Below are 72,089 nucleotides of genomic sequence, written 5' to 3'. Positions count from 1 at the left end.
GGCCTGTGGTATTTTACTTCATCGCACCTGGTATGGTACGGAGTCCCAAGAGCAGGAAAGGTCCAGCTTCCATCTCCGGCCTGTGCTGAATTAGCTGATCTGACCTGGTTGGCACTGAACCACAATCGGGGAAGGATGGGCCGAGGCTCCATGGCCTGTGGTGTGTTAGTTATTCTCATTTGGTGAGGTACTGAGCACCATATAGAGCAGGATGGGCCTGTGCTCAGTGAGCTGATCTCACCTTGTGTGGTCCTGAGACCCACACACAAAGCAGGACAGGCCTAGGCCTCATCCCCGGCCTGTGTTCAATTAGCAGATCTCAGCCAAAAGATTTTGATAAGGTTCCACACAAGACGCTTCTCTATAAGATTAAAGTTCCTGGTATCAGTGGTAATATATTGATCTGGATTGGGAACTGACTGGCAGATGTAGGCAGAAAGTAGTTCCAGATGGATCTGGATCTGTTTGGAGACCAGTTACCAGTGGTGTCCCACAGGGATCGGTGTTGGGTCTGTTGCTCTTTACTATTTTTATTAATGATCTGGATGTAGGTGTAGGGCGCACCATCTGTAAATTTACAGATGATTTGAAGATCTGTGAGAGTGTTTAGACTGCAGACGATGCTCGACTGTTTCAGGCTGATCTTAATGTGTTGGGAGATTGGGTTCATCACTGGTAAATAATGTTTAATTTGGGTAAGTGCAGTGTTATTCATGTGGACAGGGCGAATGCTCAACATTCATACACCCTTCAGGGAAAAACATTAAAGTAGGTGGAAAAAAGAAAATAATTTTGAGCAGAGATCTGGATGTTCTAGTGCACAGATCTCTAAAGTTACAGCAGCAATGCTGTGAAGTGATAGTTGGAGCAAATAGAGGGTTGGGCTGCATTCAGAGGACAATTGAGTATAAAATGAGGCATATTCTTTCATGGGATGTGAGCGACACTGGCAAGGCCAGAATTTGTTACCCATCCCTAATTGTCCTTGACAAGGTGGCGGTGAGCTCCCTTCTTGAATTGCTGCACTCCATGTGGTGTAGGTACACCCACAGTGCTGTTAGGAAGGGAGATCCAGGATTTTGACCCAACATCAGTGAATGAACAGCGATATATTTGCAGATCAGATGGTGTGTGACTTGGAGGGGAGCTTGCACATGGTGGTTTTTCCATGCATCTGCAGCCCTTGTCCTTCAAGGTGGTGGAGGTCTTCGGTTTGGAAGGTGCTGTCTGCGGAGCCTTGGTGAGTTGCAGCAGTGCATCTGGCAGATGGTACACACTACTGCCACTGTGCGTCAGTGGTGAAGGGAGTGAATGTTTAAGGTGGTGAATGGGGTGACAATCAAGGCGGCTGCTTTGTCCTGAACAGTGTCGAGTTTCTAGAGTATTGTTGGTGCTGCACTCATCCTGGTTTGTGCCTTGTAGATGGTTGACAAGTTTTGGAGAGTCAAAAATCACAAAATTATTACAGTGCAGAAGGAGGCCATTCGGCCCATTGTGTCTGCATAGAATCATAGAACATAGAAAGTTTACAGCACAGGCAGGCCAAAAAACGAGCCACCCAGCTGAATCCCATTGACCAGCATTTGGACCGCAGCCCTGCAGGTTCAGGTACTTGAGGTGCACATCCAGACTCCTTTTAAATGAGTTGAGGGTTTCTGCCTCAGCTACCCTTACAGGCAGTGAGTTCCAGACTCCCACAGCCCTCTGGGTGAAAAAACCTTTCCTCATCTCCCCTCTAATTGTTCAACACATCACTTTAAATCTATGCCCTCTAGTCACTGACCTCCCTACTAAGGTAAATAGACCCTTCCCATCCATTCTATCCAGACCCCTCACAATTTTGTACATTTCAATCAAATCTTCCCTCAGCCTCTTCTATTCCAAGGAGAACAACCCCAGTCTATCCAATCTTTCCTCATAGCTGCATTTTTCCAGTCCTGGCAACATCCTTGTAAATCTCCTCTGTAACCTCTCTAGTGCAATTACATCCTTTCTGGAATGAGGTGACCAGAACTGCACACAGAAATCAAGTTGTGGCCTAACTAATGATTTCTACAGTTCCAGCATAACCTCCCTGCTCTTATATTCTATACATCGGCTAATAAAGGAAAGGGTTCCATAAGCCTTCTCAACCAACTTATCAACCTATCCTGCTACTTTCAGGGATTTGTGGACATTCACTTCAAGGTACCTCACTTCCTCTACACCTCTCAGCATTCACCCATTAATTGTGTCTTCCTTTGCTGTGTTTGACCTCACCAAAGGCATAACCTCACACTTCTCCAAGTTGAATTCCATTTGCCACTTTTCTGCCCACCTGACCAGTCCATTTCTCCAGCTCTCCTAATGAGCATTTCACCACGTGCCTTGAGCTGAGTTACTCATCACAGAATTCCCACTATCTGATTTACTCTTGTAGCCAGAGTATGTATATGAATGGCCCAGTTAAGCTTTTGTCAATGCTAACCCCCAGGATGTTGATGGTGGGGGGATTCAGCGATGGTAATGCTGTTGAACGTCAAAGGGAGATGGTTACACTCTCTCTTGTTGGAGATGGTCATTGCCTGGTACTTATGTGGTGTGAATGTTACTTGCCACTTAGCAGCCCAAGTCTGAATGTTGTCCAGGTCTTGCTGCTTCTGGACACGGACTCCTTCAGTATCTGAGATGTCCCGAATTTGTCCTTTTATGAAACCTTGGTCAGGACTCACTTGGAATATTGTATCCAGTCTTGGTATCCTCACATGATGGGTGATATTGAGGCTTTGGAAAGGGTACAGAGGAGAGACATTCGACGAATTCCCAGTATAAGACATCTTGGTTATCAAGTTAGACTAAAAGAGTTGGGACCCTACACCTTACAGAAACCTAGACTGAGGGGTGATCCGATTGAGGTTCATAAATAATGAAGGGTCCAATTCAGCATGGGAGAGGAGTCATAACTTGATATTGTCAAAGGCCATATGGCACCCGGATCACATTAAATTTCATTTTCAGTGGCTGGTTAATGTACCAGGATGGCTGAGTGGTTAAGGTGTTGGACTTAAGATCCACTAAACATGAGTCTGCGTGGGTTCAAACCCCAGTCCTGGTATCTGTGCTTACAAAATGTTACTTATTCTTTCCCTGACTTTTGCCTTGCACCATCATCTTTTCTGTCATTTAATCACTCTTGCCTTCCATCTGAGCACAGCTTCCTATTATTTGATCTGCCCCAGCACCGTTCCTTGGCTCTGCGCTTGCTTATAAACTGGTAAATCTTTAACTTAATCTCCTCTGTACCCTGACAATGACCTTCTCATCCTTCCTGGATTGTGGTTCCTCACAGGATCCGCTGCCTCTCCGACTCCCCTCCAGGTAACTGAAGGCCCTGAGCCTTGGTCTCGCTTTATACGCTAGCTGGTAGTTGATTCCTTGCAGGTCTGCCACCGCTCAGGAGAAGCTCAAGACCCAGATCAAGCAAAGTATCAAGAGGAATGTGAACAAAGGCTCCCTGGTGCAGAGCAAGGGACAGGGCGCCTCCGGCTCCTTCAAAATCAGCAAGAAGGAAAACCCAGGGAAAAGTGGGAAAGAAGGTGAAGAAACCAGCAGCCAAGAAATCTTTAGTGAAGAAACCAGCAGACAAGAAATCTTCAGTGAAGAAACCAGCAGACAAGAAATCTTTAGTGAAGAAACCAGCAGACAAGAAAGTGACAACAAAGAAAGTAACAGCCAAGAAAACGAGCAGCAAGGCGGCGGCAACGCCAAATAAGGCGGTGAAGAAAGCAGCGCTTCAGAAAAAGTCTCCTGCGAAGAAGGTCAAAAAAGGCAAGAGTGCGGCGGGCGGAAAGGCGCTGAAGAAAGTGCAGACATGGAAGAGCAAGGTCAAGCCGAAAGCAGCGAAGTCTCAGAAAGCAGGGTCTGGAAAGAAGTGAAAGCGCGGGAAACTTGTAGACATCTGAACACAAAGGCTCTTCTCAGAGCCACCCACATCTCTCAGGAAAGAGCTGATCCCCTGATCAAATGATCCCTGTCCAGGCCCCGCCTGCAGATTCCACATGGAAATGATTTGGAGTAAATCCAGGATCCCTGGTGACTCCCGTCCACCCAGCCCTTTCCCCACTCTCTGTCATAAAACAGAGGGATGTCCGGCCCTCACTCTAACTGGGGATGTGTTCGGTGCAGTCTCAGTTCACAAATTCAGGGGGAGAGTTTGTAAGACAGTAACACTGGCGGAGAAACCCCACCTCACAACTCAAACCCCAACACATGAGTTTCTCCAATTCAGCTGGAGTCGGGTGAAAACAGGAGCTGGGATAGGCTGTGATCGTTAATGTTAGGAATGGATATGTTCAGGGAGGAATGTACCTGGAATCTCCGAATATAATAGTTCCTTATTTCCCCAGATGACACATTCTGCAGTGAGAGTGAAAAGTCTCTTCACTGCTTCACATTTATTAATTGTTTGGTTCGAGATGAATAATGAGTCAGAGAGTAATGACAGGATCTGAAGCTTCTCTCACATCAGCCCTTGAATGACTCAGTGTGAAGTGTCCAATATGTGAAGCTACTGCCAGGGTTTGTCAATCTGAACAGTTTCAGCTCAGTTACTGGGGGCCTGGAATCCCCGCAGTTTGACTCTGTCTCTGATTGGTCACCCGCTTCTCAATCCAATTCTTAACCAATAGGAGAATCACATATAAGTAAATAGAAGTTCTCATTGGCTCAGATTTTCCAATTGGAAAAAGCCTGGCAATTCCAGAGCAGGAAGGAATTGAAGTGATGGAAAATTTCAATTTTCAGGCAACAATTTTAAAACCTCTCATTTTATGTTCTGTTTTACTGTATTTACCGTCACAAAATCCTGACACGATTTTAGGAATCGTTTTCATTTGTCAATCTGTTAACTGTAAGCGGCGGGAGGAAGGTCCGGTTCAGCAATTTAAAACGGGACAAATATCAGCTTCCACTCTGTAAAAGGAACAAATTAGCGACTAACCGCCTCTCACAGGCTTCTCGGGGACTGACAGAAACGAGCGGTTTCTGATCTTTTCTCCTGAAAGAGGCGGATAATGCTGCAGGGAGCAATGAACTGCCCTTCACTTTCTGGCTGCTAATACATCCCTGACTTTAAACAGTTCAAACAGCGACTGATGCTTCTGCCGGAAAATTAGCAGATTCACCAGAATGATCCCGGTCCATCATGGCCAAAGACATCCAGCTGGCCCGCCGCATCCGCGGGGAACGCACCTAAAACCCAGCTTCAGTAACAAGTGTAACAAGGGCTCTTTTCAGAGCCACCAAATCAGCAAAGGAAAGAGCTGCCATCTCTGTTCATCATCAAACCCATTAGATTGGAGGGGCGGCCACATGGTTTCTGTTTTGTCACATCACTTTCCCGAAAGGCCTGTCGGACTGAGAGCTGATCTGGAATTTAGAAAGCAGCATTACCGGAGACTCATTGCTGCTCAGCACAATCTCAACCCCGCTCCTGGGATCCGTTCGCTGGCATTTGGGGAAAAGAAATGGATCCCAGTTTTATATGGAAGGCATTAATGCAGCCGGGTCCGTTCACATGAGGGTTATTTACAAACATTACCCAATGAGTTCGCTAATATTTGAATCCATTGGAGATCAGTACCCAGGATATGTAAGGCAGCTCGGTCACTCTGACTGAAACCGCCAGTTCCCCGGGGTTGCAGACCCTGACACTGCGGGGAGAGAATCCCCGACTCTATCCCGCCGCCGGGGGAAACAGACAGCTCTGTGTCCGCAGAATAGGGAGGGCCGGGGGGAAGGCACACCTGAAAGCGCTGCAATGGACTCAGCTCCTGTGTGTGCACAACTCTCACTGATTCCGTCCTCTGGGAACAGTGCGGTCTAAACAGATCAGGTTAGGAGAGAAACACACAGCCCGAGAATGGCCTCTTCCTTCCTGCATTTACTCTGTTCCGGGAGCAGATTCCCATTGAGAAGCGGCGCTCAGATCACCGGAGAGAAAAAAAAAGCACAATTCAAACTGTCCAAATGAAAAACAGAGAATTAACCCGGACACTTCCATTATTAAATTAATTCATCAGCTCCGAACCAGTTCCCGTTAATGTACCGGGATAATCTCGGGATTTATAAAATCGAAGGCAGCGGGATTTATTAAATTGTTGATTCTGACACCCTGTAGTTCACTTCTTCACTTAACTAGAGGGGGAGATGTGTGAGCAGAGAAACAGAGCGAAATCCAGAGAGGGAACTGAAAACACACCTGGACAGATGTGAAACAGGTCAATCCACTGTTACAATAACTCCATCAGTGACTCCCTCCTGACAGTAACCAGTCCTTTCACAGAGACTGTGGGTGGCTCTGAAAAGAGCCTTTGGTTTATTTGATGACATTTTGGCCGCTTTACCTTTTCTGGGAGCTCTGAGCGCTGGTTTTCTTGGGCTGCAGCACGGCCTGGATATTAGGCAGCACCCTGCCCTGAGCGATAGTCACTCCTCCCAGCAGCTTGTTGAGCTCCTCGTCGTTGCGGACGGCCAGCTGCAGGTGTCTGAGGATGTTGCGGGTCTTCTTGTCGTCCCGGGCTGCGTTCCCGGCCAGCTCGAGGATTTCAGCGGTCAGATACTCGAGCACAGCAGCCAGATAGACCGGGGCTCCGGCACCCACATGCTCAGCATAGTTACCCTTTCTCAGGAGCCTGTGAACACGGCCCACCGGGAACTGCAACCCAGCCCGGGAGGAGCGAGACTTGGCCTTGGCTCGAGCTTTCCCGCTCGTCTTTCCTCTTCCAGACATTTCCACAATCTCACAAATACTTTCACAAAGAATGAATAATTTCCTTAGCATTGATAGCATGTCGCAGGTAGTCAGGATGGCCGAGCGGTCTAACGCGCTGCGTTCAAGTCGCAGTCTCCATTGGAGGCGTGGGTTCGAATCCCACTTCTGACACCTTGTGTTTTGACTGCACTGGAGGCGTTTGGGAGCAGCGGTGAAAAGCAAAGAGAAAGCAGGCAAGAACATGGACAAACAAAGGAACAATGGACCCAAAGATGTTGCAACAAAACATGAGTGTAAGAGGCAACGAAGCAAACAGCAGGGCACATAAAAGACCAAAAATGTAACCTTTGTATCGGGGTGGAAGATGTTGCCAATATCCTTAATGAATACTTTACTGTTTTCCCGAATGAGAGGGTGATGCAGATATTGTTATGAAGGAGGAGGAGTGTGAAGTATTGGACATGATAACTTAAGGAGAGAGGAAGTATAAATGGGATGAGCATCCTTGAATGTGGAAAAATCACCAGGACCAGATGAAATGTACCCCAGGCTGTTGAAAGAAGCCAGGGAAGAAATAGTGGAAGGTCTGACCATCATTTTCCAATCCCTCACTGGATACAGGTGTGGTGCCAGAGGATTGGAGGTCTTGTAACGTTGCAATAAAAGCAAAATACGAGGCAGATCAAGCATGGCTGATCCTTTCGAGTAGAGAAACAGGGCTGAATTCCCTGAACCAGTGCTACAGCTTTCAGAATAGAAGGAGCCTATACACACCTGATGGGTTCCACTTAAACAAAAGAGCTGGAGGTGTTGACGGTCAGAACAGATAAAATGTGGAGGAGTGTTTGAAGCAGATGCTGTGTGGTTACTGTAGTTGTACTATGGAGTTATTTCAAGGAGGTGATTCTGAATGTAATGGATCAACGTGGACCCGTCCAAGGCAAAGGTTCTAAGCTTCCCTGTGGTCCAGCCTGGTTGAATGAAACTGAAGAAAACAAATCACCCAGAAGTGGAAAAGAAATATAAGGCCATGAAAGCACAGAATTCAGATGGATGCAATACCAGATGGTATGGCAAGAGTGTAAAACAGCAACAGACTTGTGAATAAAACTTTCCCATTGAATGAGACAAGAGAAAAGAAGGGTAATAATAGTGTCAGGTGAGTTGTGACACGATTCACATTCCACCTTGATCTGAATAGGACTGTTGAAGGGAGTGATTGAGAAGAATAGAGGAGAAATGAAAAGAAAGGAGAAATAAACAAAAGGTCTTTTGATTTTAGAATGCTTGTTTTTGGAAATGACAGACTGTAAAGTGTGTGTGTCAGAAGATATAGAGCGAAGTTGGGTATGACAAGATCACAGGAAAGTTGTGCCCTGAGACAAGGTGTGTGTTGACAGGAAAGCTGCTTTCTTTTGCACAATATGTATTTTATTCGTATAATTTGTGCAATTACATTGCAAAGCAGTTCAAATTTAATATTACATAAGGTACAATTCAGATCAGTTTCCTTCAATAATGTACATGATGTATCTCACTATCCCTGCCTGCACAGGTTATATTTACAGTATTTACATTACACATCAAACATTCTCTGGTGCAAACAGCCCGAGGGGTTTTACACGGGTTCCAGCCCCTCACTGTACTGTGGCCTACGAGGGCCTTCGACTGCAGCCTTTCCCCATTGAGTCTCCATGGTGGCTTCCCCAAGCTTTAATGCCGTCCCACAGCACATAGTCTTGGACGTTGCAATGTGCCAGTCCGCAACACTCGGTCATGGACAGCTCTTTGCACTGGAATACCTGTCCCACGGCCGGGCTCGTTCTCAATAGAGATCATTTCAAATGAACATTTCGTAAATCCGTGCTGTCTCTCTCACAATAAAGAGAACAGGATGTCTGGCAGATTCAGTGTGAGACAATAACACTGCCGGGTAAAGGCCGCTTTCCAACTCCAATCGTAACACAGGAGATTCCCCAAACAGCTGCAGTAAGATGCTGTAAACTGCTGGAAGCGGATGTGTGTGGAAATGGTGATGTTACTGAGGAGGTTTCTTAGTATAGAATGGACTATGTTTTGGTGGGAATATTACTGAGTGTTAATTGCATCGGGACCATATTTAAAAGCTCCGGCTTTCTGGAAAGCCTTGACTATGAAGGCCGAGTCTGGAAGGGTTTGTGTGGAGAGCTGGGTTTCGGTTCTACTGTTAATAAAGGGTTTGAAATTGGCAGCCCGGAGGAAACTGGAGGTGGAGCTGAAAGATGAGGGGCCGTTCTCTCTCTGTCTGTCACTCTGGGTGTCTCCTCCATCGAGCTCTCTGTTTAATCTTCACTCTTGTCTCTTCCCCTCCCTGCTCTCACTCTGCCTTTCTCAGCCAGGTCCAGGTGGCCTGTATAAAAAGGAGCCTGACAGAATCAGTCTCTTTTATTGTGCACTGATTTGAGGAAAGAATCAACATGTCTGCCAGTAAACAAGAGTATGCTCCAGGCTGGCAGCATGTTAGAATCCATGAGGAAAGGCATCATCACCCTCATTGACAAGCAGAAGGGGGAGAGGACAGAAATCAGAAATTGGTGGCCCAATTTCTGCTTAATGCTGACTACAAGATTCTGTCAAAAGACATAGCCAGTCGATTCAAGTCTGCTCTGGAGTTGGTGATTCACCCTGATCAGACCTATACTATACCAGGCAGGACAATCTCTGATAGCTTTGCGCTACTCAGGGATATGATCACCTATGTACGGGACAGGAGGGTGGACACCTGCCTCATCAGCCTGGACCAGGAGAAGGCTTTTGACAGGATATCGCACACTTACATGATGGATGTGCATTCCAAAATGGGGTTTGCGGAGGGAATCTGCAATTGGATCAAACTAGTCTACACAAACATCAGTAGTGCAGTCTCAATCAATGGGTGGGAATCAGAAAGTTTCCCGATCCACTCTGGAGTCAGACAGGGCTGTCCTCTCTCCCCTGTCTTGTTTGTTTGCTGTATTGAACCCTTTGCTGAGTCTATTAGGAAGAATGCCAGCATCAGAGGGGTGACAATCCCAGGCAGCGGAGGCACTCAGGTGAAAACCTCCCTGTACATGGATGACGTCGCCGTTTTATGCTCGGATCCACTGTCTGTGCGCAAAGTGATGAGCATCTGCGACCAGCTCGAAATGGCCTTGGGAGCCAATGTTAAACACGGCAAGAGCGAGGCCATGTTCTTTGGGAACTCGGCTGACCGATCCTTTGTCCCCTTCACCGTTAGGTCAGACTACCTGAAGGTGCTGGGAATATGGTTTGGTAGGGCTGGGACGTGCACCAAAACCTGGAAGGAGCGAGTAGCCAGGGTCCAACATAAGCTGAGCATGTGGGAGCAACGATCTCTCTCCATTATGGGTAAGAACCTGGTCATCAGGTGCGAGGTGCTCACATTGCTGTCCGTGGTGCTGGTCTGGCCCATACCGCATTCCTGCGCTGTGGCGATCACCTGAGCCATTTTCCGCTTCATCTGGGGATCCAAAATGATCCGAGTCCGGAGGGACACGATGTTCAAACCTCTGGATAAGGGCGGGAAAAATGTACCCAACGTCGCCTTCATCCTTATGGCTACCTTTGTGTGCGGCTGCATCAAGCTGTGTGTAGATCCCCAGTTTGCAAACTTCAAGTGTCACTACGTGCTGTGGTTCTATCTGTCCCCAGTGTTGCAAAGGATGGGCCTGGTCATATTGCCGCGGAATGCTCCATCAAGTTGGACTGTGCCGTACTGCCTATCCTTCATGGAAAAGTTTCTGTGGAAAAACACCTTTGACCACCAATCCATCAGGCAGTGGTCTGCACGGAATATCCTCAAGACCCTACGGGAAAAGGAGATGGTGGATCCTGTCAGATGGTCCCCTGAGCAGAGGTCCAAAGTCATTTGTCAGAATGACTCATCACCAGAACTTTCAAACAAGCACCAAGATGTAGCCTGGCTGATGGTGAGAAGAGCCCTCCCTGTCAGGTCCTTCCTGCACACCCGAAGTCTCGCCCCCTCCGCACAGTGCCCCCGCATTGGCTGTGGTGGGGAAGAGACGGTCGCCCACCTCCTCCTGGAATGTGTCTTTGCAAAGCAGGTGTGGAAGAGATGCAGTGGTTTTTGTCGAGGTTCATCCCAAGCAGCTCTGTAGCACAGGAATCTGTGCTCTATGGGCTGTTCCCAGGGACGCACACCGAGATAAACATCAACTGCTGCTGGAGGACTATCAATTCATTGAAAGACGCTCTTTGGTCTGCCCGAAACTTGCTGGTCTTCCAGCGCAAAGAGTTGTCCATGACCGAATGTTGCAGACTGGCACATTCCAAGGTCCAGGACTACGTGCTGAGGGACGCACTAAAACTTGGGGCAGCCGCAGCAAAGGCTCAATGGGGAAAGACCACAGTGTAAGCTCCCCTCACCACGCTGAACTGAGGAGCTGGATCCATGGGAAACCACTCGAACTATAACCAGAAAATATTTGTTTGCTGTAAAATGGACATGGCATGACAATGAAATGGAAGGGTTGTGAGGCAACTCACTCCTGTATTGAAGGAAACTGATCTCCTTTGCACTCTTTGTATTGTTTGACTTGGTGCTTTTTGGAACTGTTTTGTAATGTATTTTTTTTTTACAGATTTTTATGAATAAAGTATATTTTGGAAATTAATAAAAGAAAGTCTGGCAGAGGTAAAGGAGGGAAAGGACGGGGCAAAGACGGAGCAAAGCGGCACCGCAAAGTGCTTCGTGATAATATCCAGGGCATCACCAAACCAGCAATCCGCCGCCTGGCTCGCCGTGGCGGGGTCAAGCGGATCTCGGGTTTGATCTATGAGGAGACTGGCGGGGTGTTGAAGGTTTTCCTGGAGAATGTGATCAGGGATGCGGTCACCTACACTGAACACGCCAAGCGCAAGACGGTCACTGCCATGGATGTGGTGTACGCTCTGAAACGGCAGGGCCGCACTCTCTACGGATTCAGCGGCTGAACAACTCGACCCTTTCCTGCAAACACAACAAAGGCTCTTCGAAGAGCCACCCACCGCCTCACAGAGAGAGCAGTTACCTAGAAACGGGAGCTGGGATAGGCTGTTTAGAACTGTCTGGAATAAATCTGTGCTGTGTTCGAGATACAAAACTAGAATCCCCAAATTTGACATTTCATTTGCAGCAAGGATGTGCAGTGGATTTGATTTTCTAAACGGGCTGTGTAAACAGTGCCCGAGGCTCTACACTTCGTTATTTCCCCAGTCGACACATGCCCTCAGTGAAAAGCCACATCACTCCTCCAGAATCACTCATTGTTTTCCTAGAATTTCAAAATGATTTCGCTGCAATGAGGGAATCCGGGAGTTTTGCAGCAGCCGTTAAATCGGTCACTGTAACCAGACCCACTTGTGATGTTATTTCCCCCGAGACGGTGTTTCCTGCACTGAAACTGACAGGGTTTGTGAAACTAGACAGTTTCAGCTCATTCATTCAGGGACCTGGAATTCCCGCAGTTTGAGCCCGCGCTATCCAGAGCCCACTTCTGATTGGTCACCCTCTTCCCATTCGCATGTCTTAACCAATTGCCGAGCCTCGAATTAGAAAATACAGCAAATCATTGGCTTAAATTGTCGTCCTGGCAGAAAGGTTGAATTCAAAAAAGCCGCCAATTTCAGTGTTGGGCAGAATCGAATTACTCAATGAATCTCAATAACGAATTGGCAGCACATTCTCCACATTCCCCGATTTTCCTTTCCATCAATTAGGGTGCTAATTCACTCGGGTGCGTTTGCTAATACTAACTGTCATCCTCAGATCCATTGAACATTTCAGTAATCCTATTAAATACAAAAGGAATTTTATGATTGAATTTCCATTGGAAGATAGTGAATTAGCACCCCGATCGATGGAAAGGAAAATCGGGCAGAGGATAAAATGTGCTGCCAATTCGTTATTGTGATTTGTTTATATAACTGACCAGGATTGACTTCACCCGAACGCAGCTACTAGCTCCCACCCCACTGACCGCTCTCCCCCTCTCTGCAACTCGCTTTCTCCCCCTCCTCCCTACTGGTGAAATTCCGCACTCTGGCTTTTTGCTGTCCGCACCCCCACCCCCCACCCTGTCCCAGCCCAGCACACAGCTGCTAGCTCTGGCCGTGACACTCGCTCCCACATTTCTTCACCAGGCGCCACCTGTAGAAGCAGGAGGGCTGCAAGGAGTGACAGGGCGACGTAGGAGTGAGTGGCTGAGAGGAGGGAAGCGGCACGGCCTGGAGCGAGTGGCCAGAGAGTGGGGTGGTGCGAAGCGAGGAACAACTGGCCAGGGGAGTGGTGGGGGGTGGGGGAGCAGCGAGGTCTGGAGCGAGCGGCTGAGGGGGGGAATCGTCGAGGCCTGGAGTGAGTTGCCGAGGGGGGAGAGCTACAGCTTCAAAATCTCCCATTCAGCCACTTCCTCCAGCCAAGTGGTGGGGGGATGGGGTGGCTAGATACCCAATGATGCTTTATCACGCATGCACGAAGATGGATTTGTTGCGGAAATGTGATGATGTTGGCGCTGCAAAATGCTCGAGTATCTGACCGCTGAAATCCTCGAGCTGGCCGGTAACGCGGCCCGGGACAACATGAAGACCCGCATCATCCCCAGACACCTGCAGCTGGCCGTCCGCAACAACGAGGAGCTCATCAAGCTGCTGGGAGACGTGACCATCGCTCAGGGCGGGGTGCTGCCTAATATCCAGGCCTTGCTGCTGCCCAAGAAAACCAGCGCTCAGAGCTCCCAGAAAAAGTAATGCGGCCAAAATGTCATCTAATAAACCAAAGGCTCTTTTCAGAGCCACCCACAGTCTCTGTGAAAGGGCTGGTTACTGTCAGGAGGGAGTCAGTGATGGAGTTATTGTAACAGTGGATTGACCTGTTGCACATCTGTCCAGCTGTGTTTTTTAATTTGCTCTGTTTTTCTGCTCACACATCTCCCCCTCTAGTTAAGTGAAGAACTGAACTACAGGGTGTAGAATCAACAATTCCCAGGATCGGGGGTGAGATTGTGCTGAGCAGCAATGAGCCTCCAGTAATGCTGCTTTCTAAATTCCAGATCAGCTCTCAGTCCAACAGGCCTTTCGTATTTTAAATATCACAACAGAGCTGAGCGGGAGTGAGCGCAGCCTCAGCTGCACCGAGTCTCAGGGGCTCTCACGACCCCAATCAGAGCCGCCAGGCCTGGCGGACGTGCAGCAAGGACACCGGGGGAGGGAGGGTGCACCATTAAAGTGATGGTGCAGCACCTCCCCCATCTTCGCCGCCACTTCCCGGTTTCTTCTCCCGTTTATCTCAACATTAAGAAGACGCTTTTGCTCTGGACTACACTGGTTATAAAGTAAGACCCAACTTTGTCTCTGAAAGTGATGAATAGCAGCAACAACAGCAGAATCCAACCCCTGCAGTTACATGTGAACTTGCTGATGTTGCAGGAGATTGAATGACTGAGTGAATCCCTTCCCACACACATGGCAGGGGAACGGCCTCTCCCCAGAGTGAATGTGTTGGTGTTTCAGCAGATTATTACTGCTTTTCAAGCTCTTCTCACAGTCAGGACATTGAAAAGGTCTCTGAACAGTCTGAACAAGTTGATGTTCAGTGAGGTTGGATGACTGAGTGAACCCCTTCCCACACACGGAGCAGGTGAATGATCTCTCCCCAGTGTGAACTCACTGGTGTTTCAGCAGGTTGACTCTGGCTGGGTTCAGTTCTACACTCACTGGTTCCTCTCTCTCTCCTCCCCTGAAGGTGCTGATTCTGACTGTATGTACATGCTCTCTCCCCCTCCGATCCTCCCTGTCCAATGTAGTATCCCCCAGTTTTGGTGATGTGCTCTCCCTGACCTGTCTCCATTGCTCCTTCTTATACAGACTTGCCCTGACTGTCACTATTTCATAGAATCATACAGCACAGAAGGAGGCCAATCGGTCTTTTGTGCCAGTGCTGAATCTGTGAAAAAAATGATGCAATTAGTCCAACCCCCTGCCTATTTCCCCATAGTCCTGGAGAAATTCACTTTGAAATATTTGTCCAATTCCTTTATGAAAGATATAATTGAATCTGTTTCCACCACCCTGTCAGACAATTCATTCCAAATCCGTATCAGTTACTGGGTAAAAAGATCTCTCCTCACCTCCCCTTGACATTTTTGGCCAACAATCCCAGCTTCACCACCCTGTCCAGAGAACTGAAACCCCTCATCTCTGGTATCATTCTCGTAAATCTCCTCCGAACTGTCTCAAAAGCTTTGATGTCCTTTCTGAAACCTGGTGCCCGGAACTGGACACATTACTGTAGCTGAGATCGAGCCAGCGACGCCCACATCCCACGAACGGATAAAAAAACGCTCCCTGCCAAATCCCCAATTCTTATCCATTTACAGACGCTCCTTGCCCAGTCCCCAAATCTTATTCATTTAGAGACGCTCCCTGCTCAATCCACAAATCCTATCCATTTACAGACGCTCTCTGACCAGTTGACCTTGCTGGCGGGCAGTTTCGGGAAGCCTCACAGGGAAAAGCTTCACCGCCACCCGCAGGGACACAAACAGGATTGTTCCATCCTATTGTGGCCTTGACGCCCTGCTCCAGCTGTGTGCACCCGCTACGGGCGCGGTCTCCCTGCACTTTGTGAATATTCCGCTCCAGCTGCAGATGGAGCTCAGCCACTACCGCGCCTGCTCCTTATCAGAAACAAGGCAAATTCTGGAGCGCAGAGCATTCTGGGTACCACAACTGTCATTAATGCCAATCTCTGACATGATAATCAGGTTTTATTTCCTACATTTCATTTCCTGGTATGTTAGTGCGTGTTTTCTTTTGTACCTGTCAGTGCCTGGGAGGAGAGAGTCAGCTTCACTTTGTAGCCGTGAATTTCTGGTGTGAGAATGTGGGTTTTTACTCTGTATGTTTCAGTTTTTGGTTTGTGACTGTTTCTGCTATTGCTATGTGAGTTAACTTTGTGGAAAGAGATGCAGTGGTTTTTGTTGATCTTCATCCCAAGCAGCTCGGTAACACAGGAGTCTGTGCTCTACGGGCTATTCCCAGGGACGCACACCGAGACAAACATCAACTGCTGCTGGAGGACTATCAATTCGGTGAAAGACGCCCTTTGGTCTGCCTGAAACTTGCTGGTCTTCCAGCGAAAAGAGTTGTCCACCACCGAATGTTGCAGACTGGCACATTCCAAGGTCCAGGACTACGTGCTGAGGGACGCACCAAGGCTTGGGGCAGCCGCAGCAAAGGCTCAATGGGGAAAGACCACAGTGTAAGGTCCCCCCACCAAGCTGAACTGAGGGGCTGGATCCATGGGAAATCTCTCGAACTGTATCGGAGAAATTTTGTGCGCTGTAAATGTAAAAATGTATATGGCACTGTTTGTATTTTTTGACTAGATGCTGTTTTAAACTGTTTGGGAATGTAATTTTTACAGATTTTAATGAATAAAGTATATTTTGGAAATAAAAAAAAAATGTGAGTTTCACCACATATCTTTCAACAACTTGTATGTGAACATCAGCTTTTGTCCAGATCTATCAGTTTCTGATATAGAGTCATAGAGTTATACAGTACAGAAACAGGCCCTTCAGCCCACTGTGTCTGTGCTGGCCATCAAGCACCTAACTACTCTAATCCCATTTTCCAGTATTTGGCCCGTAGCCTTGTATGCTATAGCATTTCAAGTGCTCATGTAAATACTTCTTAAATGTTGTGAGGGTTCCGGCTTCTACCACCTCTTCAGGGAGTGCGTTCCAGATTCCAACCACCCTCTGGGTAAAATTTTTTTCCTCAAATCCCATCTAAACCTCCTGCCCCTTACCTTAAATCTATGCCACCTGGTTATTGACCCCTCCGCTAAGGTAAAATGTTTCTTCCTATCTAACCCATCAATGCCCCTCATAATTTTGTAAACCTCAATCTTATCTCCCCTCAGCCTTCTCTGCTCTAAGGAAAACAATGCTAGCCTTTTCAGTCTCTCTTCATAGCTGAAATGCTCCAGCCCAGGCAACATCCTGGTGACTCTCTTCTGTACCCTCTCCAGTGCAATCACATCCTTCCTATAGTGTGGTGCCCAGAACAGTACACAGTACTCCAGCTGTGGCCTAACTAGCATTTTATACAGCTCCGTCATAACCTCCCTGCTCTTATATTCTCTGCCTCGGACGATCTATATTGGCCTGTAATCTAAGGCTTTCCTCCTCACTATTTACGACACCACCAATTTTCGTGTCATGTGTGAGAAAGGGTTTGATTCTATCCCTATCAGTATCCGTTACATGCATGTGTTTCTAATCTGCACCCCCTCTATTTTATTCTCTGTACTTGTCAGCCTCTTGTCGGTGAGTCTGTGTTTTGCTCTTTATCTCTCAGTCTTTGAAGTATGAGCCTGGGTTTGTACCTAATTTTCTTTGTACCTTGCAGGATGGATATTGAAAGAGAGGTTTTTACACATTAACTGCCAAATCCTGATAAGTGATTTTTGGGTTTCACACAGTATCTGTCAGTTTCTTGTCTAGGACTGTTGGTTTTACTCTGTCCCTGGCATTTGCTGGTTTGTTAGTGTGGGGTTTACACTGTACCTGTCAGTTTCTCATATGTGAGTGTTGGTTTCACTTTGTATAGAATCATAGATCACAGAATACTTACAGCACAAAAGGAGGGATTCAGCTCATCGTGCTTGTGCTGCCTCTCTGCACAAGCAACTCAGCTCATGCCACATCCTCATGTATTCCATGAAAAGCTGATTTTTTTCCCTTCAGATAATTATCATATATCCTTTTGAAAGCTATGGTTGAATCTTCCTCCGTCACACTCTCAGGCAGTACATATCAGATCTTAACCATTTGCTGCATAAAAAAGGTTTTTCCTCATGTTGCCTTTGGTTCTTTTCCCATTCACCTTAAATCGGTGTCCTCTGCTTACTCAGCCATGCGTAATATTTCCCATTGCTTTCTCAGCACTGATGGATTGTGAGGTGGGAGACAGCCAGAAGTCCCACTGAGCCGCACTGATTCCCAGCTGAAAAAGAAATGAGATAAAGTTCAATCTTTCACAGCGAGATGCTGCAGAGAGTTAAGAGTCCCGAATGAAAGAGAGCGTTTCTCATACTGTTGTTGAATTTCATTTCAAACACTCCTTGTACTCTCTGCTAATGAACCCTAAAAAATGGAAAAACTAAATGGCGCTCAAACTCACAACCCTGAGATTGAAAGCCCCATGATCGACAGACTGAACTGAATATGTCACTTCTACTGTACCTCTGTTTGGATGGATGCAACTGTATGCTCCAATGCAAGGGCAGCTTTCAAATCCTCCCATGGGTCCACACGTCAGACTAAGTTCCATGTTGTAAACTCAAGCAAAGGAAATCTGCTCACTTCCAAAACTATCAGCAAATTGAAGCTGATTACGATCAACATCATCAGAGGTCAGAACTACCTGGTGAAAGAAGACACCCTGAAGCAGGATCCACAATTATTCAAAGGCATCGACAAAGTGAAAAACAAGAAAATCGATGAGTCAATCCAAGCTAAACAGAAACACTGAAGAATTCCATTCCAGACCAGAACACAATTAGAGGCATTTTTTGTATTCAAAGCTGGGCATTAGTATTTAATAGTTGATATATAATTTTGAATATATTTGAATTTCTTTATTCATTTGGCACTGCTGAACATGAAGCAGTCTTAAATCATTAAATTTTTTTTGTAAAATCTGACTTACCAGATTAAAATATTAGATCAAGGGAGAAATTTCAAAGATTACTGGACCAGTAATCCAGAGGCCTGGACTCAAGATCCAGTGACAGCCAGGACGTCAAGGCGGGAAACAATCCGCACTAGTCTGCAGTGAGCGATTCCATCGAAGGTAGAGCACAATCTCTTTAATATAAGAATGTATATTTTATAATAATTAATCACTCAAGACCTTCCTGGTCTCTGCATCTCAGCTGCTCTCTGGATAAACTTGCAGAAAGTATTTCAACCTGTAAAGCAGGAGTCTAGGGAATGTATAATGATATTTTCTAGCCTTCGGGCAATATTTTAATCAATACAGTGTGGGACAACCTGTCTGGGCACAACTCCATGACTTTCTCTTTAACTAGTGACCTCACAATCACTAACTTCTATGGTAACAATCTTCAGCTCATCACCTCCGGTACGTAGCTCTGATCTTAATGCACATTTAAACAACCTTTCAAGTCCAGTTACAGTTTTTGTTGCCTTACCTGCACAAGCTTAAAAAGGGAAAAACGGAAGCAAGTTTAACTGAACATTCTGGTGGTCAGTTCGGGCACGGGAAAAAAATGAAAGGACTCGGACCAGGTCGGATGCGGTGCTGTCAGGCTTGGGTCGGGTTTCATTTGCTGACCCGAGCAAGCCTTTAGTTACTGTTGCAACCTTATATTCCCACTTGACAATCTGTATATTTTGTTCATTTCAATTTTGTCGACAAGCTCTTTGAATCCAGTTCCCCGGTCCTCAAGCAGGCTCAGTTTGGAAATCGATTCCGCTTTCTGGAAGGCTGAAAGCAATCGATGACCTTAAACTAAAAATGGCAACAGAGAAGGACTCGTCTGGGATTTGAACCCAGGACCTCTCACATAATAATCACTTATATACCCAAAGCGAGAATCATACCCCTAGATCAACGAGCCACCGTTGGCATGGTTTTTCTTCGCTCCTGTGGAATTTCACTGGCACCCACAGCCGATCATGCATTTTTTTCAGATCAAAACAATATCCTACAAAGCTGAAATCAAAACAGAAAGTGCTGGAAATACTCAGCACCTCTGACAGCATCTGTGGAGAGAGAAACAGAGTTAACATTTCAGGGTTTTCACCTTTTGTTTGAGCCATCTTTTCAGACTGCTTCTGTCCATCCAATCTCACTTTTTACTCTATCCACATTCTAAGGGTGGTGCAGTGGTGAGCACTGTAGCTTCACAACTTCAATGACCCCGATTCAGTTCTGTATACTGTCTGTGTGGAGTTTGCAAGTTGTTTATGTGGGCTTCCACAAGGTACTCTGGTTTCCTCCCACAACGAAAGACTTGTGGGTTGATAGATAAATTGACTGTTGTAAATTGGCCCCAGGGTAGGTGATAGGAGAAATGTGGGGATGTGGTAGGGAATTCTGGGTTAACATAGGATTAGTATAAATGGGTGGTTGATGGTCAGTGCAGACTCAGTGGGCCAAAGGGCCTATATCAGTGCTGTATATCTCGAAAACCATTCTCTAAGCAAATGCATTTTTCATGAATTCCTCATTTCTTTTATTAATGACAATTTTATATTTCCGGCCCTTGCTTCATACGATACCACAAGTGGAATCATGTTTCCATCAACCCGATCAAACTCCTTCACTATTTCCTCATATTGCAATGTTTCTTTAACCCTGACAGACTGTGGAGTTTCTGCTGCTTGATTGCAGTTCTTGCTTCCCGCCAGTAGATGTCACCTCACTCCAATATCGTGAAGTTTACAAATGTGAGAGAGACACAACAGGAAATAATTGTTGACATTATAGTGAATGTGTGGGATTTAGAAATACTAGGTGTGGAGACGAGTTATTATTGAATTTGTCAAACCAAACATATGTGATAATGTTGTGTTAAATCTGTCACTCTGTTGTCTTGATTCTGAGAGTGACATAGACTCATCGAGTCATTGGGTCATTTGTGGTATTGAAGGAGGCCATTCGCCCCATCAAGTACAGGCCAGCTCTCCATGGAGCGATCCAGTCAGTCCCACTCGTCTGCTCGATCCCCCCAGCCCTGTAAATTTATTTCCTTCAAATGCCCATCGAAATTCCTTTTGTAACCAACGATTGTCTCCACTTCCTCCGCCCTCGGGGGCAGCGAGTTACAGATCATTACCAATCACTGTGTAAAAAAGCTCTTCCGCACATTCCCCCTGCGTCTCTTGTCCAAAACCTTCAATCTGAATCCCCTAGTCCTTGTACCAATAGTTAATGGGAACAATTTTTCCTTGCCAACTTATCTAAAACTGTCATAGCCTTCGACACCTCTATCAATTCTCCCCTCAATCTCCTTTGATACAGGCAGAAAAAACCCTGTTTTTCTAACCTAACCTTGAAACTAAAACCCTCCATCCCTGGAACTATTCTGGTAAATCTCCTCTGCACCCTCTCAAGAATCCGCACATCCTTTCTAAAGATTGGTGAGCAGATCTGGATGCAACACTCCAATTGGGGCCTAACCAGAGTTCAGCATAACAACCCTGCTTTTGTACTCAATGTCTCTATTTATAAAGCCCAAGATCCCACATGCTTTGCTAACCACTCTCGCAATATGTCTTGCCAACTTCAAAGAATGATGGACATGTACTCCAGGTCCCTCTATTCCAGCACACTCTTCAGAACTGTAGCATTGAGTATATATTGCCTCTCCCTATTTCTTCTGCTAAAATGCATCACCTCACACTTGTCACTATTAAATTCCATCTGCCACCTGTCTGCCCATCCTACTAGCCGATAACTATCCTGTTTCAGGCAGTTCATATCATCCTCACTGTTTGCCACTCCTCCAAGTTTGGTGTCATCGGCATATTTTGAGACTCTACTCGATATTCCAAGATCCAAGTCATTAATCTGTAGCAAAAAAAAGCAATGGTTCTAGCACTGACCCTTGGGGAACACCACTGTCGACTATCCTCCGGTCTGACCAAGAACCATTTCATATGACTCGCTGTTTTCTGTCCTTAAACCAATTTCCTATCCAAATGGACACGGACCCTCCTAATCCATGAACCTCAATTTTGTTAACCACCCTTTTATGTGGTACTTTATAAAATGCTTTTGTAAAATCCATATAAACAACATCCACTGCATTCCCTTCATCAACTTTCTCAGATAGTTTATCAAAAAATGCAGTTAGATTCATCAAGCATGAACTTCCATTTATAAATCCATGCCCACTCTCCTTAATTAACTCAAACCTCTCCAAATGACTTGATTTTTTCCCTGACCTGTTGGTCTTGTGCTTATAGCAAGCTCACCACAGAGCATGTATTTGGCAATGTGACTGTCATTCATTTGGCCCAGTCAAAAGAGCCGCCTCTGACTCAAAAGGGCAAACATGCTGCCGATCCCTGCACGCTGGTGTACTTCCTCATTCGGCACTCTGTCCTGCCAGGAGATGCCCAATATCCATCTGAGGCAGTGGAGGTGGAAGCTGCTCAGCTGCTTTTCTCGGCTTGTATAAGTTGTTGATGCTTCTCTACTATAAAGGAGGGTGCTGAGAACACAAGCCTGGTACACATGGAGTTTTGTATTTTCGGTCAGTTTGCTGTCGGTTCACACCCGTCTTCTCAACTTTGACATGACAGCTGCAGCATAGGCAACCCTGGTGCTGATTTCAGCATCAAGGGACAGATTGCTGGTGATTGTTGATCCAAGGTATGTGAACTGTTGACAACCTCCAAAGTGAGGTTGTCAATGTTGATGGAAAGTGGAGTCTCTACGTCCAAGTCTCTACGTCCAAGTGGAGTCTTGCCAAGATGAACAGCTTGTCGTCAGCTCTGATATACAGGTGAACACCCCCATCTGTGTACAATAGCAGCATGGAGAAGAATACACCAATTATAAAGGATGTGATAACTAGACAGTTAGAAAATAATGATATGATTGGGCAGAGTCAACATAGATTTATGAAAAGGAAAACAGGCTTGAAAAAGCCCGTTGAGTTTTTTGAGGATGTTACCTGTAGAACAGATAAAGGAGAACCAGTGGATGCTTTGGTAATGTCCCACACAGGCGGTGAGTAAACAAAATTAGAGCACATAGGATTGGGGATAATATACTGGTGTGGATTGAGAATTGGTTAACAGACCGAAAACAGAGAGCAGGAATAACGGGTCCTCCTCAGGATGGCAGGCTGTTACTATTGGGGTACTGCAAGGATCAGTGTTGGAGCCACAGCTGTTAACAACCGAAATAAATGATTTGGATGTGGGGATTAAATGTAATATTTCCAAGTTTGCAGATGACATAAAGCTAGGTGAAGTGTGAGCTGTGAGAAGGATGCAGAGAGGCTTCCAGGGAACCTGGAGAGGCTAAGTGAATGGGAAAGAACATGGCAGATGGAATATAATGTGAATAAGTGTGAAGTTCTCCACTTTGGTGGAATAAACAGAAAGACAGAGTATTTCTTAAATGGTGAGAGGTTGGGAAGTGTTGATGCCCAAAGGGACCTGGGTGTCCTTGTTCATGAGACACTAAAAGCTCTTGTGCAGGTGCAGCAATCAATTAGGAAGGCAAATGGTATGTTGGCCTTCACACGAGGGGTCTTGAGTACGGGAGTAAAGATGTCTTGTTGCAATTGTATAGGGCCTTGGTGAAACCGCGCTGGAGTATTGTGTATAGTTTGGTCTCCTCATCTAAGGAAGGATATACTTGCCATAGAGGGAGTGAAACAGAGGGTCACCAGACTAATCCCTGGGATGGTGGGACTGAAACTGGGCCTGTATTCCTAAAAGTTTCGAAGAATGAGAGGTGATCTCATTGAAACTGATAAAATTCTTACAGGGTGTGACAGTGTGGATGTAGATAGGATGTTTGCCCTGGTTGGTGAGTCTAAAATCAGGGGACCAAGTCTCAGAATAAGGAGTAGGCCATTTAAAACTGAGATAGAGTTGAATTTCTACACTCAGACGGTGGTGAATCACTGGAATTCTCTACCCCAGAGAGCTGTGGCAGTTCAATCATTGAGCATGTTCAAGACAGAAATTGTTAGAAATCTTGATACTCAGGACATCAAGGGATATGGGGATAGCACGGGAAAGGGGCAGATAGAGGTAGATGATCAGCCATGATCGAATTGAATGGCAGAACAGGCTCGACGGGCTGAATGGCCTACTCCTATGTTCCTCTGTTCCTAAGAGAGTTGGCGCCAGCGCGCAGCCCTGCTTTACCCCACTGCTGATCTTGAAAGTGTCTGATGTTGCTCCATTGTAACTGATGGAACTGTGCATGTTCTCGTGGAAAGAAGAGATGATGCCCAAGAGTTCAGGAGGGCAGCCTGTGTTCCATCGCAGTTTGAAGAGTCCGTCTCTGCTGACAAGATCAAAGGCCTTGGTGATATCATTCAGATTAAGTGCGGCTCTGTGGCGCAATGGATAGCGTGTTGGACTTCTAAATAATGATAAAGAAGGCATTTAAAGGTTGTGGGTTCAAATCCAACCAGCGTCAGATTTTGGACCAGAGACAGAAGAGCACAACGGAACAGTGAGTTAACAAGTGTGTCAAAAGCACCGACTCAGAAACAGAGCGAGAGAGAGAGGAGCACGGCAGGAGCCGAGCAGGGGTAAAAAAATCAAGGAGTGACATCACAATGGAGAGTGAGAGCAGGGAAACAGAGAGCCGCTGGGGTGAGTTTACAGGATTTGGTTCTTGCTTCGGTGCAGTGGAAGGAGCTGTTTGGTGAGGATCTGGTAAGCTGTGACATCACAGGCAAGCAGGCAGTTGATTGGTTTGGAAAAAGCTGCATGTTTGATGAGTATCTGGGAAGTGATTAAGGTCCATTTTAGTCCTAATGTTTAAAATAGTAAACAAACTAGTAGTAAGCTGAATAAAATATACAATAAAATAAACAATTGAATAAAATAATTAAGTAGTTAATTGAAACACGTTAAGGATGACAGGACAGGTGATGTGTCACAGCTGCAGCATGTGGGAGCTCCTGGATGCCAGTGTGATCCAGAGCAAACACATCTGCAGCAAGTGTAGTATCTGTTCTTATCAGTGCTTACTTGATTGAGAAAAGACCATGATCATTGCCTTTTGATCCTGGGGGAACTTTGAGTAAAATGGCTATTTCGCGTTTCGGGCCAGGGAGTGCGCAACACTGTTCGGGTGGTCGTGAAGGACAAGGAAGGAGATGCACCGGTCCATCGCACCTTCTTCATCAAGAAAATTCTCTTCGATTGCTGCGGATTTCAAGCGACGGACGTCTTCTGCCTGCAGGAATTCCCCAGCAGTGGATACTTCGACGTGACGTTCCGGAACGTGGCGGGATGCATCAAGTTTCTGAAGGCGTTCAAGGAGAAAGGGGACCGGCCGCCACTGTCGATCCTCACAGCGGAGCCGCTCTTCACGCTTCCGTCACAACGGGACCGTGTGGTGACGATTCACCTCTACAACCCCCATGTTCCGGTGGTGGATGTACTCACCTTTCTCGCCAGGTACGTCGAGGTGGCCGGCAGCAGCACTGATGTCAAGGACCCCTTTGGGATCTGGACCAGCAAGCGGCAGGTCAAGGTGACCTTGAAGGTAGATCCCAGTGGAGCCATCATCCACCCTCCCTCCAGCTTCGCTATCGGGGGAAGTCGAGGCTTCTTGGTCTACGCTGGGCAGCCCAGAGTTTGCCGCACCTGTGGCAAATCTGGTCACATGGCAGCCAACTGCAGCACGGTTGTTTGCAAGAACTGCAAGGAGGAAGGCCATCAGACCAAGGACTGTAAGCAGACTAAGTGTTGCAACTTGTGCGGTGCGGCAGGCCATCTCTACAAGACCTGCCCCAAACGTTGCCTCAGCTATGCTCAGGCGGCAAGGTCCAAGGAAAGGCCGGGAGAAGGTTCGACGAAGGCGTCCGCTGTTCGAAAGGAGACCAGCAACCTTCTCCGCAGCGAGGAACTTCAACTTGAGAAGGAAGGGGAGGCAGCTGAAACCAACGACCCAGCACCTATCCAGCGCCCGGAAACCCCTCCTCCACAGACAGAATCAATGGAGGAGGAGGCAGCAGATGGACAAACAGGTCAGTGGCAAGTGGTCCAGAGGAAAACCACAAAGAAAAAACATCCCAAAGCCACCACCCAAACCAGTGGCAAGAGGAGGCTCTCTTCTGAATCAGACTGCAACAACTCCTCTTCACTGGACGGGGAAATGCTGGAGCGACAGCCCCTTCAAAAGAGGCGGCAGAACTCCGAGATGGATGACGGAGCATCCCAGCCCCCGGGCACTGGAAGCTGTGATGCGCCCGGCGTGCCCCAACCCCAATGCCCCACGCGTAACGACGTGGCCAACGCATCTCAGCTCCGGGACACCGGGAGCAAAGACACGTCTGGCGCACCTGAGCTCCTGGAGACCGGGAACTGTGATGTTTTCGAGGAGGAACAGATGGAAGCAGCTGAGGACAACCCAATCCTCTCTGCCTACAAGACCCCCCCGATGTCACCCGAGCGGCACAAACCCTGCATGAAAAATCAGGAGGGATTTCTGAGCCCAACCAACGTGAAACTGCTTGCGCATACGATGGGTATGCAGGAACATCCCGAAGGGGAAGGACTGGGACTAGCGAGGACAAATGGTATGGGAAGCAACAACTAATTTTTAGTAATAAATGGGTGTAAGAATTGCTTCCATTAATGTGCGTAGCATTAAATCTACTACGCGATGTGTTTCAACCTTGGATTACCTTGCCAAGGTCAAAGCTGACCTACTGTTTCTGCAGGAGTGTGGAATACCACACCTCAGCACCTACAGGCAGTGGTCGCGATGGTGGTCCCACGGGCCATCGATCTGGTCGGGGGGTCATGACTGCCGTTCCTCCGGCCTGGGTATTCTGCTGCGGGGAGGTAACTTCACCATCTCCGAAGTTAAGGAGTTGGTGGGCGGCCGCCTCCTCGTAGCAGACGTGATGTTCAACAAAGCTCCGCTCCGGTTGATCAACGTGTACGCCCCGGTACAACGCAGCGAGCGGCTGACCGTCTTCCAGCAGCTCCCACTGCTGCTGGCGACGTCCAGGCCGGTCATCCTAGGCGGTGACTTCAACTGCATCATCGATGCGGCTGGACGATCCGGCAGTGACGACAGCAAACTGGACGCTACGTCCAGATTCCTAATAGAAACAGTTAAAGATGCCAAACTGCACGACGTCTTCAGCAAACCTGCAGACGGAGCGCAGCGCAGATACACATGGTCAAGATCGGACGGGTCTGCCCGTTCCAGGATTGACTTCCTGTTTGTGTCCCGTGCTGTCACGGTCGGATCCACCGACGTCAAGCCGGTGTTCTTCTCCGACCACTGCCTCTTACTGGCCGACTGTCACTTACAGGACGACCAGCGGGTTGGCAGAGGGACGTGGAAGCTCAATGCGACACTGCTGACCCCAGAGAACGTTGAGGAACTCAAAAGGGATTACAATGGTTGGAGGACCGTGAAACCCCTCTTTCAGTCTCCAGTTCACTGGTGGGAAGCGATTAAGGACAACATCAAGAGGTTCTTCATCCACAAAGGTGTTCAGAAGGCGAGAGAGAGACAGAGGGAAGTGTCCCGATTCCAGAAAATTATGCAAAATCTACTCCGGTTGCAGTCAATGGGGGTCGAGGTCAAGGAGGACCTCCAAGAGGTGAAGAGCCAGCAGGCCTCGATCTTTGCCAAGGAGGCCTCCAAGATCATCTTCCGGTCCAGAGTCCGCTCCATCGAGCAGGATGAGACGTGCTCGCGTTACTTCTTCCAAAAGGTACACAGAGAGAGCTCTGTTATCAGCAGCCTGAAGGAAGAAAATGGCTCGGTAACGTCTTCGCAGTCCGACATACTAAGGATCAGCAAATCCTTTTATGCTGGGCTGTATGACGCGAAGCCCACAGAGAGCAGAGCCTCCCAGTCCTTCCTGTCATCTATCACAGAGGTCTTAGATGACAGCAGGAGGGAGAGACTGGACAAGCCGCTAACTCTGGACGAGCTGACAAAGGCCGTCCAGTCTTTCGAGACGAGTAAAACTCCCGGGAGCGACGGCTTACCGGTCGAGTTGTACTCGGCCCTGTGGGACTGGGTCGGCCCGGACCTGCTGAAAGTATACGAGAGTATGCTCCTGGCCGGCAGCATGTCCGAATCCATGAGAAAAGGCATCATCACCCTCATTTACAAGCAGAAAGGGGAGAGGGCAGAAATCAGAAATTGGCGGCCCATCTCACTGCATAATGTTGATTACAAGATTCTGTCCAAAGTCATAGCCAGTCGAGTCAAGTCTGCTCTGGAGTTGGTGATTCACCCCGATCAGACCTGTACTGTACCCGGCAGGAAGATCTCTGATAGTCTCGCGCTACTCAGGGATACGATCGCCTACGTACGGGACAGGAGGGTGGACACCTGCCTCATCAGCCTGGACCAGGAGAAGGCTTTTGACAGGATATCGCACACCTACATGATGGACGTGCTTTCCAAAATGGGGTTTGGGGAGGGAATCTGCAATTGGATCCAACTGCTCTTCACAAACATCAGTAGCGCAGTCTCAATCAACAGGTGGGAATCTGAAAGTTTCCCGATCAAATCTGGAGTCAGACAGGGCTGCCCTCTGTCCCCGGTCTTGTTTGTTTGCTGTATTGAACCCTTTGCTGAGTATATTAGGAATGATGCGAGCATAAGAGGGGTGACAATCCCAGGCAGCGGAGGCACTCAGGTCAAAACCTCCCTGCACATGGATGACGTCGCCGTTTTCTGCTCGGATCCGCTGTCCGTGCGCAGACTGATGAGCATCTGCGACCAGTTCGAACTGGCCTCGGGAGCCAAAGTTAACCACGGCAAGAGCGAGGCCATGTTCTTTGGCAACTGGGCTGACCGATACTTTGTCCCCTTCACCGTCAGGTCAGACTACCTGAAGGTGCTGGGGATATGGTTCGGAAGGGCCGGGGCGTGCACCAAAACATGGGAGGAGCGAGTAGCCAAGGTACGACAAAAGTTGGGCATGTGGGGGCAGCGATCTCTCTCCATTATGGGTACGAACCTGGTCATCGGGTGCGAGGCGCTCATGTTGTTGCTCTACGTGGCGCAGGTCTGGCCCACACCCCACTCCTGCGCCGTGGCAGTCACCCGAGCCATTTTCCGCTTCGTCTGGGGATCTAAAATGGACCGGGTCCGGAGGGACACGATGTTCAAATCTCTGGACATGGGGGGGAAAAATGTACCCAACGTGGCCCTCATCCTGATGACCACCTTCGTGTGCAGCTGCATCAAGCTATGTGTAGATCCCCAGTACGCAAACCCCAAGTGTCACTACGTGCTGAGGTTCTATCTGTCCCCGGTGTTGCGAAGGATGGGCCTGGTCACATTGCCGCGGAACGCTCCATGCAGTTGGGCGGTGCCGTACCACCTATCCTTCGTGGAGCAGTTTCTGCGGGAAAACAGCTTTGACCACCGGTCCATCAGGCAGTGGTCTGCACGGAATGTCCTCAAGGCCCAACGGGAAAAGGAAACGGTGGATCCTGTTGGATGGTTCCCCGAGCAGATGGTCAAAGTCATTTGGCGGAATGCCTCATCACCAGAACTTTCAAACAAGCACCAAGACGTAGCTTGGCTGGTGGTGAGAAGGGCCCTCCCCGTCAGATCCTTCATGCACACCCGAAGTCTCGCCCCCTCCGCACAGTGCCCCCGCATTGGCTGTGGTGGGGAAGAGACGGTCGCCCACCTCCTCCTGGAATGTGCCTTTGCAAAGCAGGTGTGGAAAGAGATGCAGTGGTTTTTGTCAAGGTTCATCCCAAGCAGCTCTGTAACACAGGAGTCTGTGCTCTACGGGCTGTTCCCAGGGACGCACACCGAGACAAACATCAACTGCTGCTGGAGGACTATCAATTCGGTGAAAGACGCCCTTTGGTCTGCCCGAAACTTGCTGGTCTTCCAGCGCAAAGCGTTGTCCACCACCGAATGTTGCAGACTGGCACATTCCAAGGTCCAGGACTACGTGCTGAGGGACGCACTAAAGCTTGGGGCAGCCGCAGCAAAGGCTCAATGGGGAAAGACCACAGTGTAAGGTTCCCCCACCAAGCTGGACTGAGGGGCTGGATCCATGGGAAACCCCTCGAACTGTATCGTTAATATTCTCAATTGCTGTAAATGTAAAACTGCAATTGACATGACAATTGTGAAACGGAAGGGTTGGGAAGAAACTCATGACAGTATTGAAGGAAACTGATCTCCCTTGCAATGTTTGTATTTTTTGGTGCTGTTTGGAAACTGTTTGGCAATGTAATTTTTACAGATTTTTATGAATAAAGTATATTCTGGAAATAAAAAAAAAGTTTGCGGCTCACCAGAACTTTCAAACAAGCACCAAGACGTAGCTTGGCTGGTGGTGAGAAGGGCCCTCCCCGTCAGATCCTTCATGCACACCCGAATTCTCGCCCCCTCCGCACAGTGCCCCCGCGTTGGCTGTGGTGGGGAAGAGACGGTCGCCCACCTCCTCCTGGAATGTGCCTTTGCAAAGCAGGTGTGGAAAGAGATGCAGTGGTTTTTGTCAAGGTTCATCCCAAGCAGCTCTGTAACACAGGAGTCTGTGCTCTACGGGCTGTTCCCAGGGACGCACACCGAGACAAACATCAACTGCTGCTGGAGGACTATCAATTCGGTGAAAGACGCCCTTTGGTCTGCCCGAAACTTGCTGGTCTTCCAGCGCAAAGAGTTGTCCACCACCGAATGTTGCAGACTGGCACATTCCAAGGTCCAGGACTATGTGCTGAGGGACGCACTAAAGCTTGGGGCAGCCGCAGCAAAGGCTCAATGGGGAAAGACCACAGTGTAATGTTCCCACACCAAGCTGGACTGAGGGGCTGGATCCATGGGAAAACCCTCGAACTGTATCGTTAATATTCTCAATTGCTGTAAATGTAAAACTGCAATTGACATGACAATTGTGAAACGGAAGGGTTGGGAAGAAACTCATGACAGTATTGAAGGAAACTGATCTCCCTTGAAATGTTTGTATTTTTTGATGCTGTTTTAAACTGTTTGGCAATATAATTGTTACAGGTTTTTATGAATAAAGTATATTTTGGAAATAAAAAAAAGGTTTGCGGCTCAAAGAGTGAGAGAAAAGGAATGTAGTGGTAGTAGGGGACAGTATCGTCAGGTGGATTGACTCTGTTCTCTGCAGCAAAGAGCAAGAGTCCAGACAGCTGTGTTGCCTGCCGGTGCCAGGATTCAGGACGTCTGCTCAGGGCTGGAGAGAAACATACAATGGGAGGGGGAGGATCCAGTCGTCGTGGTCCATGTCGGTACCAATGACATGGGCAGGACAAGGTTAGAGGTTCTGCAAAATCAGTATGAGGAACTAGGCAGCAAATTAAGTAGCAGAACCTCAAAGGTAATCATCTCTGGATTATTACCTGAGCCATGTGCAAATTGGCATAGGACAAATAAGATTAGAGAAATTAATGCGTGGCTCAAAGACTGGAGTGGTAGGAGTGGGTTCTGGTTCGTGGGACATTGGCACCAGTACGGGGGAAAGTGGTGGCTGTACCGTTGGGACGGTCTACACCTGAACCGTGCTGGTGCCGATGTTCTAGCGAGCCACATAACGAGGGAAGTAGAGACAGTTTTCAACTGAATAGTGGGGGCAAGGGATCAAATTTGGGAAGATATGGTGAATCAAGGAGGAGAGACAAGGCAAGAGAGAAAGGTATAAATATGGGAAATGATAAACAGACTGTGACAGGAAGGGACAGAGCAGACAAATCTAAGAGTAAATCAACAGATAAGGCGAGAGGTTACAAAAATAATAAAAGGACAAAACTAAATGCTCTGTATCTGAATGCATGGAGCATTCGAAACAAAACAGATGAACTGAGAGCACAAATAGAATAAATAAGTACGATCTGATAGTCATTACAGAGATCTGGCTGCAGGGCGACATAGATTGGGATGTGAATATTGGAGGTTTTTTTAGATTAGATTAGAGATACAGCACTGAAACAGGCCCTTCGGCCCACCGAGTCTGTGCCGAACATCAACCACCCATTTATACTAATCCTACACTAATCCCATATTCCTACCAAACATCCCCACCGTCCCTATATTTCCCTACCACCTACCTATACTAGTGACAATTTATAATGGCCAATTTACCTATCAACCTGCAAGTCTTTTGGCTTGTGGGAGGAAACCGGAGCACCCGGAGAAAACCCACGCAGACACAGGGAGAACTTGCAAACTCCACACAGGCAGTACCCGGAATCGAACCCGGGTCCCTGGAGCTGTGAGGCTGCGGTGCTAACCACTGCGCCACTGTGCCGCCCAAGTTACATGGCATTTAGGAAGGACAGGAAGCTTGGAAAAGGTGGTGGGGTAGCTCTGTTAATTAATGATGGTATTAGCGCAATAGAGAGGGATGACCTAAGTTCAGGAGATCACGATGTTGAAGCAGTTTGAGTTGAGATGAGAAATAATACAGGCAAGAAGTCACTTGTGGGAGTGGTGTACAGGCCACCTAACATTAACCACACTGCAGGATGGGGTATAAAAAAAGAAATAATGGCAGCTTGTCAGAAAGGTACAGCAATAATTATGGTGGATTTTGATATCCATATAGACTGGAAAATTCTGATGGGCAGAGGTAGCCTAGATGAGGAGTCCACAGAATGTTTTTGGGATAATTTCTTGGAAAAATAAGTTCTGGAGCCAACCTGAGAGCAGGCTATACTAGACCTGGCATTGTGCAATGAGATAGGATTAATTAATGACCTCACAGTTAAGGTGCCCCTAGGTAGTAGCGATCATAATATGATTGAATTTTACATTCAGTTTGAGGGAGAGAAGAGTGGGTCCCAGACTAGTATTTTAAACTTAAATAAGGGCAATTATAAGGGCATGAAAGCAGAGCTAGCTAAAGTGAACTGGCAAATTAGGTTAAGGGATAAGTCAATAGCGATGCAGTGGCAGACATTTAAGGAAAATTTCAGAATACACAGAATAGATACATTTCAACGAGAAAGAAAAATTCCAAAGGTGGGACTCACCATCCATATTTAATGAAAACAGTTAAAGATACTATCAAACTTAAAGGAAAAGCCTATAATTGTGCAAAGGTGGGAGGCAGGTCAGAAAATTGGACAGAATATAAAAAAAACAGCAAATAATTACTAAAAGATTGATAAGGAAGGTAAAATTAGAGTACGAGAGAAAGCTAGCAAGAAATATAAAGACAACTAGTCAGAGTTTGGATAGATATTTTAAAAAGAAAAGAGTTAACAAAGTGAGTGTTGGTCCAATGGAAAGTGTGTCTGGGGAATTAATAATGGATAATTAAGAGATGGCAGATGAATTGAACAGATACTTTGGATTGGTCTTCACTATTGAGGATACAAATAACATCCCAGTATGAGCTGTAAGTCAGGAAATGGAAGGGAGGGAGGAACTCAAGAAAATTACAATCACCAGGGAAGTGGTACTAAACAAATTGTTGGAGCTGCGGGCTGACAAGTCGCCAGGTCCTGAAGTGGCTAGTGAGATAGTTGATGCGCTGGTTTTAATTTACCAAAATTCCCTCGCTTCGGGAAGGTTCTGTTAGATTGGAAAGTAGCGAATGTAATTCATTTATTCAAAAAGGGAGGGAGACAGAAAGCAGGAAACGACAGGCCGGTTAGCTTAACATCTGTCTTAGGGAAAATGTTAGGAGCGATTACTGAAGATGTTATAGCAGGGCATTTAGAAAACATTAAGGTAACCAGGCAGAGTCAAAATGGTTTTGTGAAAGGGAAATCATGTTTAACCAATTTATTGGAGTTCTTTGAGGGAGTTACATGTGCTGTGGATAAAGGGGAACCGGTGGATGTATTGTACTTCGATTTCCAGAAGGATAAGGTGACATATCAAAGGTTATTGCAGAAAATAAAAGCTCATGGTGTCAGGGGTAACATATTGGCATGGATAGAAGATTGGCTAGCGAACAGGAAACAGAGAGTCAGCGTAAATGGGTCATTTTCTGGTTGGCAAGAAGTAACGAGTGGTCCACAGGGATCTGTGCTGGGGCCTCAACCTTCTACAATTCTCGAAATGACTTTGATGAAGGGACCAAAAGTATGGTTGCTAAATTTGCTGATGACAAAGATAGGTCGGAAAGTAGGTTGTGAAGAGGACATAAGGGGGCTACAAAGGGATATAGATAGGTGATGTGACTGGGCAAAGACCTGGCAAATGGAGTATAATGTGGGAAAGTGGGAAATTGTCCACTTTGGCAGGAAGAATAAAAAATCATATTATCTAAATGGTGAGAGATTGCAGAGATCTGAGATGCAGAGGGACCTGGGTGTCCTAGTGCACGAATCGCAAAAGGTTAGTCTGCAGGTACAGCACGTAATTAGGAAAGCTAATAGAATGTTATCATTTATCGCCAGGGGAATTGAATACAACAGTCAGGAGGTTATGCTTCAGCTATATAGGGCATTGGTGAGACCTCTTCTGCAATACTGAGTACAGTACTGGTCTCCTTATTTATGGAAGGATGTAAATACATTGGAGGTAGTACAGAGAAGGTTTACTCGACTAATACATGGAATGGGTGGGCTGTCTTACGAGGAAAGATTGGACAGGCTAGGTTCGTATCCACTAGAGTTTAGAAGAGAAAGAGGCGACATGATTGAAACATACAAGATCCTGAGGGGTTTTGACAGGGTGGATGTGGAAAGGTTGTTTCCCCTTGTGGGAGAATCTAGAGCGAGGGATCACTGTTTAAACATAAGGGGTCACCGATTTAAGACAGAGATGAGGAGCAATTTTCCCCCTCAGAGGGTCGTGAGTCTTTGGAATTTTCTTCCTCAAAAGGCGGTGGAAGCAGAGTCTTTGAATATTTTTATGGGAGAGATGGATGGATTCTTTATCTGCAAGGGGGTGAAAGGTTATCAGAGGTAGATGGAAATGTGGAGTAATCAGTTCAGCCATGAGCTTATTGAATGGTGAAGCAGGCTCGAAGGGACGAGTGGCCCACTCCTGCTCCTAATTCGTATGTTCATATGTAAAGACAATGTAGAGTGGTCTGTACTGTTCACAGTACTTCTCCTGCAACTGCCGAAGTGAGACAATCATGTCGACTGTCGATCTACCAGCTCTGAAGCTGCACTGAGACTCAGGATAGATGTCTAATGCCAGGGTCTGCAATCTGGTCAGAGCAATTCGAGCAAAGACCTTCCCCACAATACTTAGCAAGGAGATGCCTCGCTCATTGCTGCAGTCACTGCGATTCCCCCTTATTGTTGTACAAGGTGACAATGTTTGCATCACGCATGTTTTGAGGTGCAGATCTTTCCTTCCAACAGAGACACCGAAGTTCATGGAGATGCTGCAGTAGAGCCGCTTTTCCACTTTTGATGATTCCAGGTGGAATACCATCATTTCCCGGGGCTTTACCACTGGCAAGATGGTCAATGGCTTTGTTGAGCTCCACTATGGTGGGGTCACTGTCCAGCTCCTCCATGACAGGGAAGTCTGGAATGGCACTGAGAGCCACTTCAATGACAATATTCTCCGTTATGTAGAGTTTAAAGTAATGCTCCACTCACATTTCCATCTGCTTGTTAACAGATGATTCCACTTTGACACTGCACTGAGGCCTTGAGCATTGTTGTCTGAAAGAGCCTGATCGAGGATGTTGAGGAACTCCTGGGTCCTTTCTGGATCAGTGGTTCTTCAACTGTTGATCTGAGGACGACGTTCTTCTTGGATGGATGAAGCTTCCTTGGCTGAAGCCTGACCTTGTTACACACCAGGGAGTGCTCAGTGTCACAGTCAGCGCTGTGATAGCTGTGAGTGATGAGGACACTGCTGAGGGTGGTATGTCTGGTGATGATAAGGTCTAGCTGGTGCCAGTGGTGTGATCTCAGATGTCTCCAGGACACCCTGTGGCACAGCTTGACCTGGAAGTAGCTGTTCATCACACAGAATCCATGGTAACAGCATAGCTCCAGCAACCTCTGTCCATTTTCATTCATCTTGCCAATCCCCTGGTGCTCTATGCTCGTTGGCCAAGCTGTAGTCAGTACCCAAGCTTGCGTTGAAGTCTCCTAGAAGGTACAGTCCCTCAGTGCTGGGAATTCTACTGATGGCAGTATCAAGTGTCACATAGAATTGATCCTTGACATCTGGGGTGGAGGTGAGTGTCGGGACATAGATGCACATGAGATTACCTGGGCCCACGCTTGTTGACAAGTGAAAAGTAAGAAGTCTCTCTGAGCCTACTGTGGCTGGTTCACTCATCTCAAGTGGCGTGTTTTTTACTGTGAAAACCACTCCATGCTCACGAGTTGCCTCTTGGGCTTTCCCCTGCCAGAAGAAGGTGTAGTGTTTCTCTTTGAGGGATCCACTTTGGACGAGTCTAGTTTCTTGCAGCACAGCAACGTCCACATTGAGCCTTGTGAGTTCTTTGTCCATCAAAGCTGTCTTGTGTGTGTCATCAACCTGCAGAAGGGTGTCAGTAAGGCCAGGACACATGGTCCTCACATTCCAGCTTGTGATGCGAAGGACTGGTGTCTTCTTTGTTGAGCTTGTTTTTCTTGGTGCATTGATTATCGATCCGCCTGTTGAGAGATGACTCTCGAAGCTCCAAGCACCCATTGAAGCAAGCAGGTCGTGGCAGGACAGCACCTAACTGATTGGGGGCTGCCCAGCTTGGAGTGTGTGGCAGCTATCCAATGAGATGCGATGATCTCTTCAACTGTCAGAAGTAACCCCTGACGCTCATACTCTGCACCAATTGATTGAGAGCTTATAATCGGTAACCGTTTCTTCCCGTGTTGTGCTAATGTTTAAGCACAAATAGTGTACTCGACACGGCACGTTTGTACTGAACACAAAATGGCTCCTTTGGTCATGTGTTAATTATAAAATGGCTTTCTTGACCTTGTTAGTTATTACAATGGATACATTATAAAAATGGTCAAATTAAAGTAAGATCGAACTACCCAAGCTTACCTGCGTCCTCCAGTCCTCTGGCAACATTCCCATATTTAAGGAGGATTGAAAGATTGTGGTTCGAATCTCTGATATTTCCACCCTTACTTCCCTCAGCAAACCAGGATGCAGCCCATTCAAACTGGGTGACTTTTCCACTGTGAGAGCTGCCAACCTTGTAATTGTCTCCACTTTATCTATTTTCATCCTGTCCAATTTCTTCACTTCCTCCTCCTTTACTGTGACATTTGCAGCATCCGCTTATTTTGTGATACTTAATTAGTCCCTCAGCCACACCCTCTGCCTCCACAGGATCTCCTAATTGACCCACCCTTTCATTGACTGTCCATATGTTGGTAAAAGACTTCAGTGTTCCCAGTTATGTGACCTGCTAATCTTTACTCATGCATTCTCTTGCTGATCTCATTTCCTTTTTCAGCTCTCCTCTGTACTTTCTGTATTCTGCTTGTTTCTCCTGCATATAAATCCTCACATGATTTCGATATTAATGATTTTTGAACTATTTTGTTGAAGGATTGAGTTTTGTAAATTTCTCCCTAGCTCCCCTCATGATCAGGCAGAAAGTTTAACTGCTGTGTTTTCAAACAGCAACAGCTTTATTTGAAAAGCCATTGGGACAGGATTCCGGGTTTTAATCCAGTCACAAATCTGGTTCTGATGTCTTGTGGCTCCAGCTGTCACATGACCTGTCAGAGGATGACCTCATAATTGACCCAGTCATGGAGCTGTGGGTTGATGTTTAAATTGTTTCAAAATAATTTTCCAGAAGGACAATCAAAATGAATCGATATATAAAAGGTAGATTTTGTGAATTTGTGCTCCCAGTGGAAATCCCTGCAGAGTCTGCTGGTTTTCATCTCCCCAATTCCCCACAGGAAGCTCAGTGCTCGGAATCTGTATTCATTACATTAACATTATACAGAATCATTTCATGGGAGACGCCAGTGTGAATTGTAAACAGGTGGTTCAGTTTTAACTTTCAAAGTAACACAGAAGCAAAATACTGCAGATGCTGGAAATCTGAAATAAAAACAGAAAATGCTGGAAATACTCAGCAGGTCCGGCAGCACCTGTGGAGAGAGAAACAGAGTTAACGTTTCAGACCTGTGACCTTTCATCAGAACTGGGCTGAAATTGTCTGAGGGCCAAGTGGCCTCTTTCTGTGCCTTAAACTTTCTATGAGTCTAAGATTCTATGAGATTCTGGAATCAATTTCAGGGTCGATGACATTGCACTCTGAAAGGATAGGAAGATGGAGATTATTAAGTACAGTGCAAGAATATAGATGCTTTTACATTATTTTAATCAAAATTGATTTAAACTTTGTGTTCACGAATCCTATCTTTTGATCACAATGACACTGATAACAATGGAAAAAGCAAGACTTGCATTTCACGACCACAGGACGTTGCAAAGCCTTTTACAGCCAATGAAGGACTTTCCAAGTGTAGTCACTGTAGTCATGTAGGAAACATGGTGGCCAATGTGCGCACAGCAAGCTCCCAGAAACAACAACGTGATAAAAACGAGATAATCTGTTTTGAAGTGATGTTGATTCAGGGTTAAACAATGACCAGCATCCCAGAAATAATTCCCCTTCTATTCTCCGAAATAGTGCCATGGTACCTTTAACATCCACCTGAGAGGGCAGAGGGATCCTCAATTTTCTGTCTCACCTGAAAAACAGCATTTCTGATAGTGCAGCACTGCCTTAGTACTGTACTGGAGTGTCAGCCATTTTTAAAGGACTGTTAGTCCTACTGGAAAATATTTAAAGGAAGATTAAATGAAATGAAATAAATACATTGCTTTTGCCTCTCTCCCATCCCCCCAATAACAGTTAAATTAATTATTTGCCCTTCCCTCCCAAAACCTACCTTTACCATCTGACCTTCCGCCCAAAACTGCACAAACTGTCAACTATAACCCTTCCCACCATCCCCTACACCCATGACATTAATTTGACTCCGTCCCCCCACCCCCACACTGAGAAAGTTACCTTCTCCCCCCTCCCCACCAGTGTTGCACCTCATTTGCCCGGGTGGGGCTCCGAAGGCACGGCAGTGCCGGCCACTGGGCTGAAGATCGCAGCGGAACATCAGGAAGTGATGGGATAATAATTAATGCAGGTTTGTGGTCCCGTTGCCGAGCGGTGGAGATCCCCCACAAGGCCTCGCCGTCGCCGGCAATATCGAGCCAGGCCCTGCCGGCGTTGAGGTCCATGGCGGGCCTCATCCGGGGCCATCTTCAGGCGGCCCCCACCCCACCCCCACCACAGATCTCGACGTCGAGGGCTCTATAGAATCCAGCCCATTGTTTCTGTCAATCTCAACTCCACAAGGATTTGCCTGTTAATTGTAGAAAAATTAAAGCTCTCACCTTTTGATAAAAGCGTTCAAATCCATTTCCAAACAAATGATAGTTCTCATTGTATCTAGAACATGTTTTCTTACATACAAACATACCAAGTAGGAGCAGGAGTAGACCACTCGGCCCCTCGAGCCTGCTCCACCATTCAATAAGATCATGGCTGATCTGATTGCAACCTCAACTCCACATTCCCACCTGCCCCTGATAACCTTTCACCCCCTTGGTTATCAAGAATCTATCTACCTCTGTCTTAAAATATTTCAGAATTTCTGTCGTCCAGCAACTCTCACTTTATTTCCTGGATTTCACCTAAAAAATGTATTTCCACACTTTGGATATCCTGTACTTCATTCATGTTTTTGCTCTCTGGGGATTTCCCTTTAATTATATTCAGTGCTGGTATTTTACTGCCACACACTGACTGAAAGTGTCCCAACTTTCTGCAGGAAAAACACTCAGCTTCTTTGGCGAGGCAGTTTTCCCACTTGTGTCTCTCTCGGCCACACCTACTGCAATTGGTTGCAGCTACCACTAGATGCTCTTCCCGTCTTTCTTGTCTTTGACCACTAATTTTTCCTTTTGTTTTCTTAACAAATTCAATTGAGTCTGCAACTCTCGAGATCAGACTCTCCCTGTCCCCTCGAACAATGGATTGGTTAAACTTTCTAACCTCTGTTTGTCTGCTCACTTGAAACTCTTTCGTTAATGTGAGATCAGCCCTGGACTGTAGATGATCTGAAAGGGTGTTGTCTAATACCCCGAACACAATCCTGTCTCCATTCAGCTCTTCCCTTAAGTTGCCGTATTCACAAACCTCCGTGAGATTGTACAAGTCATTGATAAATGAATGATTACTCTCCCCTTTCTGTTTTGTACGCTTATTAAATTCAAAGTGATTCCTGACAATGCAGCAGCCAGCCGACGTCATCAGAGCGCTCCAAGCTCGCACATGCACGATCAGTCTCCTGCGCTCTGAGATACTGCGCATGCTCAGCCTACGTCTTCCAGGACGAAGTGGCGCATGCGCAGGAAAACTCTCTATTCCCTCTCAGCCACTCACTCCAGGCCGCTCACTGCCCGCTCCTCGCTACCCCGCTCCCCCGCCCTCCGTCCGCTTGTTACACCCCCCCCCCACCCCCGCACTGCCCTCTCTCCGACCACTCACGCCCCGCTTCCCCCCCACGTCCCTCCAGACACTAGCTCTAAGCCATGCTGCTTCCCTCCTCTCGGCCTCTCGCTCCAATATTCGATCATTCTTCACCGCACCACCCGATAAATCAAGGCGAGCCTCGAGGGGTCATGGGGCAATGTTGGAGCGAGTGGCCGAGAGGAAGGAAGCGGCAGAGCCCATGGCCTGGAGTGTGAGCAGCCAGACAGCAGGATGGGGGTGGTGGTGGGTGAAGCGGGGAGTGAGCAGTCAGAGAGTGGGATGGGGGGAAGCGGGGAATGATCGTCCGGAGAATGGGATGGCACTGTTTAAAGGGGATTTGAGGAAAAAATGTTTCACCTCGAGGGTGGTTGGAATCTGGAACACATTGCCTGAAGGCGTGGTAGAGGCAGGAACCCTCATAACATTTAAGAAGTATTTAGATGATAACTCAAAACGCCACAGAATACAAGGCTACGGCCACGTGCTTGAAAATGGGATTAGAATAGATAGGTACTTGATGGCCGGCACGGACACGATGGCCGAAGGGCCTGTTTCTGTGCTGTATAACTCTATGACTCTATGAAACCTCACTGAATTACAGAGGGTGTGCAGCACTGTCAGAGGTGCTGTCCTTCTGATGAGACTTCAAACAGCGCAACGTTCACCGAGTATCAACCAAAACATGTCCATTGTGTAGATATGTGCCATATTTGCTTATGAAATGACAGTCACTGCTCCGAAAGTAATTCACTTTAGGTGAATTAAGATGACTTGGTACTATATAATGCACAAGAAGGAGCGGGGGACTGTTGGGGGTGGGACGGAGGCGGCGATGGCAACCTTTGACGGGATTTTTGGGTCGAAGTTGTTTTCTGTGATAAATTGAGGAGCTCCATCTTTCAGCCTGGCAGCTGCCTGAATGTCACAGACAGTGACGTTTCAGTGGAAGAGACTGCATTTGCGCATGTGCTAGTACAGCGTCACCTGGTGGTTGCGTTGTCAGCAAATGCAGCGTTTTAACTTTGGCTCCACGATGACATTTCTTTCCTCAATTAAAATAGGTTGAGTGCCTTAATAACTTCTTCACATGTTGCCTTCTGTTCTTCATGAGGATGTTGCCTGCACACTCCCTTCATTGCAGACAATAGCGTACTGACCTGTTCCATGTCTGGCTTCTGCACGAGACCCGATGCAGTACGATACCTTGCAAACCTTTGGAACCATCTCGGCCAGTCCTCGGCTTGGTTCAGTCCAGTGACCTTTTCAAAGGTACAGGCAAAGATTTCTCCATCTTCGCTTTGGTTTACTGTGGCCCCCATATAATATTCTGATATCTGTCAAGGCTTAGTACAGAATTTATAAGAATCTGACGGTTAAAATAACCTGAGTTTACTCTGCACATCTTGCATTGAAGGTTTCAACTACAACTCTCCATGAGGTGCCGTACAGATTATATTACAGCACTTCCTGTGATGATGCACATAGTCTATTTATATAATCTGCCCAGTAACAACCCAATGTCCACTCATATTATTGTACAGATGTGAGAAAAGCTGAGGATGGGAATGGAATGTCTGAATGAAGATTTCATGATGCTGATGATGGAAATGAGGCTGATCTGTTCCCCATTCCACAATCCCTCTTCATTTCTGTGCATGTTTCTCGATGCTGTTTCAACCAAATTGAAAAAGAATCACAAATCCTCCTCTGGAGCCTCAGGTGTCCATTCAGGAAAGGCATGGTGGCCAAGTGGTAAGGCGTCAGTCTCGTAAACTGAAGATTACGGGTTCAATCCCCGTCCGTGCCTTATGGTTAGTTTATCACTTTAAATGTGATGTTTCCAGAAAAGATGTCCGTTGCATTTGTGTCGGCCATCTAGAAATCAGCGTCATGTTGCACTTCATCCTGGACACTGGGAAGAACATGACGAGAAGCCACATGGTTCCTCGAGCCTTCTCTGCCATTGATAGAGTGAAAATAACTGAGGTCCAAGCACAGAACCTTAATACTGTGCATTTGCTTGATATTTAACAGATCTATTCTATTAATCCCACATCCCGTACTCCTGTCCTTTCCCCCATTGCCCTGTTTTATTTTCCATGTCAGGTGTATATCCAATTCCATTCAGAGTTAACATTGAATCTGCTTCCACTGACCTTTCAGGATTGCATTCCAGACCAGAACAACACACTGCTGAAAAAACAATCTCCTCATCACAACTCGAATTCTTTTGTCGATTACTTTAAATGTGTTTCCTCTGGTTACTGACCTTTCTGTCACTGGCAACACTTTCTCCTTCTTTACTCTATCAAAACTCTTCAGGATTTGCATTTCCTGCTGCCTTTGCTGATATAACAAGGCTGAGCACACATCACCAAAAGGAATATGATTGGCTCTGAATCACATTTATCCTTCCTGTCAATCTGATGTGGACCTTGTATTTTCCCGGAACCAAACAACCTGAGCAACAAGTGTGGGTTCCAGCGATTCCCACCGCTCTGAGAGAGAGAGGATGTGATAATGAGCCAGATCGAAGAAAGGAGTGAGATAGAGAGTAAAATAGCCCTGGTCTGTTTCTACTAACCCCCGGCCCCCTACTTAAAATGGCATCATTTTCTCCTGCCTCTCCACATTATAATCCATCGATTAATGCAATCCTTTCATCTGGAACATAGAACATAGAACAGTACAGCACAGTACAGGCCCATCGGCCCATGATGTTGTGCCGAACCTTTAACCTACTCGAAGATCAAACTACCTACATACCCTTCATTTTACTATCATCCATGTACCTATCCAAGAGTCGCTTAAATGTCCCTAATGTATCTGCTTCTACTGCCACCGCTGGCAGTGCATTCCACGCACCCACCACTCTCTGTGTAAAGAACCTACCTCTGACATCTCCCCGAAACCTTCCTCCATCACCTTAAAATTATGCCCCCTGGTGATAGCCCTTTCTGCCCTGGGAAAAAGTCTCTGGCTATCCACTCTATCTATGCCTCTCATCATCTTGTACCCCTCTATCAAGTCACCTCTCATCCTTCTTCGTTCCAATGAGAAAAGCCCTAGCACCCTCAACCTTTCTTCGTAAAACATATACTCCAGTCCAGGCAGCATCCTGGTAAATCTCCTCTGCACCCTCTCTAAAGCTTCCACATCCTTCCTATAATGAGGCGACCAGAACTGAACACAATATTCCAAGTGTGGTCTAACCAGGGCTTTATAGAGCTGCAGCATAACCTCGCGGCTCTTAAACACAATCCCCCTGTTAATGAAAGCCAACACACCATACGCCTTCTTAACAACCCTATCAACTTGGGTGGCAACTTTGAGCGATCTATGGACATGGACCCCAAGATCCCTCTGTTCCTCCACACTACCAAGCATCCTGTCTTTAAGCCTGTATTCTGCATTCAAATTCGACATTCCAAAATGAATCACTTCACACTTTTCCAGGTTGAACTTCATCTGTCCCTTTAATTCCTGTTTCCTAATCCATTGATGTTTCACAATGTACTGAACTGTCCCAATCCATTGAAATAACTCAGTCTATAGAATTTCCCAATCCACTGATATTTTCCAGTCCATTGACTTTCCCAATCCATTAATGGTTCCTGACCATTGACATTCCCAATCCATTTATATTGCCTGTGATTTCAAAGCAACTGTGGAATACAAATAGTATCAGTATTATCAGATACATCGAGACGAGGTGCAATAGCCAAGTGGACAGATGTCAGGTTTATAAAGAAAAAAGCACTGGCTCGATATTTGTCCAGTCTATCACTGGATCTGAACTCTCAACCTACTGTTTTTCTGTGGGTCTGCTGACTTGTATATGTGAAGAACCATTGGATGTTTCTCAATCCTCTGACTTTTCTCATTCTTGTGCCATATTTGTTCCTTTGGGTTCACCAGTGAAGAAAATTATTCCCTATTACATTTGGTGAAGACTTTAATAACCTCACATCCTTGTGTCTCACCATCTCAGGTCAAACTCCCTACAGAAACTTTAAACATTTAACTATTCTGCTGGAAACATTTTCAAGGGCGCAGACATTCCTTCATTACGCTTCCTTCTTTGACATGTGATTGACAAATATGTGTGTAATGGAGAGAGAGAGAGTGAAACAAAAAAGAGAGAGAGAGTGCAATAGAAAGTTAGAGGACCAGCTAAAGACAGATAGAGAGAGAGAGGCAGAGAGAGGTAAAGCGATAGACAGAGAGAGAGAGAGAGAAAGAGAGAGAAGGAGAGAGAGTCATTGAGTCCTGGAGTCACTACAGCACAGGAAGTCATTTTGCCCATCAAGCCCATGTAAATCAATCCATTCAGTCCCATTCCCCCGCTCTATCCCCATCGCCCTGTAAGTTATCTAAACCTGTCATATTTATTATAATCTTTTACATGTCGATCAAATCTCCGCTCAATCTCCTTTGCTGCAAGGAGAACAGCCCCAGCTTCTCCAACCTAACCTTACAGCTAAAATCCCTCATGCCTGGAACCATTCTGTTAAATCTCCTCCACCCTCTCAAGGACACTCACATCCCTCCAAAAGTGTGTTGACTAGAACTGGATGCAATTCTCTGGTTGTGGCCCAACTAGAAATTTATACAGGTTCAGCATAACTTCCCTACTTTTGGACTCAGTACCTCTATTTATGAAGCCCAAGATCCCATATGCTTTGCTAACTACTTTCTCAATGTGTCCTGCCACCTTCAAAGAACTATGCATATGAATCCCCAGGTTTTTATTCCTAAAAATATGCTTTCTTCATATAAATCTGTAAAAAATGCATTATACAACAGTTCAAAACAGCACCAAGTTGACATTCCAAAAAGTGCAAAGGAAATCAGTTTTCTTCAATGCAGGAGTGAGTTGCCTCACAACCCTTCCATTCCATTTTACCTGACATGGACATTTTACAGCAAACCCATACCTGGTGTATACAGCACAAGGGTTTCCAATGGGTCCAGCTGCCCAGTTCACTATGGCGGGGGGACCTTACACAGTGGTCTTTCCCCATTGAGCCTTTGCAGTGGCTACCCCAAGCTTTAGTGCGTCCCTCAGCACGTAGTCCTGGTCCTTGGAATGTGCCAGTCTGCAAAACTCGGTCGTGGCCAACTCTTTGCGCTGCAAGACCAGCAGGTTTCGGGCAGATCAAAGAGTGTCTATCACCAAATTGATGGTCCTCCAGCAGCAGTTAATGTTTATCTCGGTGTGCATCCCTGGGAACAGCCCGTAGAGCACAGACTCCTGTGTTACAGAGCTGCTTGGGATGAACCTCAACAAAAACCACTGCATCTCTTTCCACACCTGCTTTGCAAAGACACATTCCAGAAGGAGGTGGGCAACTGCCTCTTCCCCATCGCAGCCACCTCGAGGGCCGCGTGTGGAGGGGGTGAGACTTCGGGCATGCAGGAAGGATCTGACAGGAAGGGCTCTTCTTAGCACCAACCAAGCTACATCTTGGTGCTTGTTTGAAAGTTCTGGTGATGAAGCATTCTGCCAAATGATTTTGGCAGTCTGCTCGGGGAACCATCCGACCGGATCCACCATCTCCTTTTCCCGTAGGGCCTTGAGGACATTCCGTGCAGACCACTGCCTGATGGATTGGTGGTCAAAGGTGTTTTCCCGCAGAAACATTCCGACGAAGGATAGCTGGTACGGCACAGTCCAACTGGATGAAGCGATCCGCGGCAATGTGACCAGACCCATCCTTCGCAACACCAGGGACAGATAAAACCTCAGCACATAGTGACACTTGGTGTTTGTGTACTGGGGCTCTACACACAGCTTGGTGCAGCTGCACACGAAGGTGGTCAACAGGATGAGGGCGACGTTGGGTACATTTTTCCCGCCCTTGTCCAGAGGTTTGAACATCGTGTCCCTCCCGCCCTGGTCCATTTTAGATCTCCAGATAAAGCGGAAAATGGCTCGGGTGACTGCCACAGTGCAGGAGTGGGGTATGGTCCAGACCTGCGCCACGTACAGCAACAACGAGAGTGCCTCGCACCTGATGACCATTTTCTTACCCACAATGGAGAGAGATCGCTGCTCGCACACACTCAGTTTATTGTGCACCCTGGCCACTCGCTCCTTCCAGGTTTTGGAGCAGGCCCCGGCCCTTCCGAACCATAACCCCAGCACCTTCAGGTAGTCTGACCTGATGGTGAAGGGGACAAAGGATCGGTCGGCCCGGTTCCCAAAGAACATGGCCTCACTCTTGCCATAGTTGGCTTTGGTTCGAACTGGTCGCAGATGCTCAACTGTCTGCGAGGGGATGGTGGATCCGAGCAGAAGACAGCAACATTGGCCATGTGCAGGGAGGCTTTTACCTGAGTGCGTCCACGGACTGGGATTGTCACCCCTCTTATGCCTGCATCCTTCCTAATGGACTCTGCAAAAGGTTCGATACAGCAATCAGACAAGACAGGGGAGAGAGGACAGCCCTGTCTGACTCCAGATTGGATCAGGGCACTTTATGATTCCCACCCATTGATTGAGACTGCACTACTGATGTTTGTGCAAAGCAGTTTGAACCAATTGCAGATTCCGTCCCCAAACCCCATTTTGGAGAGCAGGTCCATCATGAATGTGTGCAATATCCCGTCAAAAATCTTCTCCTGGTCCAAGCTGATGAGGCAGATGTCCATATCCCTGAGTAGTGTGAGACTATCAGAGAGCTTCCTGCTGAGTACAGTGCAGGCCTGGTCAGGGTGAATCACCAACTCCAGAGCAGACTTGACTCGACTGGCGATGACTTTGGACAGAATCTTGTAATCTGCATTAAGCAGTGAGATGGGCCGCCAATTTCTGATTTCCGCCCTCACCCCCTTCCGCTTGTAGATGAGGGCGATGATGCCTTTCCTCATGGATTCTGACATGCTGCTGGCCAGGAGCATACTGTCGTATACTTCCAGCAGGTCTGGGCCGACCCAGTCCCACAGGGCCGAATACAACTCAACCGGTAAGCCGTCGCTTCCGGGAGATGTACTCGTCTCGATGGACCTGATGGCCTTTGTCAGCTCGTCCAGAGTTAGCGGCTTGTCCAGTCTCTCCCTCATGCTGTCTTCCAAGACCTCTGTGATAGATGACAGGAAGAACTGGGAAGCCGTGCTGTCTGTGGGCTTCGCGTCTTGCAGCCCAGCATTAAAGCATTTGCTGATCCTTAATATTTTTTTAGAGATACAGCAATGAAACAGGCCCTTCGGCCCACCGAGTCTGTACCTACCATCAACCACCCATTTATACTAATCCCATATTCTTACCTTTTCCTATATTTCACTACCACCGACCTATACTAGTGGCAATTTATAATGGCCCATTTATCTACCAACCTGCAAGTCTTTTGGCAGGAAACCGGAGCACCCGGAGAAAACCCACGCAGACACAGGGAGAACTTGCAAACTCCACACAGGCAGTCTCCAGAATTGAACCCGGGTCACTGGAGCTGTGAGGTTGAGGTGCTAACCACTGCGCCACTGTGCCGCTGTGTTGGATTGCAAAGACGTTACTGAGCCATCCTGTTCCTTCAAGCTGCTGATAACAGAGCTCTCTCTGTGTACATTTTGGAAGAAGAAACGTGAGCACGTCTCATCCTGCTCAATGGAGAGGACTCTGGACCGGAAGATGATCTTGGAGGCCTCCGTGGCAAAGAGCGAGGCCTGCTGGTTCTTCACCTCTTGGAAGTCCTCCTTGACCTCGACTCCCATCGACTGCAGCCAGAGCAGATTTTGCATTCTTCTCTGGAGTCTGGACATTTCCCTCTGTCTCTCTCTCGCCCTCTGATCACCTTTGAAGAGAAAGAATCTTTATCTTAACAACCTTAATAAAAGTGCGTCCCTCAGCATGTAGTCCTGGACCTTGGAATGTGCCAGTCTGCAAAACTCGGTCGTGGACAACATTTTGCGCTGCAAGACCAGCAGATTTCGTGCAGACCAAAGAGTGTCTATCACCAAATTGATGGTCCTCCAGCAGCAGGGAAATGGACCGGGTCCGGAGGGACACGATGTTCAAATCTCTGGACAAGGGTGGGAAAAATGTACCCAACGTGGCCCTCATCCTGATGACTGCCTTCGTGTGCGGCTGCATCAAGCTGTGTGTAGATCCCCAGTACGCAAACTCCAAGTGTCACTACGTGCTGAGGTTCTATCTGTCCCCGGTGTTGTGAAGGATGGGCCTGGTCACATTGCCGCGGAACGCTCCATGCAGTTGGGCGGTGCCGTACCACCTATCCTTCGTGGAGCAGTTTCTGCGGGAAAACACTTTTGACCACCGATCCATCAGGCAGTGGTCTGCACGGAATGTCCTCAAGGCCCTATGGGAAAAGGAAACAGTGGATCATGTCGGATGGTTCCCCGAGCAGACCGTCAAAGTCATTTGGCGGAATGCCTCATCACCAGAACTTTCAAACAAGCACCAAGACGTAGCTTGGCTGGTGGTGAGAAGGGCCCTCCCCGTCAGATCCTTCATGCACACCCGAAGTCTCGCCCCTCCGCACAATGCCCCCGCGTTGGCTGTGGTGGGGAAGAGACGGTCGCGCACCTCCTCCTGGAATGTGCCTTTGCAAAGCAGGTGTGGAAAGAGATGCAGTGGTTTTTGTCAAGGTTCATCCCAAGCAGCTCTGTAACACAGGAGTCTGTGCTCTACGGGCTGTTCCCAGGGACGCACACCGAGACAAACATCAACTGCTGCTGGAGGACTATCAATTCGGTGAAAGACGCCCTTTGGTCTGCCCGAAACTTGCTGGTCTTCCAGTGCAAAGAGTTGTCCACCACCGAATGTTGCAGACTGGCACATTCCAAGGTCCAGGACTACGTGCTGAGGGACGCACTAATGCTTGGGGCAGCCGCAGCAAAGGCTCAATGGGGAAAGACCACAGTGTAAGGTTCCCCCACCAAGCTGGACTGAGGGGCTGGATCCATGGGAATCCCCTCGAACGGTATCGTTAATATTCTCAATTGCTGTAAATGTAAAACTGTAATTGACATGACAATTGTGAAACAGAAGGGTTGGGAAGAAACTCATGACAGTATTGAAGGAAACTGATCTCCCTTGCAATGTTTGTATTTTTTGGTGCTGTTTGGAAACTGTTTGGCAATGTAATTTTTACAGATTTTTATGAATAAAGTATATTTTGGAAATAAAAAAAAAGTAAGGTTCCTCCCACCAAGCTGAACTGAGGGGTTGGATCCATGGGAAACTCCTCGAACTGTTTTGTTGATATTTTCTTTTGCTGTAAATGTGAAACTGTAATTGGCATAACAATAGTGAAATGGAAGGGTTGTGAAGAAACTCATGATAGTATAGAAGGAAACTGATCTCCCTTGCAATGTTTGTATTTTTTGGTGCTGTTTGAAACTGTTTGGCAATGTAATTTTTGCAGATTTTTATGAATAAAGTATATTTTGGAAATAAAAAAAAAGATCAAAGCAATACAGTGGTTTTTGTCATGGTTTATTCCAAGCAGCTTGATAACACAGGAGTCTGTGCTCTATAGACTGTTCCCAGGGACGCACACTGATACAAACATCAACTGCTTGGAGGACTATCAATTCAGCGGGAGATGCCTTTTGGTTTGCCAGAAACTTGCTGCTCTTCCAGTGCAAAGAGTTGTCGGTGACGGAATGTTGCAGACTGGCACGTTTCAAGGTCCAGGACTACGTGCTGAGGGGTGCACTTAAGCTTGGGGCAGCCGCAGCAAAGGCTCAATGGGGAAAGGCCACAGTGTAAGGTCCCCCCACCAAGCTGAACTGAGGGGCTGGATCCATGGGAAACCCCTCGAACTGTATCGGGAAAATTCTGTGTGCTGTAAATGTAAAATGACAATGAAATGGAAGAGTTGTGAGGCAACTCATGATTGTATAGAAGGAAACTGATCACCTTTGCACTGTTTGTATTTTTTGACTTGATGCTGTTTTAAACTGTTTGGGAATGTAATTTTTACAGATTTTTATGAATAAAGTATATTTTGGAAATAAAGAAAAAAGTTCTCCCAGGATGAGGCTAACCTATTGTACTGTGGGTTTTCTGATGCCTGTGATGTCTTCAAATGTGGGATACTCAACTGCAGAATTTGTGATAGTTGGGGGTCAGCTTTTGCGCTCACCCCTGATTATATGAATCAAAAATAGAATTTACTAGCTGTTGCTGGACAGTGTTTCAGCTCCCAATTATTTTTTGCTATAAACACTCGTGCTCGTTTCTTCGCAGCTCCAAGTACGCACTTCTCCACCTCAATGCGTGGACTTAGCTGGCAGGGGAGAGACCGTGATCAGTGGCGTTTGATAATACAGGTGCTGTTTTTGTGTTTTTTTGGGGGTGGACGGTGGTTTCAGCACCGTATTTAGGGCATTTCGCCCTTTGGGATTGGAGATATACCGTGGTGGTGGTTTCCCTGTCAGTTGAGGATTTAGTACTTGTCCCAGGAAAACGTCAAGTAAAAATGGCTGCAACCAACACCAGAGCTCCAGGCCAGGGGGTGTGTAACACCGTTAGGGTGGCGGTGAAAGATAGTGAAGGAGGTGCACCCATCGACTGCGCCTACTTCATTAAGAATTTTGTTTTTCCAAAATATACTTTATTCATAAGAATCTGGAAAAAAACACTGCAGCCTCACAGCTCCAGCGACCCGGGTTCAGTTCTGGGTACTGCCTGTGTGGAGTTTGCAAGTTCTCCCTGTGACCGCGTGGGTTTCCGCCGGGTGCTCTGGTTTCCTCCCACAGCCAAAGACTTGCAGGTTGATAGGTAAATTGGCCATTGTACATTGCCCCGAGTGTAGGTAGGTGGTAGGAGAATTGAGGGAAGGTGGGGATGTGGTAGGGAATATGGGATTAATGTAGGATTAGTGTAAATGGGTGGTTGGTGGTCAGCACAGACTCGGTGGGCCAAAGGGCCTGTTTTAGTGCTGTATCTCTCCATGACTCGATGACATTCCAAAAAGTGTGAAAGAAATCAGTTTTCTTTAATAGAGGAGTGAGTTGCCTCACAACCCTTCCATTCCATTTTACCTGCCATGTACATTTTACAGCAAAACCATATTTGGTGTATACAGCCCGAGGGGTTTCCCATGGGTCCAGTTCCTTAGTTCACAATAGCGGGAGGACCTTACACAGTGGTCTTTCCCCATTGAGCCTTTGCAGCGGCTACCCCAAGCTTTAGTGCGTCCCTCAGCACGTAGTCCTGGACCTTGGAATGTGCCAGTCTGCAACAATCGGTCTTGGACAACTTTTTGCGCTTGTAGACCAGCAAGGTTCGGGCAGACCAAAGAGTGTCTATCACCGAATTGATGGTCCTCCAGCAGCAGTTGATGTTTATCTCGGTGTGCAGAGCCCGCAGAGCACAGACCCCTGTCTAACAGAGCTGCTTGGGATGAACCTCGACAAAAACCACTGCATCTCTTTCCACACCTGCTTTGCAAAGACACATTCCAGAAGGAGGTGGGCAACTGTCTCTTCCCCACCTACTCAGCAGAGATGACATCTGTTATTGAAGCAAAAAGCAGAACCGACCTGACGCACAACATGAAACCAGCAGCCAGAACATTATATGACTTGAAATTAGCCAAGGCGGTTGTGCAAAAGACAGTGAGACACTGCGCAAATAAACACTGGACAAAATCACAAATGTAACAAGGGTTGGGAAGAAACTCATGACAGTATTGAAGGAAACTGATCCCCCTTGCAATGTTTGTATTTTTTGGTGCTGTTTGGAAACTGTTTGGCAATGTAATTTTTACAGATTTTTATAAATAAAGTATATTTTGGAAATTAAAAAAAAATGTGGGAGCAGCGTTCTCTCTCTATTACGGGTAAGAACCTGGTCATCAGGTGCAAGGTGCTCACGTTGTTGCTGTGAGTGGCACAGGTCTGGCCCATACCCCACTCCTGCGCTGTGGCGGTCACCCGAGCCATTTCCCGCTTTATCTGAAGATGCAAAATGGACAGGGTCCAGAGGGACACGATGTTCAAACCTCTGGTTAAAGGCGAAAAAATGTACTCAACGTCGCCCTCAACCTGATGGCCGCCTTAGTATGTGGCTGCATCAATCTGTGCGTAGAGCCCCAGTATGCAAACACCAAGTGTCACTACGTGCTGAGGTTCAATATGACCCCGGTGTTGCGAAGGATGGATCTGGTCATAGTGTCACGGAACGCTCCATCCAGTTGGACTGTGCGTTCGTGGAAATGTTTGTGTGGAAAAACACCTTTGACCACTAATCCATCAGGCAGTGGTCTGCACGGAATGTCCTCAAGTATATTTTTGGAAAAGAAAAGTCTGGAAGAGGAAAGACCGGCGGGAAAGCTCGGTCCAAGGCCAAGTCTCCCTCCTCCCGGGCTGGACTGCAGTTCCCGGTGGGCCGTGTACACAGGCTCCTGAGAAAGGGCAACTATGCTGAGCATGTGGGTGCCGGAGCCCCGGTCTATCTGGCTGCTGTGCTCGAGTATCTGACCGCTGAAATCCTCGAGTTGTCCAGTAACGCAGCCCAGGACAACAAGAAGACCCGCAACATCCTCAGACACCTACAGCTGGCTGTCCAGAATGACAAGGAGCTCACCAAGCTGCTGGGAGGGGTGACCATCACTCATGGCTGGGTGCTGCCTAATATCTAGGCCATGGTGCTGCCCAAGAAAACCAGCGCTCCGGGCACCAAAACCAAGTCAATCTGCCAGGATTTTATCAAATACCCAAAGGTTCTTTTCAGAGCCACCCACAGTATCATTCTTGTAAATCTCCTCTGTACTCTCTGCACAGCAATTATGTCCTTTCTGTGATGTGATGACCAGAACTGTACGCAATACTCCAGCTGTGGCCAAACCACCGTTTTAAACAGTTCTCGCATTACATCCCTGCTTTTGTCGACCAAGAAAGGAAAGCATTCCATATGCCTTCTTCACCACTCTATCTACCTATCCTGTCACTTTCAGGGACCTGTGGACATGCACTCCAAAGTCTCTCACTTCGTCTACCCCTCTCAATATCTTCCCGTTTATTGTGTATTCCCTTACTTTGTTTGCCCTCCCAAAATGCATTACCTCACACTTCTCCAGATTGAATTCCATTTGCCACTTTTCCGCCCACTCAATTAATCCATTCATATCATTCTTAAGTCGACAGCTATCCTCCTCACCATCAATTACACGGCCAATTTTTGTGTCATCAGCAAATTTCCCAATCATACCTCCCACATTTAATTCCAAATAATTAAAATATACCACAAACAGCAAGGGACCCAACACTGAGCCCTGTGGAATGCCACTAAAAACTGCTTTCCATTCGCAAAAACATCGTTGACTACTATCCTTTGTTTCCTGCCACTGAATCAATTTTGGATCCAACCTGCCACATTCCCCTGTATCCCATGGGCTTTCATTTTACTGACCAGTCTGCCATGTGGGACCTTATCAAATGCCTTACTAAAATCCATGTAAACTACATCCACCGCACGATCCTGATCAATGCTCCTTGTTACTTCCTCAATAAACTCAATCAAGTTAGTCAGACATGACCTTCCCTTAACAAATCCATGCTGACTATCCCTGATTAATCCATGTCTTTCTAAGTGGTAGTTTATCCTGTCCCTCAGAATGGATTCTAATAATTTACCCACCACCGAGGTCAGACTGACCGGTCTATAACTATTTGGCCTATCCCTCACATCCTTTTAAAATAATAGTACAACGTTCGCAGACCTCCAATCCTCCGGCACCTCCCCCATATCCAGTGAGGATTTGAAGATGATCCTCAGCGCATCCACTATTTCCTCCCTGGCTTCCTTTAACAACCTCAGATGCAAACCATCTGGCCCTGGTGATTTATTCATTTTCAAGGATGTCAGACCCTCTAGTACTTCCACTCTCATTATGCTTATTGTATCTAATATTTCACACTCCTCTTCTTTTACTACAATGTCTGCATCATCCCTCTCCTTTGTGAAGGCAGAGACAAAAAACTCATTCAGAACCCAGCCCACATCTTCTGGATCCACACAGAAGTTCCCTTGTACATCTCTGATAGGTCATACCCTTTCCTTAGTTATCCTCTTGCTCTTAATGGACTGAGAAAACATCCTTGGGGTTTCCTTCAAGTAGTTGTATCCAGTCCACATCCACCAAATCACCTCTCAGTTTTGTAAAATTTGCCTTCCCCCAATTTCGAACTTTTACTTTTCGAGCTGCCCTGCCATTACTAAGCTTTACAAACTCATTATTGCTCGTGTAATAAGTGTAATAAGTAGAATAATTTACCAGTTACTCACCGATCAGCTTCTTCCCCTGTACCATGGAGGCTGAAAAGGCAGAAAAGAAAAGAGAGACCAAAGAGCACCTCCTTCCCCGAGTCAGTGAAGTCCCTCACACATCAACTCACAGCTTCACACTCTGCCCAAACAGCACTTTGTAATTAGTAATTATTAATAAATTACACTAACTAAAACATTAGTAAGCTGACCAATTACAAGGTCGCTATTTGAGGGTTTTTAAACAAAGAGCTTTTTTCCCTATCCCAAAGGCTCTTTTCAGATCCACCCACAGTATCTAAAAGGGCTGATTACTGTCTGAAGTCTGCTGTACCCACACCTCTGTCTATCCCTCTTCATCTGGAACAACCAGCGTCATCTTCCATTCCTTTCACCATCATGTGTTCAACTCGCTTCTCCTTATAGACAGTCAGATATCAATGTAATAATGAAATGATCTGTGTCAGTGCTGGCCATTTCCCTGTCCTGATTTCAGACCCCACTCTGGACACTTGTTTCTCATTCCAGGACCTTCTTGTATTAATATTCAGCACCACCTGTCAGTCAGAAACTTGTCTCAATGAACCGATCCTTTTACTGAACTTCCAACTGCTGCTGTCTATTTCTCGAGGGAAAGAGCAGCTCACTGTGCAAGGATGTGAGGGGAATGTAACCCGGCTGCTGGTGAGAAGGTCCCATCTTCTCAATCAAAAGCCTTTTATTTTACTACAGTGATTCCTAGATTCCCAGCTGGTCTGTTGAGGATTTTGTTTTCACAGAAATAACTTGTTAAATACAAATCTGATTCCAACACGTCAGTAACAGGACAGAATGGGAACCTTTTAAAAGAATGAAGCAACTATTTCAGTGGCTTCTCACTGTCCCCCTGAAGCCTGTGTGAAGGGGAATTACCAATAGTCTGTAATTTATTACTTCCACACCGAATTTGAGTTATTTGTCGCGTGAAAGATTGCTGAACGGAGTCTATTACTGTCAGTTACGGAGGAGAAGTTGACAAAAATTGGCAAATAAAGCTGTTCATAAAATAGCACCAGCAATTTGAGTCGGTAAAAGCAAAATTGTGTTTTAAAAGTTTATTTAAACCGCTACGGGAAAATAGATTTTTATGTACTTTTCCAGTCGATCACTTCTTTTCCACAGTGAAATTGGCGGCTTTCACAAATTCAAATATTCTGCCAGGTTGACAGGTTCAACCAATGATTTTTTGCATTTTGTGCTTCGAGGTTCTCTGATTGAATCATTCATGTAAGCTAATGGCTGTGTGGCCCAATGGATAAGGTGTCTGACTTCTGTATATTCTATGATGTTATCAGAAGATTGCAGGTTCGAGTCCTGCCTTGGTCATTTTGACCTGCAGGGATTTGGGGATTGAGTCGGGGACTGAACAGATTGGAAACCCGACATGGATTTAATGGGGCGAATGGCCTCCTCATGTGCTGTCACTGACTTTATGAGAAGAGGGTGACCAATCAGAAGTGGGCTGGGGTGACAGCGGGCTCAAACTGCAGGAATTCCAGGTCCCTGAATGACTGAGCTGAAACTGATCAGTTTCACTGCAGGAAACACCGTCTCGGGGCAAATAACATCACAAATAATTCCATTTGACTAATTATTCAATTATAAAACAATGGGCAGATGTGAAGGTGTGATGTTACTTTTCACTGTGAGGGGAGAATCCGCCATCTGGATAAATCAGTAACTTTATAACATCGTCTGTACGTTTGGTAAAGAAACGATGAAAACTCTCCCCATAACCCTGGTGTGGTGGAAAGGCTCAATTCAGAGATTGGAATATAACGAGAGCACAACATAAATCATTAACTGATATTTCCGGCATAAAACACACCCCAGCTCCCGTTCCCAGGTCACTGCTGTCCCTATGAGGCGGTGTGTGACTCTGAAAAGATACTTTGTTTTGTGTTTCTGCAGGAAAACCACAAAGATCCTCCCAGGCAGTGAAACTCATCTTCCCAGAATCTCCATACCAGATTGAAACAGAAAACACAAAGACAGTGAGAAAGTTCCAGAGAGTTACTGAGCATTAAAACCAATGAAATAAACCAATTCTAGAGAGATGTTGGTGCAGTTTTTTTCAGAGAGATTGTGGGTGGCTCTGAAAAGAGCCGTTGTGTTTCGAGTGTTTTCACTACATGGTGGAGTTTTCCTTGGAGTTGATGTACTTGGTCACTCACTTTGTCCCTTCTCATATTCCGAGCGCTTTGTTGGGTGGAAATATTTATTCAGGCAGTTTCAACAGCTCAGAGCCGACATTGAGTCAGAAACCAGAAATGGGAGTCCGGGACACAGACAAGGAATTTACGCTGGACCTTTATAAATCTCACTGGTTAAAGGCCTCAGTTAGAGCGTTGTGTCTAATTCCATGCTCCACACTTTAGCAGGAATGTCAAGGCCTTAGAGTGGGTGCAGAGGAGATTTACTAGAATGTATCAGAGATGCAGGAATTCAGCTAATGTGGAAAGAATAGGGGTCTGGGGTGTGTGAAGCTGGGGTCCTTCTTCTTAGAGCAGAATGGCAGTTAATAGTTGTGTTCAACATTGTGAAGTTTTTTTAGAAGAATAAAGAAGTTTGACTGCAATTAGACAGAGCCTTGGTGAGATCACACATTATGGGCGGCACAGTGGCGCAGTGGTTAGCACCGCAGCCTCAAAGCTCCAGCAACCCGGGTTCAATTCTGGGTATTGCCTAGGTGGAGTTTGCAAGTTCTCCCTGTGTCTGTGTGGGTTTTCTCCAGGTGCTCCGGTTTCTTCCCACAAGCCATAAGACTTGTTGGTAGGTAAATTGGCCATGATAAATTGTCCCTGGTTTAGGTAGGTGGGAGGGAAAAATAGGGTCGGTGGGGATGTGTTAGGAATATGGGATTAGTGTAGGATTAGTATAAATGGGTGATTGTTGGTCGGCACAGACTCGGTGGGCCGAAGGGCCTTTTTCAGTGCTGTATCTCTCTGTGACTCGAGAGATGTGGATGCTCAATCATTGGGTATATCCAAGAGAGAGATCGATAGGTTTTTGGATACTAAGGGAATCAAGGGATCTGTGCTAGTGTGGTAAGATGGAGTTGATGTCGGAGATCAGCTGTGATCTTATTGAATGGCAGAGCTATTTCGATGGGCCGAATGGCCCACTCCTATTTTTTATGTAAAGTTCTATTCCTCTCAGGGAATATTTTATTTTCAAAAAGAGAAATACTGCACACACTGGAAATCTGAATAATAACAGAAGATTCTGGAAACACTCAGCAGTTCCAGTAGTATCTGTGGAGAGAGGAAGGTAGGAGCAATGTTTCAGGTATATAGAAGCGTCACAGAACTGGACCATTAACCCGAGCTTCTCTTCTCCACAGTTGTTTCCGGACTGGCTGAGTGTTTTCAGTATTTTAGGCTTTTTCTTTCTGTATTTCATCCATTTCCCATTTGACTATTTGCTGTGAAACTTTCAGCGTTGTGCTCAATTCTTTGTGTCGTTGTGTTTCCTTTATTTGAAGTAATGTAAATAGTATCCTGAAATGAATTTGCCAAATGGTTGGGCAAATTGTTACAACCAGTTTTTGAGCAAGTTCTCCACATGCACAGTGAAGGATTCCTTCACATTTGCGAAGACCATACAGGACTTGCCTATCGATAGCAATGCCGTGTCCATGTGTCATTTGACATTGCTAGCCTATTCACCAATGTACCACTTCAGGAAGCCATAGATATTTGCACTGCAGTGCTATATCATGGCGATCTAGACCCGTCACCATTGTGTGAATCAGTATTCATTGAACTTATGAACTCGGCAACTTGCACAGTTGAGTTCAGTTTTTTTGACACCATGTATCGCTGGTGTTGCCATGGGATCCCCTCTGGGCCCAGCTCTCACAAACATCTTTGTTGGATTCCATGACAAACCTGTTTTTAAGGGAATGACACCTAACCTCCTACCTCTTGCATATTTCCAATATGTAGATGATACGTTTGCTATATTTGAATCCGCAGCTGCATGAAATAATTTCCTTGCACTTCTTCATGGGCTCCATCCGACACTCTAATTCACCTTTGGAATGGAGCTGTCAAATGAGCTCCCTTTCCTTGATGTACTAGTTGAGAAATCTGCTAAGGGGTTTTCTACCACGGTCTACCGCAAACATACCTTCACTGGTCAATACACGCGTTGGGATTATTACAGTTCCACGCGCTATAAGATTGGTCTTATCGACAACCTCATAAATAGGGCTGAGCCATTTGCTCACCATGCAAGCTTGATGCTGAAATAGGGCGAATCAAAGACATCCTGCATTACAATGGCTACACTGATCAGATCATTTCTCACTGTATATCACACAAACTTATAAATGGGCTGAAGGACGTCATTTTGAGCCCTGAAAAGTGCCCAGTCTCCCTCAAATTACCCTGGAAGGGTAATATATCCCCAGTATTTGAGTAACAGGTGAAGCGAGCTGTTTGCTACTGTTCCTATGCAGGAGCAACAAGTGTGGTGTTCACCACTAACAGGATGCTGCTGTCAAGCAAAAGAGACGTCCTGCCTATCACACAAATAAGTAACGTGATATATGAATTTCAATACCAGTGTGATGCTAGGTTTCTAGACCGTACATCCCAAAACTGGTGGATTGTATCAAATAACATGTCCCTTCCGCTGTTCGCAATGGGCCCTACCCAACCAACCCGTGCTTGCAAAACTCAAAACACAGTATCCAACATGAGATGTGATTCCACAATAGGACAACATTTGCTAAATAATTCTCAGTGTGCTAAGAATTACACTGACAACCGATTTAAGACTGTCAGTGGGGCTCGCAGTGTGGTGCACTGGTGTGTACTGTAAGCTACATATATTAATACACAGGGCCCTGTTCTTTGCTGACGGAAAGAACATGCACACACATTGTGCCAGTTTCAGATAAACAAAATAAGTGACAGCCATTCACTGGCTCATTCCAAAGGGCAATGCCTTGACCAATCAGAGTCAAGCTGCCTGGTTTAAATTTCAAACAAAGCTGGGCAGTTATCTGTCAGTTACCATAAACTGATGCATTCTGAATGGCAATGCCTCGACCAATCAGAGCTCACTTGCCAACCAATCAGCACTCTCTTCTCATACAGAAGAAAGTTGTTGTTTTCCTTTAAATTGGTATTCTTGTGGATTGCCCTGCTGAGTGCAAGACGAAAACACCTGGCTACCAAAGTCTGGACAACATGTCACTATTTTCTCGAAATGATTACTTTTATTTTCAATATAAAAATATAAAGCAATATGAGTGTAACATTTACAGACAAATTCTATTACCTCAAATTGCCTGATTCTTTCACACTGACAGACTATGTGAACTACTGTCCCGATTTTGCAGTTCTCACTTCCAGTTAGCAAATGTCAGCAATCTGTGATACAGTGCAGTTTACAGACCAGACCGTCAATCACAACATGCAATAATTGTTCAGCTTCTGTTGGACTGGTGGGATTTAGAAATACTAGGAATTGAGATGAGTTGTTATTGTATTTAATTATTTCTTTCATGGGATGTGGACGTCGCCAGCCAGGCCAGCATTTATTGTCCATCCCTAATTGCCCATGAGAAGGTGGTGGTGAGCTTCCTTCTTGAACCACTGCAGTCCATGTGGGGTAGGTACACTCACAGTGCTATTAGGAAGGGAGTTCCAGGATTTTGACCCAGCGACAGTGAAGGAATGGCGATCGAGTTCCAAGTCAGGATGATGTTTAGCTTGGAGGAGAACTTTCAGGTGGTGGTGTTCCCATGCATCTGCTGACCTTGTCCTTCTAGGCAATAGAGGATGCAGGTTTGGAAGGTGCTGCCTGAGTAGCCTTGGTGCATTGTTGCAGTGCATCTTGTCGATGGTACACACTGCTGCCACTGTACGTCAGTGGTGAAGGGAGTGAATGTTGTGGACGGGGTGCCAATCAAGCGTGTTGCTTTGTCCTGGATGGTGTCGTGCTTCTTGAATGTTGTTGGAGCTGCACCCATCCGGGCAAGTGGATAGTATTCCATCACACTCCAGACTTGTGCCTTGTAAATGGTGGACAGGCTTGGGGAGTCAGGAGGTGAGTTACTCACCGCATGATTCCTACCCTCTGACCAGCTCATGTAGTCACACTATTTATAAGGCTACTCCAGTTCAGTTTCTGGTCAATGGGAACCCCCAGGAAGTTGATAGTGGGGGATTCAGCGATCGTAATGCCGTTGAATGTCAATGGGAGATCGTTAGATTCTCTCTTGTTCGAGATGGTCATTGCCTGGCACTTGTGTGGCGCGAATGTTACTTGCCACTTATCAGCCCAAGCCTGGATATTGTCCAGGTCTTGCTGCATTTCTACATGGACTGCTTCAGTATCTGAGGAGTCGCGAATGGTGCTAAATTTTGCAATCATCAGTGAACATCCCCATTTCTGACCTTATGATTGAAGGAAGGTCACTGATGAAGTAGTGAAGAAGGTTGGGCCGAGGATACTACCCTGAGGAACTCCAGCAGTAATGTCCTGGAGCTGAGATGATTGACCTCCAACAATCACAACCATTTTCCTTTGTGCTAGGTGCAATTCCAACCAGTGGAGAGTTTTCCTCTTGATTCGCATTGACTCCAGTTTTACTCTGGCTCCTTGATGCCATACTCAGTCAAATGCTACCTTGATGTCAAGGGCAGACACTCTCACCTCACCTCTTGAGTTCAGCTCTTTTGTCCTTGTTTGAACCAAGGCTGTAATGAGGTCAGGAGCTGAATGGCCCTGGCGGAACCCAACTGAGCATCACTGAACAGGTTATTGTGAAGCAAGTGCCCCGTCGATGACATCTTCCATCACTATACTGATGATTGAGAGTAGACTGATGAGGCAGCAATTGGCTGGGTTGGATTTGTCCCGCTATTTGTGTTCAGGACATACCTGGGCAATTTTCCACATTGCCGGGTAGATGCCAGTGTTGTAGCTGTACTGGAACAGCTTGGCTAGGGGCGCGGCAAGTTCTGGAGCACAGGTCTTCAGTACTATTGCCGGAATATTGTCAGGGCCCGTAGCCTTTGCTGTATCCAGTGCCTTCAGTCGTTTCTTGATATCACGTGGAGTGAATCGAATTGGCTGAAGACTGGCATCTGTGATGCTGGGGACTTCAGAAGGAGGCCGAGATGGATCATCAACCCGGCACTTCTGGCTGCAGATTGTTTCAAATTCTTCATCCTTGTCTTTTGCACTGATGTGCTGGGCTCCCCCATCATTGAGGTTGGGGATATTTGTGGAGCCACCTCCTCCTGTTGGTTGTTTAATTGTCCACCACCATTCATCATTGGATGTGGCAGGGTGTAGATCTGATCCGTTGGTTGTGGGATCACTTAGCCCTGTCTATTACATGCTGCTTCTGCTGTTTGGCATGAAAGTAGTCCTGGGCTGCAGCTTCATCAGGCTGATGCCTCATTTCAAGGTATGCCTGGTGCTGCTCCTGGCATGCCCTCCTGCACTCTTCATTGAATAAGGGTTGGTCCCCAGCTTGTTGGTAATGTTAGAGTGGGGGAATATGCCGGGCCATGAGGTTATAGAATGTGGTTGACTACAATTCTGCTGCTGCTAATGGTCCACAGCACCTCATGGATGCCCAGTTATACATTGCTAGATCTGTTCAAAATCTATCCCATTTAGCACAGTGGTAGTGGCACACAACACGATAGAGGGTATCCTCAATGTGAAGACGGGACATCATCTCCACAAGGACTGTGCAGTGGTCACTCCTACCAATACTGTCATGGACTGATGCATCTGAAGCAGGCAGATTGGTGAGGATGAGGTCAAGTATGTTTTTCCCTCTTGTTCGTTCCCTCACCACCTACTGCAGACCCAATCGAGCAGCTATGTCCGTTAGGACTCGGCCAGCATGGTCAGTAGTGGTGCTACCGAGCCACTCATGGTGATGGACATTGAAACCCCCCAGCCAGACTACATTCTGGACCCTTGCCACCCTCAGTGCTCCCTCCAAGTGGTGTTCATCAGTCTCTCGCTGTCTCTTATAATAAAAACAAGAAATGCTGGAACCACTCAGCAGGTCTGGCAGCATCTGTGGAAAGAGAAACAGAGTTAACGTTTCGGGTCAGTGACCCTTCATCGGAACGATGAAGGGTCACTGACCCGAAACGTTAACTCTTCGTTCCGATGAAGGGTCACTGACCCGAAACGTTAACTCTGCTTCTCTTTCCACAGATGCTGCCAGACCTGCTGAGTGGTTCCAGCATTTCTTGTTTTTATTCCAGATTTCTAGCATCCGCAGTATTTTGCTTTTATCTCGCTGTCTCTTGCTGGTTTGCTCAGTACCTTTCTCTGTCTGTTCCTTTCTGGGTCCTGATAATATCTTCCTGGTTTTCTGTGTGTCTTTCTCTGCCTGCCTCATTGTCGGTGCTGTTACTCAGTGTCCTTGTGTCATTGTGCAGTGAGTCCGTCAGCACGTGTGTTGCTGAGTCTGGGATTCTTGAGAAATCCGACTCCAATGCTATTTTGATAAAAACATTGGGGAAATGAACATATTTCACTAACGGGCAGCTGAAATTGAAAACAGCAGTAAGCAGAGTGGCGCAGCGGAAGCGTGCTGGGCCCATAACCCAGAGGTCGATGGATCGAAACCATTCTCTGCTATTTATGCTTGGTAATAATGCAAACAGTTCACTTTCAAAACATCAAGTGTTTACCCATAATAACAAGATGCTTCCAAAGGCACTTTATTGCAATCAGCTTTTTCCTTCCAGTGAACACATCAATCAGCAACAAATCACTTTTGCTCACACGAACACAAGCTGCAAACACGGACCAGCCGAGTCTCTCCCACTTTGTCAACCCCTTCCTGCAGAGCCACCTCTCCACCACCAGATGGTGATGTTGGCCACAATAAAACCAGGACAAATGGTCACAGTGAGGAGACGGTCAGCAACAGAAAATAAAACAATAACAGGGAAAACCTTTACACAACAACAGGGTACATCTTTACACAACAGAAAACATATTTACACAACAGGAAATACCTTTAGATAACAGGGAGAACACAATCATACAAATGCCTTGTTTCTCCATCTCAGTCTCGTTGTCTCTCTCTCTGTCCCTCACTTTTGCTTCCTCACAGTCTATTGGTTTTCTGTGTGTTTTTCTCTCTGTCCCGATGTCAATGGTGTTACTCAGCATCCTTGTAACATTGTGTAGCCAGGCTGAGCCTCCCAACACCTGTGTTGCTGAAATAAAAACAGAAAATGCTGGAAATGTTCAGTTGGTCTGGCAGCATCTGTGCAGAGAGAAACAGTTAACAGTTCAGGTCTGTTTCCTTAGCTCACATTAACTTTGTTCTCTCTCCACAGATGCTGCCAGACCTGCTGAGTATTTCCAGCATTTCTTGTTTTCATTATGGCACAGAGTTCCCTTTTCAAACTGACAGAATTAACCACAATAATGTACTCTGAGATTCAAGTTAAATATCAGCCCAATATTTACACACATTATGAGTTTATAAGTTTCAGTATTAATTCCCATAGTGCATCCTGACATATACATTAGATATAACATAACATAAGAACAGAAGAAATAGGAGCAGGAGTAGGCCATTCGGCCCCTCAAGCCTGCCCTGCCATTCAGTAAGATCATGGCTGATCTGCCCCAGACCTCAACTCCTCTTTCATGCCAGCTCTTCATAGCCCTCAACTCTCCAATATTTCAAAAATCTATTTACATCCTCTTTAAATACTTTCAGTGATTTAGCCTCCAATACTGTCTGGGGTAGAGAATTCCAGACATTCACTCCCCTCTGAGAGAAGAAATTCATTTGCATCTCAGTTTAAATGAGTGTCCCCTTATTCTGTAACTATGTCGCCTAGTTTGAGATTCCCCACTAGTGGAAACATTTTCTCAACATCTACCCTGTTAATAAAAACAAGAAATGCTGGAAATACTCAGCAGGTCTGGCAGCATCTGTAAAGAGAGAAGCAGAGTTAATGTTTCAGGTCAGAGACCCTTCTTCACCCTGTTAAGCCCCCTCAGAATCTTGTACGTTTCAAAAAGATCACCCCTCATTCTTCTGAACTCGAATGAATAACCTGTTTAGCCGTTCTTGATAAGTCAACCCCTTCATCTCAGGAATCAGCTGAGTGAATCGCTTTTGAACTCCTCCAATGCCAGTACATCCTTTCTTAAGTCTAAATCTCAAGTGTGATATCAGATTGAGAGAATCTGAAAGATAGTATAACCTGAGATACCAACTGAGAATTCAGTTTAAAACTCCCCCGGATTGTGAAACTAAAAGATACAATAGCAATTTAATTTGTATAGACTGTGCGTTGGATCATATTCCAGCCCTCATACAGTATCAGACTGGATGATACTGTAGCAATTCCATTAGTGCAGACTCAGCTCTACATTACAGAGCAGGGAACATATTTAAACAACAGGGAACACTTTTACACAAGACGGATCATATTTACACAACTGAGAAGACCTTTACCCAACAGGGAACCATTTTACACAATAACAGAGAACATCTTTACACAACAGCGAATACAGTAACACAACAGAGAACATATTACACAGCAGGAAATATCTTTAAAAGAACACAGGGAACATCTTTACACAACAGAGAACACAATTACATAAATCATGAGTCTTTCGCTGTCTCTTGCTGGTTTGCTCAGTTCCTTTCTCTGTCTGTTCCCTTCTGGGTCCTGATAATCTCTTCCTGGTTTTCTGTGTGTCTTTCTCTGTCTGTTCCCTTCTGGGTCCTGATAATCTCTTCCTGGTTTTCTGTGTGTCTTTCTCTGTCTGTTCCTTTCTGGGTCCTGATAATCTCTTCATGGTTTTCTGTGTGTCTTTCTCTGCCTGCCTCATTGTCGGTGCTGTTACTCAGTGTCCTTGTGTCATTGTGCAGTGAGGGTGAGTCTGTCAGCACGTGTGTTGCTGAGTCCGGGATTCTTGAGAAATCCGACCACAATCCTATTTTGATAAAAACATTGGGGAAATGAACATATTTCACTAACAGGCAGCTAAAATTTAAAACAGCAGTTTGCAGAATGGCGCAGCGGAAGCGTGCTGGGCCCATAACCCAGAGGTCGATGGATTGAAACCATTCTCTGCTATTTATGTTTGGTAGGAAGACAAACAGTTCACTTTCAAAACATCAAGTGTTTCCCCATAAAAGCAAGATGCGCTCGATTGCAATCAGCTTTTTCCTTCTAGTGAACACATCAATCAGTAACAAATCACTTTTGCTCACACGAACACAAACTGCAAACACGGACCAGCCGACTCTCTCCCACTTTGTCAACCCCTTCCTGCAGAGCCTCCTCTCCACCACCAGATGGTGATGTTGGCCACAATAAAACCAGGGCAAATGGTCACAGTGAGGAGACGGTCAGCAACAGTAAATAAAACAATAACAGGGAAAACCTTTACACAACAATAGGGTACATCTTTACACAACAGAAAACATATTTACACAACAGGAAATACCTTTAGACAACAGGGAGAGCACAATCATACAAATGTCTTGTTTCGCCATCTCAGTTTCGTTGTCTGTCTCTCTCTCCGTTCCACACTTTTGCTTCCTCACAGTCTATTAGTTTTCTGTGTGTTTTTCTCTCTGTCCCGTTGTCGATGGTGTCACTCAGCGTCCTTGTAACATTGCGTAGCCAGGCTGAGCCTCCCAACACCTGTGTTACAGAACATAGAACATAGAACAGTATAGCACAGTACAGGCCCATCGGCCCACGATGATGTGCCGAACCTTTAACCTCCTCTAAGATCAAAACTACCTACATACCCTTCATTCTACTATCATCCATGTACCTATCCAAGAGACGCTTAAATGTCCCTAATGTATCTGCTTCTACTACCACCGCTGGCAGTGCATTCCATGCACCCACCACTCTCTTGTGTGAAGAACCTACCTCTGACATCTCCCCGAAACCTTCCTCCATCACCTTAAAATTATGCCCCCTGGTGATAGCCCTTTCCACCCTGGGAAAAAGTCTCTGGCTATCCACTCTATCTATGCCTCTCATCATCTTGTAACCCTCTATCAAGTCACCTCTCATCCTTCTTCGTTCCAATGAGAAAAGTCCCAGCTCCCTCAATCTTTCTTTGTAAGACATGCCCTCCAGTCCAGGCAGCATCCTGATAAATCTCCTCTGCACCCGCTCTAAAGCTTCCACATCCTTCCTATAATGAGACGACCAGAACTGAACACAATATTCCAAGTGTGGTCTAACCAGGGCTTTATAGAGCTGCAGCATAACCTCGCGGCTCTTAAACTCAATCCCCCTGTTAATGAAAGCTAACACACCATACGCCTTCTTAACAACCCTATCAACTTGGGTGGCAACTTTGAGCGATCTATGGACATGGGCCCCAAGATCCCTCTGTTCCTCCACACTACCAAGAATCCTGTCTTTTCGCCTGTATTCTGCATTCAAATTCAACCCTCCAAAATGAATCACTTCACACTTTTCCAGGTTGAACTCCATCTGCCACTTCTCAGCCCAGCTCTGCATCCTGTCAATGTCCTGTTGCAACCTACAACAGCCTTCCACACCATCCACAACTCCAGCAACCTTCGTGTTACCGGCAAACTTGCTAACCCAGACTTCCACTTCCTCATCCAAGTCATTTATAAAAATCACAAAGAGCAGAGGTCCCAGAACAGATCCCTGCGGAACACCACTGGTCACCGAGCTCCAGGCTGAATACTTTCCATCTACTACCACCCTCTGTCTTCTATGGGCCAGCCAATTCTGTATCCAGACAGCCAACTTTCCCTGTATCCCATGCCTCCTTACTTTCTGAATGAGCCTACCATGGGGAACCTTATCAAACGCCTTGCTGAAATCCATATACACCACATCCACTGCTTTTCCTTCATCAATGTGTTTTGTCACATCGTCAAAGAATGTAATAAGGCTTGTGAGGCATGACCTGCCCCTCACAAAGCCATGCTGACTGTATCTAATCAAACTATGCTTTTCCAACTAATCATAAATCCTGTCTCTCAGAATCCTCTCCAATAATTTGCCCACTACCGTCGTAAGACTGACTGGTCTATAATTCCCAGGGTTATCCCTATTCCCTTTCTTGAACAAGGGAATAACATTTGCCACCCTCCAATCATCTGGTACTACTCCAGTGGACAGTGAGGACGCAAAGATCATCGCCAAAGGCGCGGCAATCTCTTCCCTCGCTTCCCTTAATATCCTTGGGTATATCCCGTCTGGCCCCAGGGACTTATCTGTCCTCATGTCTTTCAAAATTTCCAGCACATCCTCCCTCTAAACATCAACCTGATCGAGCATATCAGCCTGTTTCACGCTGTCCTCACAAACGACCAGGTCCCTCTCACTAGTGAATACTGAAGCAAAGTATTCATTTAGGACCTCCCCTACCTCCTCCGACTCCAGGCACAAGTTCCCTCCACTATCCTTGATCGGCCCTACCCTCACTCTGGCCATCCTCTTGTTCCTCACATAAGTGTAGAACGCATTGGGATTTTCCTTAATCCTACCCGCCAAGACTTTTTCATGTCCCCTTCTAGCTCTCCTAAGTCCATTCTTCAGTTCCTTCCTGGCTACCTTGTAACCCTCTAGAGCCCTGTCTGATCCTTGCTTCCTCAACCTTAAGTAAGCTTCCTTCTTCCTCTTGACTAGCTGTTCCACATTTCTTGTCATCCAAGGTTCCTTCACCCTACCATCCCTTCCTTGCCTCATCGGGACAAACCTATCCAGCAGTCGCAGCAAGTGCTCCCTAAACAACCTCCACATTTCTGTCGTGCATTTCCCTGAGAACATCTGTTCCCAATTTATGCACCCCAGTTCCTGCCTAATAGCATTGTAATTCCCCCTCCCCCAATTAAATATTTTCCCATCCCGTCTGCTCCTGTCCCTCTCCATGACGATAGTAAAGGTCAGGGAGTTGTGATCACTATCACCGAAATGCTCTCCCACCGAGAGATCTGCCACCTGGCCTTGTTCGTTGCCAATCACCAAATCCAACATAGCTTCCCCTCTAGTCAGCCTATCTACATATTGAGTCAGGAAACCTTCCTGGACACACCTGACAAAAACTGCTCCATCCAAACTATTTGCACCAAGGAGGTTCCAATCAATATTAGGGAAGTTGAAGTCACCCATGACAACAACCCTGTTACTTCTGCACCTTTCCAAAATCTGCCTCCCAATCTGTTCCTCCGTGTCTCTGTTGCTATTGAGGGGTCTATAGAAAACTCCCAATAAAGTGACTGCTCCTTTCCTGTTTCTGACTTCCACCCATAATGACTCAGTAGACAAACCCTCCTCGATGACCTCCCTTTCTGCAGCTGTGATACTATCCCTGATTAACAATGCCACTCCCCCACTTCTTTTACCTCCCTCCCTATTCCTTTTGAAACATCTAAACCCCGGAACATCCAACATCCATTCCTGCCCCTGTGATCTCCAAGTGTCCGTAATGGCCACAACATCGTAGCTCGAAGTACTGATCCATGCTCTAAGTTCATCACCCTTATTCCTGACACTTCTTGCATTAAAATAGACACACTTCAACCCATCATACTGGCTGAAACTTTGCCCTGTCAACTGTCTAACCTTCCTCACAGACTCTCTGCACTCGGTATCTGCCTGTTCAACAGCTACCCCATCCACTGATCCATAGCTCCGGTTCCCATCCCCCTGCCAAACTAGTTTATACCCTCCCGAAGAGGTCTAGCAAACCTTCCGACCAGGATATTGGTGCCCCTCCAGTTCAGATGCAACCCGTCCTTCTTGTACAGGTCCCACCTTCCCCAGAAGGTATCCCAATGATCCATGTAACTGAAGCCCTCCCTCCGACACCAGCTCTGTAGCCACGTGTTCAGCTGCACTCGCTCTCTGTTTCTAGCCTCACGAGCACGTGGCACCGGTATCAATCCTGAGATTACTACTCTGCTCGTCCTGCCTTTTAGCTTCCAACCTAACTCCTATATTCGCTTTTCACGTCCTCATCCCTTTTCCTAGCTATGTCATTGGTACCGATATGGACCACGATTTCTGGCTGCTCCCCCTCCATCTTAAGAATCCTGTAGACTCGATCTGAGACATCCCTGACCCTGGCACCTAGGAGGCAACATGCCATCCGGGAGTCTCGTTCGCGTCCACAGTATCTCCTGTCTGTTCCTCTAACCATAGAATCTCCTATTACTATCGCTCTCCTATTCTCCACCCTTCCCTTCTGAACCGCAGAGCCAGGCTCAGTGGGAGAGACCTGGCCGCTGTGGCTTTCCCCTGGTAGGTTCCCTCCCACCCGACCGTACCCAAAACGGTATACTTATTATTGAGGGGAACGGCCACAGGGGATCCCTGCACTGTGCGCCTATTCCCTTTCCCTCCCCTGATCGTCACCCAGCTACCTTTATCCTGTGACCTAGGTGTCAGTACTTCCCTATAACTGCTCTCTATCATCCCCTCTGCCTCCCGCATGATCCGAAGTTCATCCAGCTCCAGCTCCAGTTCCCTAACGCGCTCTGTGAGGAGCTGGAGTTGGGTGCACTTCTCACAGGTGAAGTCAGCAGGGACACAAGTGGTGACCCTTACCTCCCACATCCTGCAAGAGGAGCATGCAACTGCCCTAGCTTCCATCCCCTCTGCTCTAAATTGACAACAGAGAATAAAAAAATATAAAGGAAAACCTTACCTTACCAAACCCTCCACACAAGTCCTTTTTTTTGGTTGGAGGAGGAGGATGGGTGGGAGACACTACACGTGTAGTGTTTCGGGTTTAGCCACTGCCCGAATATATAAGTTCACTTACCCAGCAGTCCCCGTGTCCGCGTCCTCCGAATCGCCAGGTAAGTACTTTATCGTGAAAGTTACCTTCCCAGCTGCCCCTGGCTCGCACTATCACCGCTACTGCTGATCAAAGGTGTTGCTGTAATAAAAACAGAAAATGCTGGAAATCCTCAGTAGGTCTGGCAGCATCTGTGCAGAGAGAAACAGTTAACAGTTCAGGTCTGTTTCCTTAGCTCACATTAACTTTGTTTCTTTCTCCACAGATGCTGCCAGACCTGCTGACTATTTCAAGCATTTTCTGTTTATGTTTCAGATTTCCAGCATCTGCAGTATTTTGCTTTTGCACGTGTGTTGCTATGTCTGGGACTGTTTGAGTGCAATGCTATTGCTTTATAAACAGCGTTGAAACAAACATTTATCTAGTTAACGCACAGCACTAATACACAGCTGGATATAAACAGCAGCCTGCAGCAGAGGGTACAGTGGATGTTTATTAACACAAATAATTCACCAACACTATATTTACTGCTATCCACAATCACACCACGCTTCATCTTAACACGTTTTATTCTTCATTGACATCAACTTCTTGCTTCCAATAAACACTTCAATTTGGAACACAGCTTCCAAATCACCTTTATTCACAAACCCGAACTCAAGCTGCAAATGCTGCAAACACACACCAGCCCAGACTTTCCCCTTTCTGTCAACCCATTCCTGCATCACTGCTTCTCCACCAACAGTTGTCGCTAGAATCATACAATCAGAGAATGGCTACAGCACAGAAGGAGGTCGTTCGGCCAGACGAACCCATGTTGGCTCTCTGCTAAAGCAACTCACCACGTCTCACTCCCCAGTCAGTTCAATTTCGGTGGTGGGAAAACTTATCGAAAGAATAATTCGGGACAAAATTAATAGTCCCATGGACAAATGTGGGTTAATTCAGGAAAGACAGCATGGATTTCTTAAGGGAAAGTCATGTTTAACTGTCCTGCTGGAGTATTTTGATGAGGTAACAGAGAGGGGTGATGAGGGCAATGCTGTTGATGTGGTGTACATGGACTTTCAAAAGGTCTGACAGCATCTGAAAGGTCACTGACCTGAAACGTTAACTCTGCTTCTCTCTCCACAGATGCTGCCAGACCTGGTGAGTATTTCCAGCACTTTTTGTTTACATTTCAGATTTCTAGCATCTGCAGTATTTTGCTTTTATTGACTTTCAAAAGGAGTTTGATACAGTGCAACACAACAGACTTGTGAACAAAGTTATAACTCATGGAATAAAAGGGACAGTAGTAACATGGATATGGAATTGGCTGAGTGACAGGAAACAAAGAGTAGTGATCAATGGATGTTCTTCGGGCTAGAGGAAGGTTTGTAGTGGAGTTCCCCAGGAGTCAGTGTTGGGACCCTTGCCTTTCCTGATATATATTAATGACCTAGACCTTGGTGTACAGGGCAGAATTTCAAAGTTTATGGATGATACGAAAATTGGAAGCATTGTGAACTGTTAGGATGATAGTGTATAACTTCAAAAGGACATAGACAAGTTGGTGGAATGGGAGGACAGATGACAGGTGAAGTTCAATGCAGAGAAATGTGAATTGATTCATTTTGGTAGGAAGAACATGGAGTGACAATGTAGAATAAAGGGGACAATTCTAAAGGGGGTGCAGGAGCAGTGGGACCTGGGGTTATATGCCATTGGTTGAGAGAGTGGTTAATAAAGCATACAGTATCCTCGGCTTTAGTAATAGAGGCATAGAGTACAAGAACAAGGAGGTCATGTTGAACTTGTATAAGACACTAGCCTCAGCTGAAGTACTGCATCCAGTTCTGGGTGCCACACTTTAGGAAAGATGTGAAGGCATTGGAGTGATTATGGAAAAGATTCATGAGAATGGTTCCAGGGATGAGGAACTTCAATTATGAAGATAGATTGGAGAAGTTAGGACTGTTTTCCTTGGAGAAAAGAAGGCTAAGAGGAGATTTCATAGTGGTATTCAAAATGATGAGGGGTGTGGACAGAGTGGATAGGGAGAAACT

The 72,089-nt window shown here is 46.5% G+C and overlaps 4 non-coding genes and 1 pseudogene across 4 annotated transcripts; all 5 read left to right on the top strand.

Annotated features, from left to right (window-relative positions):
- The first annotated feature begins 6,839 nt into the window (after window positions 1-6,839).
- On the top strand, window positions 6,840-6,922 carry trnal-caa (transfer RNA leucine (anticodon CAA)). Its single transcript has one exon. It is a non-coding gene; the product is annotated as a tRNA-Leu (tRNA).
- Window positions 6,923-41,727: 34,805 nt separating this feature from the next.
- trnat-cgu (transfer RNA threonine (anticodon CGU)) lies at window positions 41,728-41,799 on the top strand. Its single transcript has one exon. It is a non-coding gene; the product is annotated as a tRNA-Thr (tRNA).
- Window positions 41,800-49,958: 8,159 nt separating this feature from the next.
- LOC137364739 (U1 spliceosomal RNA) lies at window positions 49,959-50,106 on the top strand (annotated as a pseudogene).
- Window positions 50,107-55,504: 5,398 nt separating this feature from the next.
- Window positions 55,505-55,593, top strand: trnar-ucu (transfer RNA arginine (anticodon UCU)). The gene is given in 2 exon segments: window positions 55,505-55,541; window positions 55,558-55,593. It is a non-coding gene; the product is annotated as a tRNA-Arg (tRNA).
- Window positions 55,594-62,823: 7,230 nt separating this feature from the next.
- Window positions 62,824-62,895, top strand: trnam-cau (transfer RNA methionine (anticodon CAU)). Its single transcript has one exon. It is a non-coding gene; the product is annotated as a tRNA-Met (tRNA).
- The last annotated feature ends 9,194 nt before the right edge of the window (window positions 62,896-72,089 follow it).

This window comes from Heterodontus francisci, unplaced genomic scaffold (genome assembly GCF_036365525.1).
Source record: "Heterodontus francisci isolate sHetFra1 unplaced genomic scaffold, sHetFra1.hap1 HAP1_SCAFFOLD_75, whole genome shotgun sequence".
NCBI lineage: Eukaryota > Metazoa > Chordata > Chondrichthyes > Heterodontiformes > Heterodontidae > Heterodontus > Heterodontus francisci.
The sequence above is the reverse complement of the archived record's forward strand: the minus strand, read 5'-3'. Positions and strand labels throughout refer to the sequence as shown.